A 72,089-nucleotide genomic window follows, 5' to 3' on the forward strand; every position below is an offset into this window, starting at 1 on the left:
CAGCCTCCCGCCGCAATTCGAGAAACACCACAAAATTATCCCCTCAATGCGAGATGAGGAAATTTTGCACTGCAGAATCTCAAGAGAAATGCCACATTCCCGCTTGAAAGGCAAAAAGGTACTTGACTCCCTGTAGGCGACTCAGAGTGTTCCCCGACATCGATCCTCAATGGAGAAGAGAACACACTTTATGAACTCAAATCGAGAAGGGGCAATATTCCCATTTAACAGCTCGAGTTTAATCCGGAAGTTCCCCTTCCAACAAAAAGGGGAACGTGACTTCCATGAAGAAACGCAAGAGAGTTACTGAGGGCCCTGTAGCAACTCGGGAAGTAACCCCGGCTTCCCGCCGCACTCAAGAAACAACACAAAATTATCCCCTCAATGCGAGACGAGGTAAATTTGCGCTACAGAATCTCAAGATAAATCCCACATTCTAGCTTGAAAGGCAAAAGGGTACTTGACACTCTTTATGCCACTCAGAAAGAACCCTAACATCCATTCCCATTGGAGAGGAGAACACACTTTATGGACTCAACTCGAGAAGAGGCCCTATTCCTATTAAATGGCTCGAGAGTAATGCGAATGTTCCCCTTCCACCACAAAATTGGACCTGACCTTCCTGAAGTAACTTGAGTGAGTTTCTGAGGTCCCCCTCGCAAATCGAGAAGTATACACAATTTCCCGCCGCAATTAAAGAAACACCACAAAATTATCCCCTCATTTCGAGATGAGGAAATTTTACGCTGCAGAATCTGAAGAGAAACCCCACATTCGCGCTTGAAAGGCAAAGTGTACTTGACACACTTTTGGCGACTCAGAATGGTGCCTAACCTCCGTCCTCAGTGGTGAGGAGAACACACTTTATGGACTCAAATCGGGAAGAGGCAATATAAACACTTAACGGCTGGAGAGTAATCCGGAAGTTTCCCTTCCAACAAAAAAAGGGGACTTGACTTCCCTGAAGAAACCACAGCGAGTTCCTGAGGTCCCTGTCGTAACTCGAGAAGTACCCCCTGCTTCCCGCCACAACTCGAGAAACACCACAAAATTATCCCCTCAATGCGAGATGAGGAAATTTTACGCTGCAGAATCTGAAGAGAAATCCCACATTCCCGCTTGAAAGGCAAAAGTGTACTTGACACACTTTTGGCGACTCAGAATGGTGCCTAACCTCCATCCTCACTGGAGAGAGAATACACTTTATGGACTCAAATCGAGAAGAGGCAATATAACCACTTAACGGCTCGAGAGTAATCTGGAAGTTTCCCTTCCAACACAAAAGGGGACTTGACTACCCTGAAGCAACCACAGCGAGTTCCTGAGGTCCCTGTCGCAACTCGAGACATACCCCCTGCTTCCTGCCGCAACTCGAGAAACACCACAAAATTATCCCCTCAATGCGAGATGAGGTGATTTTGCGATGCAGAATCTCAACAGAAATCCCACATTCCCGCTTGAAAGGCATAAGGGTACTTGACACACTTTATGCCACTCAGAAATTTCCCTAACATCCGTCCCCATTGGAGAGGAAAAAACATTTTATGGACTCAACTCCAGAAGAGGCCCTATTTCCATTAAAGGGCTTGAGAGTAATGCGAAAGTTCCCCTTCCAGCACAAAAGGGGACCTGACTTCCCTGAAGTAACTCGAGTGAGTTCCTGAGGTCCCCGTCGCAACTGAACAAGTACCACAGCTTCCTGCCGCAATTCGAGAAACACCACAAAATTATCCCCACAATGTGACATGAGGTAATTTTTAGCTGCAGAATCTCAAGAGAAATCCCACATTCCCGACTGAAAGGCAAAAGGGTACTTGACACACTTTATGTCACTCAGAATGTTTCCTAACATCTGTCCCAATTGGAAAGGAAAGCACACTTTATGGACACAGCTCCAGAAGAGGCCCTATTCCCATTAAAGGCCTCGAAGGTTAACCGGAAGTTCGCCTTCCAGCAAAAAAGGGGACCTGACTTCCCTGAAGTAACTCAATTGAGTTCCTGAAGTCCCCGTCGCAACTCAAGAAGTACCTCCAGCTTCCTGCCGCAATTTGAGAAACACCACATAATTATCCCCTCAATGCGAAATGAGGAAATTTTGCTCTGCAGAATCTCAAGAAAAATCCCACATTCCCGCTTGAAAGGCAAAAGTGTACATGACACACTTTATGCCACACAGAAAGTTCCCTACATCCGTCCCCATTGGAGAGGAGAGCACACTTTAAGGACTCAGCTTAAAAGAAGCCTTATTCCCATTAAAGGGCTCAAGAGTAATAAGGGAGTTCCCCTTCCAGGACAAAAGGAGACCTGACTTCCCTGAAGTAACTCGAATGAGTTCCTGAGGTCCCCTACACAACTCGAAATGTACCCCCATCTTCCAGCCGCAATTCGAGAAAGACCACCAAAGTATCCCCTCAATGCGGGATGAGGTAATTTTGCGCTGCAGATTCTCAAGAGAAATCCCACATTCTAGCTTGAAAGGAAAAAGGGTACTTGACCCCCTTGAGGCGACTCAGAATGGTCCCTAACATCCGTCCTCAGTGGAGAGGAGAACACACTGTATAAAACCAAGTCGAGAAGAGGCAATATTCCAATTTAACGGCTCGAGAGTAATCCGGAGTTCCCCTCCAACACAAAAGGGGACTTGAGTTCCCTGAAGCAACCAGAGCGAGGTCCTGAGGTCTCTGTCACAACTCGAGAAATACCCCCTGCTTTCCATCGCAACTCGAGAAACACCACAAAATTATCCCCTCAATGCGAGATGAGGTAACTTTGCACTGCAGAACCTCAAGAGAAATCCCACATTCCAGCTTGAAAGACAAAAGGGTACTTGACACACTTTAGGCCACTCAGAAAGTTCCAAACATCCGTCCCCATTGGAGAGGAGTACACACTTTATGGACTCAAGACGGGTAGAGGACCTATCCCCATTTAAGTGCTAGAGAGGAATCCGGAAGTTCCCCTTCCAGCACAAAATGTGAACTGACTTCCCTGAAGTAAATTGAATGAGTTCCTGAGGTCCCCGTCACAACTAGAGAAGTACCCCCTGTTTCCCTCCGCAACTCGAGAAACACCACAAAATTATCCCCTCAATGTGAGATGTGGTAATTTGGCGCTGCAGAATCTCAAGCGAAATCCCACATTCCCGCTTGAAAGGCAAAAGGGTACTTGATTCCCTTGAGGCCACTCAGAAAGGTCCCTAACATCCGTCCTTAGTAGAGAGGAGAACACAATTTATGGACTCAACTCGAGAAGAGGCCCTATTCCCATTAAAGGCTAGAGAGTAATTTGGAATTTTCCCTTCCAGCACAAAACGGGACTGACTTCCCTGAAATAATTCGATTGAATTCCTGAGGTCCCAGTCGCAACTCGAGACACACCACAAAATTATGCCCTCAATGCGAAATGAGGAAATACTGTGCTGCAGAATTTCAAGAGAAATCCCACATTCCCGCTTGAAAAGCCAAAGGGTCCTTGACTCCTTTGAGGCGACTCTGAGTGGTCAATAACATCCGTCCTCAGTGGAGAGGAGAACACACTTTACGGACTCAAATCGAGAAAAGGCAATATTCCCATTTAACGGCTCGAGAGCAATCCGGAAGGTCCCCTTTGACCACAAAAGGGGACTTTACTTCCCTGAAGCAACCCGAGCGAGTTCCTGAGGTCCCCGTCACAACTCGAGTAGTACCCCAGCTACCCGCCGCAATTAGACAAAAACCACTAAATTATCCCCTCAATTCGAGAGGACGAAATTTTGTGCTGCAGAATCTTCAGAAAAATCCCACATTCCAGCTTGAAAGGCAAAGGGCACTTGAGAAAGATTATGCCACTCAGAATGCTCCCTAACATCCGTCCCAATCGGAGAGGAGAACGCACTTTAAGGACTCAACTCCAGAAGAGGCCCTATTCCCATTAGAGGGCTTGAGAGTAATCCGGAAGTTCTCCTTTCAGCACAAAAGGGGAACTGACTTCCCTGCAGTAACTCGAGTGACTTCCTGAGGCCCTGGTCGCAATTCGAGATGTACCCCCAGCTTCCCGCTGCAATTCGAGAAACACCACAAATTTATTCATTTAATGCGAGATGAGGAAAATCTGCAATGCAGAATCTGAAGAGAAATCCCACATTCCCTCTTGGAAGGCAAAACGGTACTTGACTCCCATTTGGCGACTCAGAATGGTCCTTAACCTCCGTCCTCACTGGAGAGAGAACACACTTTAAGGACTCCAATCGAGAAGAGGCAATATTCCCATTTAACGGTTCGAGAGTAATCCAGAAGTTTCCATTCCAGCACAAAAGGGACCTGACTTCCACGAGGTAACTCGAGTTAGTTCCTGAGGTACCCGTCGCAACTCGAGAATACCACCAGTTTCTCGCCGATTTTTGAGAAACAACACAAAATTATCCCATCAATGCGAGATGAGGAAATTTCGCGTTGCAGAATCTCAAGAGAAATCCCACATTCCCGCTTGAAAGGCAAAAGGTACTTGACTCCCTGGAGGCGACTCAGAGTGTTCCCCAACATCGATCCTCAATGGAGAAGAGTACACACTTTATGAACTCAAATAGAGAAGAGGCAATATTTCCACTTAATGGCTCGATATTAATGCGGAAATTCCCCTTCCAACACAAAAGGGAACGTGACTTCCATGAAGAAACCCAAGCGAGTTACTGAGTTCCCCTCACAACTCGGGAAGTAACCCCGGCTTCCCGCCACACTCAAGAAACAACAAAAAATTATCTTCTTAATGCGAGATGAGGTAATTTTGCGCTTCAGAATCTCAAGAGAAATCCCACATTCCAGCTTAAAAGGCAAAAGGGTACTTGACACTCTTTATGCCACTCAGAAAGTTCCTTAACATCCGTTCCCATTGGAGAGGAGAAGACACTTTATGGACTCAACTCGAGAAGAGGTCCAATTCTTATTAAATGGCTCGAGAGTAATGCGAATGTTCCCCTTCGACCACAAAAGTGGACCTGACCTCCCTGAAGTAACTCGAGTGAGTTTCTGAGGTCCCCGTCGCAAATCGAGAGGTATACCCAATTTCCCGCTGCAATTATAGTAACACCACAAAATTATCCCCTCATTGCGAGATGAGGAAATTTTACGCTGCAGAATCTGAAGAGAAATCCCACATTCCCGCTTGAAAGGCAAAAGTGTACTTGACACACTTTTGGCGACTCAGAATGGTGCCTAACCTCCGTCCTCAGTGGTGAGGAGAACACACTTTATGGACTCAAATCAAGAAGAGGCAATATAACCACTTAACGGCTCGAGAGTAATCCGGAAGTTTCCCTTCCAACACAAAAGGGGACTTGATTTCCCTGAAGTAACCACAGCGAGTTCCTGAGGTCCCTGTCACAACTCGAGAAATACCCCCTGCTTTCCATCGCAACTCGAGAAACACCACAAAATTATCCCCTCAGTGCGAGATGAGGTAACTTTGCGCTACAGAACCTCAAGAGAAATCCCACATTCCAGCTTGAAAGACAAAAGGGTACTTGACACACTTTATGCCACTCGGAAAGTTCCGAACATCCGTCCCCATGGGAGAGGAGAACACACATTATGGAAACAACACGGGTAGAGGGCCTATTCCCATTTAAGTGCTCGAGAGGAATCCGGAAGTTCCCCTTCCAGCACAAAATGTGAACTGAGTTCCCTGAAGTAACTCGAGTGATTTCCTCAGGTCCCCGTCACAACTAGAGAAGTACCCCCTGTTTCCCTCCGCAACTCGAGACACACCACAAAATTATGCCCTCAATGCGAAATGAGGAAATACTGCGCTGCAGAATTTCAAGAGAAATCCCACATTCCCGCTTGAAAAGCAAAAGGGTCCTTGACTCCTTTAAGGCGACTCTGAGTGGTCAATAACATCCGTCCTCAGTGGAGAGGAGAACACACTTTACGTTCTCAAATCGAGAAAAGGCAATATTCCCATTTAACGGCTCGAGAGTAATCTGGAAGGTCCCCTTTGACCACAAAAGGGGACTTTACTTCCCTGAAGCAATCCGAGCGAATTCCTGAGGTCCCCGTCGCAACTCGAGCAGTAACCCAGCTACCCGCCGCAATTAGACAAATACCACTAAATTATCCCCTCAATTCGAGAGGACGAAATTTTGCGCTGCAGAATCTTCAGAAAAATCCCACATTCCAGCTTGAAAGGCAAAGGGCACTTGAGAAAGATTATGCCACTCAGAATGCTCCCTAACATCCGTCCCAATCGGAGAGGAGAACGCACTTTAAGGACACAACTCCAGAAGAGGCCCTATTCCCATTAGAGGGCTTGAGAGTAATCCGGAAGTTCTCCTTTCAGCACAAAAGGGGAACTGACTTCCCTGCAGTAACTCGAGTGAGTTCCTGAGGCCCTGGTCGCAATTCGAGGTGTACCCCCAGCTTCCCGCTGCAATTCGAGAAACACCACAAATTTATTCATTTAATGCGAGATGAGGAAAATCTGCAATGCAGAATCTGAAGAGAAATCCCACATTCCCTCTTGAAAGGCAAAACGGTACTTGACTCCCTTTTGGCGACTCAGAATGGTCCTTAACCTCTGTCCTCACTGGAGAGAGAACACAATTTAAGGACTCAAATCGTGAAAAGGCAATATTCCCATTTAACGGCTCGAGAGTAGTCCAGAAATTCCCCTCCCAACACAAAAGGGGACCTGACTTCCCTGAAGTAAGTCGAGTGAGTTCCTGTGGTCCCTGTCACTCCTCGAGAACCACCCCCAGCTTTCTGCCACAATTCGAGAAACACCACAAAATTATCCCCTCGATGCAAGATGAGGTATTTTGCGCTGCAGAATCTCAAGAGAAATCCCACATTCCCGCTTGACAGCCAAAAGTGTACTTGACACTTTTTATGCCACTCAGAAAGTTCCCTAACATCCGTCCCCATTAGAGAGGAGAACACACTTTATGAACTCAAATCTAGAAGAGGAAATATTACCATTTAACGGCTCGAGAGTAATCCAGAAGTTCCCCGTCCAGCACAAAAGGGACCTGATTACCCTGAGGTAACTCGAGTTAGTTCCTGAGGTACCCGTCGCAACTCGAGAGTACCACCAGCTTCCCTCCGATTTTTGAGAAACAACACAAAATTATCCCCTCAATGCGAGATGAAGAAAATTTGCGCTGCAGAATCTCAAGAGAAATCCCACATTCCCGCTTGAAAGGCAAAAGGTATTTGACTCCCTGGAGGCGACTCAGAGTGTTCCCCAACATCGATCCTCAATGGAGAAGAGAACACATTTTATGAACTCAAATCGAGAAGAGGCAATATAACCACTTAACGGCTCGAGAGTAATCCGGAAGGTTCCCTTCCAACACAAAAGGGGACTTGACTTCCCTGAAGCAACCACAGCGAGTTCCTTAGGTCCCTGTCGCAACTTGAGAAGTACCCCCCTGCTTCCCGCCGAACTAGAGAAACACCACAAAATTATCCCCTCAATGCGAGATGAGGTGATTTTGCTCTGCAGAATCTCAACAGAAATCCCACATTCCCGCTTGAAAGGCATAAGGGTACTTGACACACTTTATGCCACTCAGAAATTTCCCTAACATCCGTCCCCATTGGAGAGGAAAAAACACTTTATGGACTCAACTCCAGAAGAGGCCCTATTTGCATTAAAGGGCTCGAGAGTAATGTGAAAGTTCCCCTTCCAGCACAAAAGGGGACCTGACTTCCCTGAAGTAACTCGAGTGAGTTCCTGAGGTCCCCGTCGCAACTGGACAAGTACCACAGCTTCCTGCCGCAATTCGAGAAACACTACAAAATTATCCCCACAATGCGACATGAGGTAATTTTTAGCTGCAGAATCTCAAGAGAAATCCCACATTCCCGACTGAAAGGCAAAAGGGTACTTGACACATTTTATGCCACTCAGAATGTTTCCTAATATCCGTCCCCATTGGAGAGGAAAACACACTTTATGGACACAGCTCCAGGAGAGGCCTTATTCCCATTAAAGGCCTCGAGAGTAATCCGGAAGTCCGCCTTCCAGCACAAAAGGGGACCTGACTTCCCTGAAGTAACCTGATTGAGTTTCTGAGGTCCCCGTCGTAACTCAAGAAGTACCTCCAGCTTCCCGCCGCAATTTGAGAAACACCACATAATTATCCGCTCAATGCGAAATGTGGAAATTTTGCTGTGCGGAATCTCAAGAGAAATCCCACATTCCCGCTTGAAAGGCAAAAGTGTACATGACACACTTTATGCAACACAGAATGTTTCCTAACATCTGTCCCCATTGGGGAAGAGAACACACTTTATGGACTCAGCTTAAAAGAGGCCTTATTCCCATTAAAGGGCTCAAGAGTAATACGGGAGTTCCCCTTCTAGCACAAAAGGTGACCTGACTTCCCTGAAGTAACTCGAATGAGTTCCTGAGGTCCCCTTCACAACTCGAAATGTACCCCCATCTTCCAGCCGCAATTCGAGAAAGACCACCAAAGTATCCCTTCAATGCGAGATGAGGTAATTTTGCGCTGCAGATTCTCAAGAGAAATCCCACATTCTAGCTTGAAAGGAAAAAGGGTACTTGACTCCCTTGAGGCGACTCAGAATGGTCCCTAACATCCGTCCTCAGTGGAGAGGAGAACACACTTTATAAAACCAAATCGAGAAGAGGCAATATTCCAATTTAACGGCTCGAGAGTAATCCGGAGTTCCCCTCCAACACAAAAGGGGACTTGAGTTCCCTGAAGCAACCAGAGCGAGGTCCTGAGGTCTCTGTCACAACTCGAGAAATACCCCCTGCTTTCCATCGCAACTCGAGAAACACCACAAAATTATCCCCTCAATGCGAGATGAGGCACCTTTGCGCTGCAGAACCTCGAGAGAAATCCCACATTCCAGCTTGAAAGACAAAAGGTTACTTGACACACTTTATGCCACTCGGAAAGTTCCAAACATCCGTCCCCATTGGAGAGGAGAACACACTTTATGGACTCAACACGGGTAGAGGCCCTATTGCCATTTAAGTGCTCAAGAGGAATCCGGAAGTTCCACTTCCAGCACAAAATGTGAACTGACTTCCCAGAAGTAACTCGATTGAGTTCCTGAGGTCCCCGTCACAACTCAAGAAGTACCTCCAACTTCCCGCCGCAATTTAAGAAACACCACATAATTATCCCCTCAATGCGAAATGAGGAAATTTTGCTCTGCAGAATCTCAAGAGATATCCCACATTCCCGCTTGAAAGGCAAAAGTGTACATGACACACTTTATGCCACACAGAAAGTTCCCTACATCCGTCCCCATTGGAGAAGAGAACACACTTTATGGACTCAGCTTAAAAGAGGCCTTATTCCCATTAAAGGGCTCAAGAGTAATACGGGAGTTCCCCTTCCAGCACAAAAGGAGACCTGACTTCCCTGAAGTAACTCCAATGAGTTCCTGATGTCCCCTTCACAACTCGAAATGTACCCCCATCTTCCAGCCGCAATTCGAGAAAGACCACCAAAGTATCCCCTCAATGCGAGATGAGGTAATTTTGCGCTGCAGATTCTCAAGAGAAATCCCACATTCTCGCTTGAAAGGGAAAAGGGTACTTGACTCCCTTGAGGCGACTCAGAATGGTCCCTAACATCCGTCCTCAGTGGTGAGGAGAACACACTTTATAAAACCAAATCGAGAAGAGGCAATATTCCAATTTAACGGCTCTAGAGTAATCCGGAGTTCCCCTCCAACACAAATGGGGACTTGAGTTCCCTGAAGCAACCAGAGTGAGATCCTGAGGTCTCTGTCACAACTCGAGAAATACCCACTGCTTTATATCGCAACTCGAGAAACACCACAAAATTATCCCCTCAATGGGAGATGAGGTAACTTTGCGCTGCAGAACCTCAAGAGAAATCCCACATTCCAGCTTGAAAGACAAAAGGGTACTTGACACACTTTAGGCCACTCGGAAAGTTCCAAACATCCGTCCCCATGGGAGAGGAGAACACACTTTATGGACTCAACACGGGTAGGGGACCTATCCCCATTTAAGTGCTCGAAAGGAATCCGGAAGTTCCCCTTCCAGCACAAAATGTGAACTGACTTCCCTGAAGTAACTCGAGTGAGTTCCTCAGGTCCCCGTCACAACTAGAGAAGTACCTTCTGTTTCCCTCCGCAACTCGAGAAACACCACAAAATTATCCCCTCAATGCGAGATCAGGTAATTTGGCGCTGCAGAATCTCAAGCGAAATCCCACATTCCCGCTTGAAAGGCAAAAGGGTACTTGATTCCCTTGAGGCGACTCAGAATGGTCCCTAACATCCGTCCTTAGTAGAGAGGAGAACACAATTTATGGACTCAACTCGAGAAGAGGCCCTATTCCCATTAAAAGGCTAGAGAGTAATTTGGAATTTTCCCTTCCAGCACAAAACGGGACTGACTTCCCTGAAATAATTCGATTGAATTCCTGAGGTCCCAGTCGCAACTCGAGACACACCACAAAATTATGCCCTCAATGCGAAATGAGGAAATACTGCGCTGCAGAATTTCAAGAGAAATCCCACATTCCCGCTTGAAAAGCAAAAGGATCCTTGACTCCTTTGAGGCGACTCTGAGTGGTCAATAACATCCGTCCTCAGTGGAGAGGAGAACACACTTTACGGACTCAAATCGAGAAAAGGCAATATTCCCATTTAACGGCTCGAGAGCAATCCGGAAGGTCCCCTTTGACCAAAAAAGGCGACTTTACTTCCTTGAAGCAACCCGAGCGAGTTTGAGGTCCCGGTCGCAACTCGAGTAGTACCCCAGCTACCCGCCGCAATTAGACAAACACCACTAAATTATCCCCTCAATTCGAGAGGACGAAATTTTGCGCTGCAGAATCTTCAGAAAAATCCCACATTCCAGCTTGAAAGGCAAAGGGCACTTAAGAAAGATTATGCTACTCAGAATGCTCCCTACCATCCGTCCCAATCGGAGAGGAGAACGCACTTTAAGGACTCACCTCCAGAAGAGGCCCTATTCCCATTAGAGGGCTTGAGAGTAATCCGGAATTTCTCCTTTCAGCACAAAAGGGGAACTGACTTCCCTGCAGTAACTCGAGTGAGTTCCTGAGGCCCTGGTCGCAATTCGAGATGTACCCCCAGCTTCCCGCTGCAATTCGAGAAACACCACAAATTTATTCATTTAATGCGAGATGAGGAAAATCTGCAATGCAGAATCTGAAGAGAAATCCCACATTCCCTCTTGAAAGGCAAAACGGTACTTGACTCCCATTTGGCGACTCAGAATGGTCCTTAACCTCCGTCCTCACTGGAGAGAGAACACACTTTAAGGACTCCAATCGAGAAGAGGCAATATTCCCATTTAACGGCTCGAGAGTAATCCAGAAATTCCCCTCCCAACACAAAAGGGGACCTGATTTCCCTGAAGTAACTCGAGTGAGTTCCTGTGGTCCATGTCGCACCTCGAGATCCACCCCCAGTTTTCTGCAACAATTTGACAAACACCACAAAATTATCCCCTCAATGCGAGATGAGGTGATTTTGCGCTGCAGAATCTCAAGAGAAATCCCACATTCCCTCTTGAAAAGCAAAAAGTTACTTGACTCCCTGTAGGCGACTCAGAGTGTTCCCCAACATCGATCCTCAATGGAGAAGAGAACACACTTTATGAACTCAAATCGAGAAGAGGCAATATTCCCATTTAATGGCTCGAGTTTAATCCGGATGTTCCCCTTCAAACAGAAAAGGGAACGTGACTTCCATGAAGAAACCCAAGCGAGTTACTGAGGGCCCCGTCGCAACTCGGGAAGTAACCCCGGCTTCCCGCTGCACTCAAGAAACAACACAAAATTATCCCCTCAATGCGAGATGAGGTAAATTTGCGCTTCAGAATCTCAAGAGAAATCCCACATTCTAGCTTGAAAGGCAAAAGGGTACTTGACACACTTTATGCCACTCAGAAAGTTCCCTAACATCCGTTCCCATTGGAGAGGAGAACATACTTTATGGACTCCACTCGAGAAGAGGCCCTATTCCTATTAAATGGCTCGAGAGTGATGGGAATGTTCCCCTTCCACCACAAAAGTGGACCTGACCTCCCTGAAGTAACGCGAGTGAGTTTCTGAGCTCCCCGTCGCAAATCTAGAAGTATACCCAATTTCCCGCCGCAATTAAAGTAACACCACAAAATTATCCCCTCATTGCGAGATGAGGAAAATTTACGCTGCAAAATTTCAAGAGAAATCCCACATTCCCGCTTGAAAAGCATAAGGGTACTTGACACACTTTTGGGGACTGAGAATGGTGCCTAACCTCCGTCCTCACTGGAGAGAGAACACACTAATGGACTCAAATCGAGAAGAGGCAATATAACCACTTAACAGCTCGAGAGTAATCCGGAAGTTTCCCTTCCAACACAAAAGGGGACTTGACTTCCCTGAAGCAACCACAGCGAGTTCCTGAGGTCCCTGTCGCAACTCGAGAAGTACCCCCTGCTTCCCGCCACAACTCGAGAAACACCACAAAATTATCCCCTCAGTGTGAGATGAGGTGATTTTGCGCTGCAGAATCTCAACAGAAATCCCACATTCCGCTTGAAAGGCATAAGGGTACTTGACCACTTTATGCCACTCAGAAATTTCCCTAAACTCCGTCCTCACTGGAGAGAGAGCACACTTTAAGGACTCAAATCGAGAAGAGGCAATATTCCCATTTAACGGCTCGAGAGTAATCCAGAAATTCCCCTCCCAACACAAAAGGGTACCTGATTTCCCTGAAGTAACTCTAGTGAGTTCCTGTGGTCCCTGTCGCACCTCGAGAACCACCCCCAGCTTTCTGCCACAATTCGAGAAACACCACAAATTTATCCCCTCAATGCGAGATGAGGTGATTTTGCGCTGCAGAATCTCAACAGAAATCACACATTCCCGCTTGAAAGGCATAAGGGTACTTGACACACTTTATGCCACTCAGAAATTTTCCTAACATCCGTCCTCATTGGAGAGGAAAAAACACTTTATGGACTCAACTCTAGAAGAGGCCCTATTTCCATTAAAGGGCTCGAGAGTAATGCGGAAGTTCCCCTTCCAGCACAAAAGGGGACCTGACTTCCCTGAAGTAACTCGAGTGAGTTCCTGATGTCCCCGTCGCAACTGGACAAGTACCACAGCTTCCTGCCGCAATTCGAGAAACACCACAAAATTATCCCCACAATGCGACATGAGGTAAATTTGCGCTGCAGAATCTCAAGAGAAATCCCACATTCCCGATTGAAAGGCAAAAGGGTACTTGACACTTTTTATGCCACTCAGAATGTTTCCTAACATCCGTCCCCATTGGAGAGGAAAACACACTTTATGGACACAGCTCCAGAAGAGGCCCTATTCCCATTAAAGGCCTCGAGAGTAATCCGGAAGTCCGCCTTCCAGCACAAAAGGGGACCTGACTTCCCTGAAGTAACTCGGTTGAGTTCCTGAGGTCCCCTCCGCAACTCAAGATGTACCTCCAGCTTCCCACCGCAGTTTGAGAAACACCACATAATTATCCCCTCAATGCGAAATGAGGAAATTTTGCTCGGCAGAATCTCAAGAGAAATCCCACATTCCCGCTTGAAAGGCAAAAGTGTACATGACAAACTTTATGCCACACAGAAAGCTCCCTACATCCGTCCCCATTGGAGAGGAGAACACACTTTATGGACTCAGCTTAAAAGAGGCCTTATTCCCATTAAAGGGCTCAAGAGTAATACGGGAGTTCCCCTTCTAGCACAAAAGGGGGCCTGACTTCCCTGAAGTAACTCGAATGAGTTCCTGAGGTCCCCTTCACAACTCGAAATGTACCCCCATCTTCCAGCCGCAATTCGAGAAACACCACAAAATTATCCCCTCAATGCGAGATGAGGTAATTTTGCGCTGCAGATTCTCAAGAGATATCCCACATTCTCGCTTGAAAGAAAAAAGGGTACTTGACTCCCTTGAGGCGACTCAGAATGGTCCCTAACATCCGTCCTCAGTGGAGAGGAGAACACACTTTATAAAACCAAATCGAGAAGAGGCAATATTCCAATTTAACGGCTCGAGAGTAATCCGGAGTTCCCCTCCAACACAAAAGGGGACTTGAGTTCCCTGAAGCAACCAGAGCGAGGTCCTGAGGTCTCTGTCACAACTCGAGAAATACCCCCTGCTTTCCATCGCAACTCGAGAAACACCACAAAATTATCCCCTCAATGTGAGATGAGGTAACTTTGCACAGCAGAACCTCAAGAGAAATCCCACATTCCAGCTTGAAAGACAAAAGGTTACTTGACACACTTTATGCCACTCAGAAAGTTCCCTAACATCCATTCCCACTGGAGAGGAGAACACACTTTATGGACTCAACTCGAGGAGAGGTCCTAATCCTATTAAATGGCTCGAGAGTAAAGCGAATGTTCCCCTTCGACCACAAAAGTGGATCTGACCTCCCTGAAGTAACTCGAGTGAGTTTCTGAGGTCCCCGTCACAAATCTAGAAGTATACCCAATTTCCCGCCGCAATTAATATAACACCACAAAATTATCCCTTCATTGCGAGATGAGGAAATTTTACACTGCAGAATCTGAAGAGAAATCCCACATTCCCGCTTGAAAGGCAAAAGTGTACTTAACGCACTTTTGGCGACTCAGAATGGTGCCTAACCTCCGTCCTCAGTGGTGAGGAGAACACACTTTATGGACTCAAATCGAGAAGAGGCAATATAACCACTTAACGGCTGGAGAGTAATCCGGAAGTTTCCCTTCCAACACAAAAGGGGACTTGACTTCCCTAAAGCAACCACAGCGAGTTCCTGATGTCCCTGTCGTAACTCGAGAAGTACCCCCTGCTTCCCGCCGCAACTCGAGAAACACCACAAAATTATCCCCTCAATGCGAGATGAGGTGATTTTGCGGCTGCAGAATCTCAAGAGAAATCCCACATTCCGGCTTGAAAGGCATAAGGGTACTTGACACATTTTATGCCACTCAGAAATTTCCCTAACATCCGTCCCCATTGGAGAGGAAAAATCACTATATTGACTCAACTCCAGAAGAGGCCCTATTTCCATTAAAGGGCTCGAGAGTAATGCGAAAGTTCCCCTTCCAGCACAAAAGGGGACCTGACTTCCCTGAAGTAACTCGAGTGAGTTCCTTAGGTCCCCGTCGCAACTGGACAAGTACCAGAGCTTCCTGTCGCAATTCGAGAAACACCAGAAAATTATCCCCACAATGCGACATGAGGTAATTTTTAGCTGTAGAATCTCAAGAGAAATCACACATTCCCGACTGAAAGGCAAAAGTGTACTTGACACATTTTATGCCACTCAGAATGTTTCCTAATATCCTTCCCCATTGGAGACGAAAACATACTTTATGGACACAGCTCTAGAAGAGGCCCTATTCCCATTAAAGTCCTCGAGAGTAATCCGGAGGTTCGCCTTCCAGCACAAAAGGGGACCTGACTTCCCTGAAGTAACTCGATTGCGTTCCTGAGGTCCCCGTCGCAACTCAAGAAGTACCTCCAGCTTCCCGCCGCAATTTGAAAAACACCACATAATTATCCCCTCAATGTGAAATGAGGAAATTTTGCTCTGCAGAATCTCAAGAGAAAACCCACATTCCCGCTTGAAAGGCAAATGTGTACATGACACACTTTATGCCACACAGAAAGCTCCCTACATCCGTCCCCATTGGAGAGGAGAACACACTTTATGGACTCAGTTTAAAAGAGGCCTTATTCCCATTTTAGGGCTCAAGACTAATACGGGAGTTCCCCTTCTAGCACAAAAGGTGACCTAACTTCCCTGAAGTAACTCGAATGAGTTCCTGAGGTCCCCTTCACAACTCGAAATGTACCCCCATCTTCCAGCCGCAATTCGAGAAAGACCACCAAAGTATCCCCTCATTGCGAGATGAGGTAATTTTGCGCTGCAGATTCTCAAGAGAAATCCCACATTCTCGCTTGAAAGGGAAAAGGGTACTTGACTCCCTTGAGGCGACTCCGAATGGTCCCTAACATCCGTCCTCAGTGGAGAGGAGAACACACTTTATAAAACCAAATCGAAAAGAGGCAATATTCCAATTAAACGGCTCGAGAATAATCCAGAGTTCCCCTCCAACACAAAAGGGGACTTGAGTTCCCTGAAGCAACCAGAGCGAGGTCCTGAGGTCTCTGTCACAACTCGAGAAATACCCCCTGCTTTCCATCGCAACTCGAGAAACACCACAAAATTATCCCCTCAATGCGAGATGAGGTAACTTTGCGCAGCAGAACCTGAAGAGAAATCCCACATTCCAGATTGAAAGACAAAAGGTTACTTGACACACTTTATGCCACTCAGAAAGTTCCAAACATCCGTCCCCATGGGAGAGGAGAACACACTTTATGGACTCAACATGTGTAGGGGCCCTATCCCCATTTAAGTGCTCGAGAGGAATCCGGAAGTTCCCCTTCCAGCACAAAATGTGAACTGACTTCCGTGAAGTAACTCTAGTGAGTTCCTGAGGTCCCCGTCACAACTAGAGAAGTACCCCCTGTTTCCCTCCACAACTCGCGAAACACCACAAAATTATCCCCTCAATGCGAGATCAGGTAATTTGGCGCTGCAGAATCTCAAGCGAAATCCCACATTCCCGCTTGAAAGGCAAAAGGGTACTTGATTCCCTTGAGGCCACTCAGAATGGTCCCTAACATCCGTCCAGGGTAGAGAGGAGAACACAATTTATGGACTCAACTCGAGAAGAGGCCCTATTCCCATTAAAAGGCTAGAGAGTAATTTGGAATTTTCCCTTCCAGCAAAAAACAGGGACTGACTTCCCTGAAATAACTCGATTGAGTTCCTGAGGTCCCAGTCGCAACTCGAAACACACCACAAAATTATGCCCTCAATGCGAAATGAGGAAATACTGCGCTGCAGAATTTCAAGAGAAATCCCACATTCCCGCTTGAAAAGCAAAAGGATCCTTGACTCCTTTGAGCCGACTCTGAGTGGTCAGTAGCATCCGTCCTCAGTGGAGAGGAGAACACACTTTACGGACTCAAATCGAGAAAAGGAAATATTCCCATTTAACCGCTCGAGAGCAATCCGGAAGGTCCCCTTTGACCACAAATGGGGACTTTACTTCCCTGAAGCAACCCGAGCGAGTTCCTGAGGTCCCCTTCGCAACTCGAGTAGTACCCCAGCTACCCGAGACAAACACCACTAAATTAGACAAACACCACTAAATTATCCCCTCAATTCGAGAGGACGAAATTTTGCGCTGCAGAATCTTCAGAAAAATCCCACATTCCAGCTTGAAAGGCAAAGGGTACTTGAGAAAGATTATGCCACTCAGAATGCCCCCTAACATCCGTCCCAATCAGAGAGGAGAACGCATTTTAAGGACTCAACTCGAGAAGAGGCCCTATTCCTATTAGAGGGCTTGAGAGTAATCCGGAAGTTCTCCTTTCAGCACAAAAGGGGAACTGACTTCCCTGCAGTAACTCGAGTGAGTTCCTGAGGCCCTGGTCGCAATTCGAGGTGTACCCCCAGCTTCCCGCTGCAATTCGAGAAACACCACAAATTTATTCATTTAATGCGAGATAAGGAAAATCTGCAATGCAGAATCTGAAGAGAAATCCCACATTCCCTCTTGAAAGGCAAAACGGTTCTTGACTCCCTTTTGGCGACTCAGAATGGTCCTTAACCTCCGTCCTCACTGGAGAGAGAACACACTTTTAGGACTCCAATCGAGAAGAGGCAATATTCCCATTTAACGGCTCGAGAGTAATCCAGAAATTCCCCTCCCAACACAAAAGGGGACCTGACTTCCCTGAAATACCTCGAGTGAGTTCCTGTGGTCCCTGTCGCACCTCAAGAACCACCCCCAGCTTTCTGCCACAATTCGAGAAACACCACAAAATTATCCCCTCAATGCGAGATGAGGTGATTTTGCGATGCAGAATCTCAACAGAAATCCCACATTCCCGCTTGAAATGCATAAGGGTACTTAACACACTTTATGCCACTCAGAAACTTCCCTAACATCCGTCCCCATTGGAGAGGAAAAATCACTATATGGACTCAACTCCAGAAGAGGCCCTATTTCCATTAAAGGGCTCGAGAGTAATGCGAAAGTTCCCTTTCCAGCACAAAAGGGGACCTGACTTCCCTGAAGTAACTCGAATGAGTTCCTGAGGTCCCCTTCACAACTCGAAATATACCCGCATCTTCCCGCCGCAACTCGAGAAACACCACAAAATTATCCCCTCAATGCGAGATGAGGTGATTTTGCGCTGTAGAATCTCAACAGAAATCCCACATTCCCGCTTGAAAGGCATAAGGGTACTTGACACACTTTATGCCACTCAGAAATTTCCCTAACATCCGTCCCCATTGGAGAGGAAAAAGCACTTTATGGACTCAACTCCAGAAGAGGCCCTATTTCCATTAAAGGGCTCAAGAGTAATGCGGAAGTTCCCCTTCCAGCACAAAAGGGGACCTGACTTCCCTGAAGTAACTCGAGTGAGTTCCTGAGGTCCCCGTTGCAACTGGACACGTACCATAGCTTCCTGCTGCAATTAGAGAAACACCAGAAAATTATCCCCACAATGCGACATGAGGTAATTTTGCGCTGCAGAATCTCAAGAGTAATCTCACATTCCCTCTTGAAACGCAAAAGTGTTTTTGACACCCTTTATGGGACACAGAAATTTCAGTAACATCAGATCCCTTTGGAGAGGGGAACACACTTTAAGGACTCAATTAGAGATGAGACCCTATTCCCATTTAACGGCTCGAGAGTAAACCGGAAGATCCCCTTCCAACACAAAAGCGGACCTGACTTCCCTGAAGCAACCCGAGCGAGTTCCTGAGGTCCCCCTCGCAACTCGAGCAGTACCGCCAGCTTCCCGCCGCAACTTGAGAATCACCACAAAATTATCCCCTCTATGCGAAATGAGGAAATTTTGCTCTGCAGAATCTCAAGAGAAATACCACATTCCCTCATGAAAGGCAAAAGAGTACATGACACCCTTTATGCGACTCAGAAAGTTCCCTCACACAGCTGTCCCCATTGGAGAGGAGAACACACTTTATGGACTCAACCCTAGGAGAGGGCCTATTCCCATTAAAGGGCTCGAGAGTAATCCGGAAGTTCCCCTTCCAGTACAAAGGAGACTTGACTTCCCTAGAGTAACTCGAGTGAGTTCCTGAGGTCCCCATCGCTACTCGAGGAATTCCCCCCACTTCCCGCCGCAATTCAAGAGATTCTACAAAATTATCCCCTTATTACGAGATAGGGAAATTTTTCGCTGTAGAATCTCAAGAGAAAATCTACTGTCCCGCTTGAAAGGCAAAAGGGTACTTGACTCCCTTTAAGCGATTCAGAAGTGTCCCTAACTTCATTCCTCAGTGGAGAGGAGAACACACTTTAGGGACTGAATTCGAGATGATTCCCTATTTCCATTTAACGGCTCGAGAGTTAACCGGAAGCTCCCCTTCCAACACAAAGGTTTTTTTTTTTTTTAACCTTAAAATTAATCTCTTTACTGATAGAAGTAAACTTTAAATCCTGAGAAGACAGAGGCGGTAAGGACAGGGCGAGCTGTCGCGCTCCCAGCCCCCCCGCCTGGCCAGACCCAGCACACACACCCTGCTGGAGCCCGAGACAACCCAGGACCCCGCGCCTCGGAGCTCGGTGCGTCCACTCCCGCCTGCAGGACAGCGGAGGTCTGATGGCTCGCCGGCAAGAGCAGAGGAATCCTACCCCCCCAGGCAGGAGCAGCTGGGACCTGGTGACGGCCAAGCGCCGGACGGGAGGAGGATGTAAACGCCCGGAAGGCTAGCTTCCACAGCAGCTCCTGCCCCGAGAGGACTCAGGCTCAACCCCAAACGTTACTGTGTGTGCCCTGCACACAGCCTCACCACCACGTGGCGGGATGCTGGCCCCCAGCTCCCCGGAGGGAATCCCGTGCTGCCACTGCCTGACTTATCAAGAAACAAAGGGAGAAGAACTGAATCAATAAAATTAGAAACGAATATGGAGAGATCACAAGTGACAACACAGAAATATAAAGGATTATGAGAGAATACTATCAGCAATTATATGGCAATAAAATGAATAACCTGGAAGAAATGGACAAATTCCAAGAAAAGTAAAACTTTCCAAAACTGAACCAGGAAGAAATAGAAAATCTGAACAGAGCCATCAGAAGCACGAAACTAGAGGCTGTAATCAGGAATCTTCCAGCAAAAAAAAAGCCCAGGTCCAGACGGCTTCACAGCCGAATTCTACCAAAAATTTAGAGAAGAGCTAACACCTATTCTACTCAAACTCTTCCAGAAAATTGCTGAGGAAGGGAAACTTCCAAACTCATTCTATGAGGCCACCATCACCCTAATCCCAAAACCTGGTAAAGATCCCACAAAAATAGAAAACTACAGGCCAATATCACTGATGAACATAGATGCAAAAATCCTTAACAAAAGTCTAGCAATCAGAATCCAACAACATATTAAGAAGATCATACATCATGACCAAGTGGGCTTTATCCCAGGAATGCAAGGATTCTTCAATATCCGCAAATCAGTCAACGTAATACACCACATTAATAAACTGAAAAATAAAAATCATATGATTATCTCAATAGATGCAGAGAAAGCCTTTGACAAAATTCAACATCCATTTATGATAAAAACCCTCCAGAAAGTGGGAATAGAAGGGACATACCTCAACATAATAAAAGTTATATATGACAAACCCACAGCAAACTTTATCCTCAATGGTGAAAAACTGAAAGCATTTCCCCTAAAGTCAGGAACAAGACAAGGGTGCCCACGCTCACCACTACTCTTCAACATAGTTCTGGAAGTTTTGGCCACAGCAATCAGAGCAGAAAAAGACATAAAATGAATACAAATTGGAAAAGAAGAAGTAAAACTTTCACTGTTCACTGATGACATGATCCTCTACACAGAAAACCCTAGAGACTCTACCAGAAAACTACTAGAGCTAATCAATGATTACAGTAACGTTGCAGGATATAAAATCAACACACAGAAATCCCTTGCATTCCTATACACTAATAATGAGAAAATAGAAAGAGAAATTAAGGAAACTATTACATTCACTGTTGCAATGAAAAGAATTAAATACTTAGGAATATATCTACCTAAGGAAACAAAAGACTTGTACATAGAAAACTATAAAACACTACTGAAAGCAATCAAAGAGGACACTAATAGATGGAGAAATATACCATGCTCATGGATTGGAAGAATAAATATTGTTAAAATGAGTATACTACCCAAACTAATTTATACATTCAATGCAATCATTATCAAGCTACCAACGATATTTTTCACAGAACTAGAACAAATAATCTCACAATTTGTATGGAAATACAAAAAACCTCGAATAGCCAAAGCAATCTTGAGGAAGAAAAATGGAACTGGGGGAATTAACCTGCCGGACTTCAGGCTCTACTACAAAGCCATAGTCATCAAGACAGTATGGTACTGGCATAAAGACAGAAATATAGATCAATGGAACAAAATAGAAAGCCCAGAGATAAATCCACGAACCTATGGACACCTCATCTTTGACAAAGGAGGCAAGAATATAAAATGGAGAAAAGACAGTCTCTTTAACAAGTGGTGCTGGGAAAACTGGTCAGCCACTTGTAAAAGAATGAAACTAGAACACTTCCTAACACCATACACAAAAATAAACTCAAAATGGATTAGAGAGCTAAATGTAAGACCAGAAACTATAAAACTCCTAGAGGAGAATGTAGGCAAAACACTCTCCGACATAAATCAAAGCAGGATCCTCCATGACCCACCTCCCAGAATACTGGAAATAAAAGCAAAAATAAACAAATGGGACCTAATTAAAATCAAAAGCTTCTGCACAGCAAAGGAAAATATAAGCAAGGTGAAAAGACAGCCTTCAGAATGGGAGAAAATAATAGCAAATGAAGCAACTGATAAAGGATTAATCTCCAAAATATACAAGCAGCTCCTGCAGCTCAATTCCAGAAAAATAAACGACCCAATCAAAAAATGGGCCAAAGAACTAAACAGACATTTCTCCAAAGAAGACATACAGATGGCTAACAAACACATGAAAAAATGCCCAACATCCCTCATAATCAGAGAGATGCAAATCAAAACCACAATGAGATACCATTTCACACCAGTCAGAATGGCTGCTATCCAAAAGTCTACAAGCAATAAATGCTGGAAAGGATGTGGAGAGAAAGGAACCCTCTGACACTGTTGGTGGGAATGCAAACTAGTACAGCCACTATGGAGAACAGTGTGGAGATTCCTCAAAAAACTGGAAATAGAACTGCCATATGATCCAGCAATCGCACTCCTGGGCATACACACCGAGGAAACCAGAATTGAAAGAGACACATGTACTCCAATGTTCATTGCAGCACTGTTTATAATAGCCAGGATATGGAAGCAACCTAGATGTCCATCTGCAGACGAATGGATAAGAAAGCTTTGGTACATATACACAATGGAGTATTATTCAGCCATTAAAAAAATACATTTGAATCAGTTCTAATGAGGTGGATGAAACTGGAGCCTATTATATAGAGTGAAGTAAGCCAGAAAGGAAAAAAACACCAATACAGTATACTAATGCATATATATGGAATTTAGAAAGATGCAAATGATAAACCTGTATACGAGACAGCAAAAGAGACACAGATGCATAGATCAGTCTTTGGGACTCTGTGGGAGAGGGTGAGGGTGGGATGATTTGGGAGAATGGCATTGAAACACGTATGTTGTCATATGTGAAATGAATCACTAGTTCAGGGTCAATGCATGTTATAGGATGCTCAGGGCTGGCATGCGGTGATGACCCAGAGGGAGGATAAAGGGAGGAGGGAGGTGGGAGGGGGGTTCAGGAGGGGGAATTTATGTAAACCCAGGGCTAATTCATGTCAATGTATGGCAAAATCAACCAATATATTATTGTAAAAGAAAAAAAAAATGATTACCTAAAAAAAAGGGGGACCTGACTTCCCTGAAGCAACACGAGCGAGTTCTTGAGGTCCCCGTCACAACTCGAGAAGAACTCCCAACTTCTCACCTCAACTCGAGAAGCACTACAGAATAATCCCCTCAATGCGAGATGAGGAAATTTTGCGCTGCAGAATCTCAAGAGAAACACCACATTCCCTCTTGAAAGGCACAATGGTTTTAGACACCCTTTATGAGACTCAGAAATTTCACTAACATCAGACGCCTTTGGAGAGGAGAACACACTTTTTGGACTCAATTCGAGATGCGACCCTATTCCCATTTACCGGCTCGGGAGTAAACCGGAAGATCCCCTCCCAACACCAAAGGGGACCTGATTTCCCTGAAGAAACCCGAGCGAGTTCCTGAGGTCCCCGTCGCAACTGGAGAAGTACCCCCAGTTTTTCACCGCAACTCGCGAAACACCACAAAATTATCCCCTCAATGCGAGATGAGAAAATTTTGTGCTGCAGAATCTCAAGAGAAATACCACATTCCCTCTTAAAAGGCAAAAGGGTACTTGACACCCTTTATGCGACTCAGAAAGTTCCCTCACACAGCCGTCCCCATTGGAAAGGAAAACACATTTTATGGACTGAATTCGAGATGATTCCCTATTACCATTTCACTGCTCAAGAGATAACCGGAAGTTTCCCTTCCAACACAAAAGGGGACCTGACTTCCCTGAAGCAACCCGAGCGAGTTCTTGAGGTCCCCGTCGCAACTCGAGATGAACCTGAAGCTTGCCACCGCAACTCGAGTAAAACCACAAAATGATCCCCTCAATGCGAGATGAGGAAATTTTGCGCTGCAAAATCTCAAGAGAAATACCACATTCCCTCTGGAAAGGCAAAAGTGTATTTGACACCCTTTATGGGACTCAGAAATTTCAGTAACATCAGATCCCTTTGGAGAGGAGAACACATTTTATGGACTCAATTCGAGATGATACCCTATTCACATTTAACAGCTCGAGAGTAAACCGGAGTTCCACTTCTAACACAAAAGGGGACTTGACTTCCCTGAAGTAACCCGAGTGAGTTCCTGAGGTCCCCGTTGCAACTTGAGCAAAACCGCCGGCTTCCGTCTGCAACTCGAGAATCACCACAAAATTATCCCCTCAATACGAGATGAGGAAATTTTGCGCAGCAGATTCTCAAGAGAAATACCACATTCCCTCTTGAAAGGCAAAAGGGTACTTGACACCATTTATGTGACTTAGAAAATTCCCTCACACATCTGTCCCCATTGGAGAGGAGAACACACTTTATGGACTTAATTCGAGATGGGCCCTTATTCCCATTTAATGTCTGGAGTGTCAACCGGAAGTTCGCCTTCCATCAACAAAGGGGACCTGACTTCCCTAAAGCAACCCGAGCGAGATACTGAGTTACCCGTGGCAACTCAAGCAGTACCCCCAGCTTCCCGCCGCAACTCGAGAAACACCACAATATTATCCCCTCAATACGAGATGAGGAAATTTTGCGCTGCAGTATCCCAAGAGAAATACCACATTCCCGCTTGAAAGGCAAAAGTGTACGTGACACCCTTTATGCGACACAGAAAGTTCCCTCACACAGCCGTCCCCATTGAACAGGAAAACACACTATATGGACTCAATTCGAAATGAGCCCCTATTCCCATTTAACGGCTCGAGAGTAAACCGGAAGTTCCCCTTTCAACACAAAAGGGGACCTGATTTCCCTGAAGCAACCCGAGCGAGTTCCTGAGGTCCCCGTCAGAACTCGAGAAGTACCCCAATCTTCCCGCCGCAACTCGAGAAGAACCATAAGATCCTGCACTCAAAGTGAGATGAGGAAAATTTCCCCTTTGAATCTCAAGAGAAATCGCACATTTCAGCTTGAAACTTGAACGGTTACTTGACACCCTTTATGCGACTCAAGACATTCCCTGATAGCTGTCCCCACTTGAGAGGAGAACAAAATTTATGGACAAACGTTAGATGAGGCCCGATTCGCATTCCTCACCTCATTAGTAATACCGATGTTCCCCTCCCAAAACGAAATGAGTCATGACTTCCTGGGGAATACACCAGCGAGTTCCTGAGGTCCCTGTAGCAACTTGAGAAGGACCCCTAGCTTCCCGCCTAAACTCGAGAAAAACCACAATATTCTGCACTCAAGGTGAGAGGTGGAAAATTTCCCCTGCAGAATATCCAGAGAATTCCCACATTCCCGCTTGAAACACAAAGTTTCTTGACACCCTTTAAGCGACACAAGACATTCCCTTACATAGCTGTCCCCACTTGAGAGGAAAACACAATTCATGGACTCAACTTTACATGGGGAATTATTCACATTCCACACCTCGAGAGTAATCCCGATGTTCCACTACCGTAAGGAAAGGGGACCTGAATTTCCAGGGTCTACATGAGTGAGTTCCTGAGATCTGTGTCACGACTCGAGAAAGACCCCAAGCTTCCCGCCACAGCTCGTGGAAAAACCAAAGATTCTGAACTCAAGGTGAGATAGGGAAAATTCCCCTGGCAGAGTCAAGAGATATCCAACATTCCTGCTTGAAACGCCAACAAGCAATTGACACTTTTTATGCGTCTCAAGACATTCCTTGACATAGCTGTCCCAATTTCAGAGGACACCACAATTTACTGACTCATCTTTAGATGAGGCCCTATTCCCATTCCACGCCTCGAGAGTAATCCCAATGTTCCCCTACCAAAACGAAACGAGACCTGACTTCCCAGGGACTACAGGAACGATTTACTGAGATCTCTGTCATAACTCGAGAAGGACGCCTAGCTTACCAAGCAAACACGAGAAAAACCACAAGATTCTGCACTCAAGGTGAGATGAGGAAAATTTCAAATGCAGAGTCCCAGGAGAAATCCCACATTCCCTGTTGAAACGTGAACGGGTATTTGACACCCTTTATGCGACTCAAGACATTCCCTGACATAGCTGTCCCCACTGGAAAAGATAACGAAATTTATGGACTCAAAATAGATGAAGCCCTATGCCCATTCCACATCTCGAGAGTAATACCAATGTTCCCCTACCAAAACGAAAGGAGACCTGACTTCCCTGGGACTCCACGAGTGAGTTCCAGAGGTCCGTGACACAAATCGAGAAGGACCCCAAGCTACCTGCTGCAACTCGAGAAAAAAACACAAGATTCTGCCTTAAAGGTGAGAAGAGGAAAATTTCCCCTGCAAAGTCTAAAGAGAAATCGCACATTTCCTCTTGAAACGCGAACGGGTACTTGACACCCTTTATGTGACTCAAGACATTCCCTGACATAGCTGTCCACACTTGAGAGGAAAACACAATTTATGCACTCAAATTGAGATGAGGCCCTATTCCCAATCCACGCCTCAAGAGTAATCCCGATGTTCCCCTACCAAAAGGAGAGACGACCTGACTTCCCAGGTACTATACCAGCGAGTTCCTGAGGTCCCTGGCGCAACTAGAGTAGGACCCCAAGCTTCCCGCCGCAAATCGAGAAAAACCACAAGATTCTGAACTCAAGGTGAGATGAGGAAAATTCCCCCTGTAGACTCTCAAGAGAAATCCCATATCCCCGCTTGAAACGTGAACGGGTACTTGACACCCTTTTTCGCGACTAAAGACATTCCATGACATAGCTGTCCCCACTTGAGAGGAAAACACAATTTATGGACTCAACATTAGATGAGACCCTATTCCCATTCCATGCATTGAGAGAAATCCCGAGGTTCCCCTACCAAAACGAAAGGAGACATGACTTCCCAGGGACTACACAAGCGATTTCCTGAGGTCTGTTTCGCAACTCGAGAAGGACCCCAAGCTTCCCGCCGAAAGTCGAGATAACCCACAAGATTCTGCACTCAAGTTGAGATGATGAAATTTCCCCCAGCAGAGTCAAGAGAAATCCCAAATTCCCGCTTGAAAGGCTAATGGGTACTTGACACCCTTTATGCGACTCAAGTCATTCCCTGATATAGGTGTCACCAAATGAGAGGAGAACACAATTTATGGACTCAACTTGAGATGAGGCCCTATTCCCATTCCTCGCCTCGAGAGTATTCCCGATGTTCCCCTACCAAAATGAAAGGACTGACTTCCCAGGGACTCCACGAGCGAGTTCCTGAAGTCCCTATTACAACTCGAGAAGGACTTCTAGCTTCCCGCCAAAACCCGAGAAAAATCGCAAGTTTCTGCACTCAAGGTGAGATGAGGAAAATTTCCCCTGCAGAGTCTGAAGAGAAATCCCACATTTCCGCTTGAAACGAGAACGGGTATTTGACACCCTAAATGTGACTCAAGACATTCCCTGACATAGCTATCCCCACTTGAGAGGAGAACATAATTTATGCACTCAACTTTAGATGAGGCCTTATTCCCGTTCCACGCCTCGAGAGTAATCCATATGTTCACCTACCAAAACGAAAGGAAACCTGACTTCACAGGGATTACACAAGCGAGTTCCAGAGGACCCTGTTGCAAATCGAGAAGGGCACCAAGTTTGCCGCAGCAACAGAAGAAAAACTACAAGGTTCTGCACTCAAGGTGACATGAGGAAAATCTCCCTTGCAGAGTCTCAAGAGAAATCTCACATTCCCACTTGAAATGCGAACGGGTCCTTGACACCCTTTATGCGACTCAAGACATTCCCTGACATAACTGTCTGTACTTGAGAATAGAATACAATTTATGGACTCAAATTTATTGAGGTCCTATTCCCCTTCCAGGCCTCACTGGTAATCCCAAATTCCCCTCCCAAAACGAAAGGAGACCTGACTTCCCAGGGACTTCAGAGCGAGGTACTGAGGTCCCTGTCGCCACTCGAGAAAAACCACAAGATTCTGCGTTCAAGGTGAGATGAGGAAAATTTCCCCTGAAGAGTCTCAAGAGAAATCCCACATTCCCGCTTGACACGGGAAAGGGGAATTGACACCTTTATGCTACTCAAGAGGATCCCTGACATGGCTGTCCCTACTTCAGAGGAGAACACAATTTATGGACTCAAATTTAGATGAGCCCTATTCCCATTCAACCCTCGAGAGTAATCCCGATGTTCCCCTACCAAAGCGAAAGGAGACCTGATTTCCCAGGGACTACACAAAGAGTTTCTGAAGTCCCTGTCACAGATCGAGAAGGGCCAAAAGCTTCCCGCCACAACACTAGAAAAAACACAAGATTCTGCACTCAAAGTGAGATGAGGAAAATCTCCCCTGCAGATTCTCAAGAGAAATCCCACATTGCTGCTTGAAAGACGAACGTGTACTTGACTCCCTTTATGCGACTCAAGACATTCCCTCACATAGCTGTCCCCACTTGAGAGTAGAATACAATTTATGGACTCACCTTTAGATGTGGCCCTATTCCCATTCTACGCCTCTAGAATAATCCCGATGTTCCCTTACCAAATGAAAGACCTGACTTACAAGGGACTACAGGAGCGAATTCCCGAGGTCCCTGTCGGAACTCGAAAAGTACCCCAAGCGTCCCGCCACAACTCGAGAAAAACCACAAAATTCTGCACTCAAGGTGAGATGAGGAAAATATCCAAAGCAGAGTCTCAGGAGAAATCCCACATTCCCTGTTAAAACACGAAAGGGTACCGGGCACCCTTTATGCGACACAATACATTCCCTGACATAGCTGTCTCCACTTGAGAGGAAAAAACAATTTATGGACTCAACATTAGATGAGGCCCTATTCCCATTTCACGCCTTGAGAGTAATTCGTATGTTCCCCTACCAAAACGAAAGGAGACTTGATTCCAGGGACTACACGGGCGAGTTCCTGGGGTCCCTGTTGCAAATCGAGAAGGGCACCAAATTTGCCGCAGCAACAGAAGAAAAACCACAAGATTCTGCACTCGAGGTGACATGAGGAAAATTTCCCATGGAGCGTCTAAGTGAAATCCCACATTCCCGCTTGACACGGGAAAGGGGAATTGACACCCTTTATGCGACTCAAGACAATCCCTGACATCGCTGTCCCTACTTGAGAGGAGGACACAATTTATGGACTCAAATTGAGAAGAGACCTATTTCCATTCCACGCCTCAAGAGTAATCCCAATGTTCCCCTAACAAAATGAAAGCACACCTGACTTCCCAGGGACGACACTAGTGAGTTTCTGAAGTCCCTGTCGCAAATTGAGAAGGGCCAAAAGCTTCTCGCCACAACATGAAAAAACCCACAAGATTCTTCACTCAAGGTGAGATGAGGAAAATCTCCCCTGCGGAGTCTCAAGAGAAATCCCACATTCCCGCTTGAAAGGCGAACGGGTCCTTGACACCCTTTATGCGACTCAAGACATTATCTGACATAGCTGTCCGTACTTGAGAGTAGAATACAATTTATGCACTCAACATTAATGAGGCCCTATTTCCCTACCACGCATCGCTAGTAATACCAATATTCCCCTACGGAAACGAAAGAAGACCTGACTTCCATGGGACTCCACCAGCGAGTTCCTGAGGTCCCTGTTGCAACTCGAGGAGGACCCAAGCTTCCCAAAGCAACTCGAGAAAAACCACACGATTCTGCACTCAGGTGAGATGAGAGAAATTTCCAATGCAGAGTCTCAGAAGAAATCCGACATTCCCTTTTGAAACGCGAACGGGTATTTGACACCCTTTATGCGACTCAAGATATTCCCTGACATAGTTGTCCCCACTTGAAAGGAGAACACAATTTATGGGCTCAACATAGATGAGGACCTATTCCCATTCCACGCCTCGAGAGTAATACCAATGTTCCGCTACCAAAATGAAAGGAGACCTGACTTCCCAGGGACTACACGAGCGAGTTCCTGAGGTCCCTGTCGCAGCTCGAGAAGGACACCAAGCTTCACACCGCAACTGGAAAGAAACCACAAGATTCTTCACTAAAGGTGAGATGAGGAAAATTTCCCCTGCAATGTCTAAAGAGAAATCCCACATTCCAGCTTGACATGCGAACGGATACTTGACGCCCTTTGTGTGACTCAAGACATTCCCTGACATAGCTGTCCACACGAGAGGAGAGCACAATTTATGGACTCAACTTTAGATGAGGCCCTATTCCCATTCCACGTTTCGAGAGTAATCCCGATGTTCCCCTACCAAAACAAAAGGAGACCTGACTTACCAGGGACTACACGAGCGTGTTCTTGAGCTCCCTTTCCCAACTCGAAAAGGAACTCAAGCTTTGCGCCGCAACTGGAGAAAAACCACAAGATTCTGCACTCAATTTGAGATCAGGAAAATCTCCCCTGCAGAGTCTCAAGAGAAATCCCACATTCCTGCTTGAAACACGCTCAGGTACTGGACACCCTTTATGCGACTCAAGACATTCCCTGACATAGCTGTCCCCACATGAGAGGAGAACACAATTTATGGACTCATCATTAATGAAGCGCTATTGCCCTTCCACGCCTTGAGAGTAATGCCGATATTCCCCTACAAAAACGAAAGGAGATCTGACTTCCCAGGGACTACACTAGCGAGTTCCTGACGTCCCAGTCGCAAATCGAGGACGGCCCAAACTTCCTGCCACAACATGTGAAAAACCACAAGATTCTGCACTCAAGGTGAAAAGAGGACAATTTCCCCTGCAGAGTCTCAAGAGAAATTGCACATTACCAGGTGAAATGCGAACGGATACCTGACACTCTTTATGCGACACAAGACTTTCCCTGATATAGATGTCCCCTCTTGAGAGGAGAAGACAGTTTATGGACTCAACTTTAGGTGAGGCCCTATTCCCATTCCACGCCTCGAGAGAAATCTTGATGTTCCCCTACCAAAACGAAAGGAGACCTGCCTTCCCAGGGACTACAAGAGCGAGTTCCTGAAGTTCTTGTCGCAATTCGAGAAGGGCCCTAAACTTCCTGCCGCAACACGAGAAAAACCACAAGATTCTGCACTCAAGGTGAGATGAGGAATATTTCACCTACAGAGTCTCAAGGAAATCCCTCATTCCCGCTTGACATGGGAACAGGTACTTGATACCCTTTATGCGACTCAAGACATTCCCTGACATAGCTGTCCCCACTTGAGAGGAGAACACAATTTATGGCCTCAACATTAGATGAGGCCCTATTCCCATTCAACGGCTCGATAGTAATCCCGATGTTCCCCTACCAAAACGAAAGGAGACTTGACTTCCCAGGGATTAAAAGAGGGTGTACTTGAAGTCCCTTTCGTAACTCAAGAAGGACCCCAAGCTTCCAGCCACAACTCTAGAGACTTCACAAGATTCTGCACTCGAGGTGAAATGAGGAAATTTAACCCTGAAGAGTCTCAAAAGAAACCGCATATATCCGCTTGAAACTCGAACGGGTACTTGACTCCATTTATGCGACTCAAGAGATTCCCCGACATAGCTTCCGCAGTTGACAGGAGAACACAATTTATGTACTCAACTTTAAATGAGGCCCTATTCCCATTATACACCATGAGATTAATCCCGATGTTCCCCTACAAAAACGAAAGGAGACCTGATTCCAGGGACTACGCGAGCGAGTTTCTGTGGTCCCTGTTGCAAATCGAGAAGGGCACCAAGTTTGCCGCAGCAACAGAAGAAAAACCACAAGGTTCTGCACTCAAGGTGACATGAGGAAAATCTCCCTTGCAGAGTCTCAAGAGAAATCTCACATTCCCACTTGAAATGCGAACGGGTCCTTGACACCCTTTATGCGACTCAAGACATTCCCTGACCTAACTGTCCGTACTTGAGAGTAGAACACAATTTATGGACTCAAATTTAATGAGGCCCTATTCCCCTTCCAGGCCTCACTGGTAATCCCAAATTCCCCTCCCAAAACGTAAGGAGACCTGACTTCCCAGGGGCAACACGAGCGAGTTACTGAGGTCCCCGTCGAAACTCGAGAAGGACCCCTAGCTTCCCGCCGCATCTCGTGAAAAACCACAAGATTGTGCACTCAACATGAGGTGAGGAAAATTTCCCTTGCAGAGTTTCAACAGAAATCCCACATTGCCGCTTTAAACTCCAACGTGTACTTGACACCCTTTATGCGACTCAAGACATTCCCTGATATAGCTGTCCCCAGTTGAGAGGAGAACACAGTTTATGGACTCATCTTTAGATGAGGTGGTATTCCCATTCTATGCCTCGAGTGTAATCCTGAAGCTCTCCTTGCAACAAGATGGGTGACCTGACATCCCTGAAGTGAAAAGAGCTAGGATATGAAGTCATTGTTCCAACTCGAGAAGGACTACAAGCTTCCAGCCGCAACTCGAGAAAAACCACGAGATTACCCCATCAATGCGAGATGAGGAATTTTCTGCTACAGAGTCTCAAGGGAGTTCCCACATTCCCGCTTAAATTCAAACGGGTACTTGACACCGTTTCTGCAACCTTAAAAGCTCCCTTACTAAGCCGTCCCCACTGCAGAGGAGCACACAATTAACAGACTCATCTCTAGATGAGTCCAAATTCACATTCCATGCCCCGAGATAAATCTCGAAGTACCCTTTACAACAGGAAATGAGACCTGACTTCCCTGGGGCTACAGAACCGATTTCCTGAGATCCCCGTCTTAACCCAAAAGGGAACCCAAGCTTTCAGCTGCATCTCGAGAAGAACCACAAGATTCTCCCCTCAATGCGAGATGCGGAATATTTCTGCTGCAGAGTCTCAAGAGAAATCCCACATTCCCGCTTGAAACTCGAACGGGTACTTGACACCCTTTATGCGACTCAAGACATTCCCTGACACAGCTCTCCCCACGTAAGAGGAGAACACTATTTATGGACTCAACTTAAGATGATGCCATATTCCCATTCCACGCCTAAAGAGTAATCTCGAAGTTCCCCTATCAGAAGAAAGGAGACCTGACTTCCCTTGGGCTACACTAGTCAGTTCCTGAGATCCCCGTCTCAACCCAAAAGGGACCCCAAGCTTTCAGCTGCAACTCGAGAAAAACCACAAGATTCTCTCCTCAATGCGAGATGAGGAACATTTTTCCTGCAGAGTCTCAAGAGAAATCACACATTCCCACTTGAAACTCGAAACGGTACTTGAAACACTTTCTGTGACACAAAAAGTTCCCTGACTATGCTGTCCCCACTGGAGAGGAGCACACAATTTACGGACTCAACATTTGATGAGGCCCTATTCCCATTCCACGCTTCGAGAGTAATCCCGAAGCTCTTCTTGCAAAACGAAAGGAGACATGACTTCGCTGAAGCACCACGAGTGAATTCCTGAGGTCCCCGGCACAACTTGAGAGGGCCCCCAAACTTCCTGCCAAAACTTGAGAAAAACTACAAGATTCTACCTTAAGTGTGAGATGAGGAATTTTCCGCTGCAGAGTCTCAAGAGACATCCCATATTTCCGCTTGAAACTCTTACGGGTACTTGACACCCTTTATGTGACTCAAAAAGTTCCATGAAATGGCTGCCTGCACGGAGAGGAGAACACAATTTACAGACTGATTCCTCGATGAGGCCCTATTCTCTCAATGACTCCAGTTAATCCAGAAACTCTCTTGCAACACGAAAGGAGACCTGACTTCCCTGAAGCAACACGAGCAAGTTCCTGTGGTCCCCGACGTAGCTCGAGAGAGACCATATGCTTAGTGCCGCAACTCGAGAAAAATCAAAAGACTCCCCATCAATATGAGATGAGGAATATTTCTGCTGCAGAGTCTCAAGAGAAACCCCACATTCCCGGTTTAAATTCGAACGGATAGTTGACACCCTTTCTGCGACACAAAAAGCTCCCTGATTAAGCCGTCCCCACAGGAGAGGAGCACACAATTAACGGACTCATCTCTAGATGAGGCCCAATTCCCATTCCACGCCTCGACAGGAATCTCTAAGTTGCCCTTCCAACACGAAAGGAGACCTGACTTTCCAGGGTCCATTGGGAGCGAGTTCCTGAGGTCCCCGTCCCAATTCGAGAGGGACTCCAAGGTTCCCGCCGCAACTCAAGAAAAACCACAACATTCTACCCTCAAGGCATGATGAGGGACTTTTCTGCTTCGAGTCTCAAGAGAAATCCCACATTTCCGCTTGAAACTCGTACGGGTACTTGACACTCTTTATGCGACCCAAAACGTTCCCTGACATAGCTGTCCCCAGTACTGAGGAGCACACAATTTTCGGACTCAAACTTAGGTCATGCCCTGTTCCCATTCCACTCCTCGACAGTAATCCCGAAGCTGTCCTTGCAACATGAAAGGAGAACTGATGTCCCTGAAGACCACGAGTGAGTTCCTGAGGTCCCTGTCGAAACTTGAGTGGGACCACAGTCTTCCCGCCACAACTCGAGAGAAACCAAAAGATTCAGCCCTCAAGGAGAGATGAGGAACTTTTCCAATGCAGAGTCTCATTAAAATTCCACATTCCCGCTTGAAACTCGAAAGGGAACTTGACACCCTTTATGCGACTCAAAACTTCCCCAACATAACCGGCCCCACTGAGGAAGAGCACACAATTTACCTACACAACGCTAGATTCGGCCCTATTCCTCTGGTGCGTCACGGGAAGAATACTGCGGTTTCCGTACCAACACGAAAGCAGGCCAGACTTCCCTGGGACAACACCGGCAATATCCTGAGATCCCCGTCGCAACTCAAGAGAAACTACAAGCTACCAGCCTGAGCTGGACAAAAACCAAAAAATTCGCCCATCAATGCGAGATGAGGAAATTTTCTGCTGCAGCGTCTCAAGAGAAATCCCACATTCCGCTTGAAACTCGTTGGGGTACTTGACACCCTTTATGCGACACAAAAATTCCCTGACATAGCAGTCCCTACAGGAGAGGAGAACACAATATACAGACTCATTCTTAGATGAGGCCCTATTCCCATTCCACACCTCGAGGGTAATCCCGAAGCTTTCCTTGCAACACGAAAGGAGACCTGACTTCTAAGAAGCAAAACGAGCGAGTTCCTGAGGTCCCTGTCATAACTCGAGAGAGACTACAAGCTACCCGCTGCTATGAGTTCCCCCTCCAAGCGAGGTAGGTCCTGAGGATCTAGCAAAGCACCAAGGTAAAACGGACTATGACATCACAACAGGACAGGATACCTGACACCCATGATGAGGCTATAGAAAAAGCCCTAATGAACGGCCTAATCACCACACGAGGACAGATTCCTCTTTTATAACTTGAAAAGTAAGCAGAATTCCATGCCTCAAATTGAAACGAAACCTGACCCCCCAGTAAAACCTTCGTAGCAACTCCGAGATCCCTGTCGCCACTGGAGAGGAACACACAGTTAACCGACTCAACGCTAGATGTGGCCCTATTCCTCTGCTGTGCCTAGAGAGGAATCCCGAGGTTTCCCTTCCAACATGATAGGAGACCTGACTTCCATGGGACAACACGAGAGAGTTCCTGAGGTCTCCGTCACAACTCGAGAAGAACCCCAAGCTTCCAACTGCAACTCGAGAAAAACCACAAGATTATCCCTTCAATGCCAGATGAGGAAAATTTTCATTGCAGAGTCTCAAGAGAAATCCCACATTCCCGCTTGAAATTCGAATGGGTACTTGACACCCTTTATGCTACTCAAAAACTACCCGACATAGCTGTCCCCACTGGAGAGGAGCACACGTTTTTCCGACTCAACAGCAAAGGAGTCCCTATTCCCATTCCACGTCTCAAGAGTAATCCCGAAGTACCCCTTCCAAGATGACAGGAGACCTGAATTCCCTGAAGCAACATGAGCGATTTCCTAGGTTCCCTTCGCAACTGGAGAGAGATACGAAGCTTCCCTCTGCAACTCGAAAGAAACAACAAGATTTTGCCCTTAAGGCGAGATAAGGAGCATTTCCGTTGCAGATTCTCAAGGGCAGTCCCACGTTCCCGTTGGAAACTACAGAAGGTTCTTAACATCCTTTATGTGACTGAAAAATTACACCGACCTACCCCATCCAAATCAAGAAGAACACCGAGTTTCCTGCCACAACTGACAAAGTGCCCTGTTTCCAGTTCTCTTTTCCAGATGAGAGTCGATCCCACTGCTATGTCTGGAATGGAATCCGGACATTCCTGTGGCACAGTACAAGGAGGCCAGTACCACCTTGAAACTCGGGAATATCCACAGGGTTTCAAAACACAATTGAATAAGGTACCGGTGTCCCCACCCACTCGAGATATTGTCTGATTCCACTGAACAGATTCAAATGTATCCTCGAGGATCAACTCACAAGACGAGTGGAGACCTGACTCCCCGAGCATTCTCGATACAATCTCCAGGTACAAATTCAACTCGACTGTTGCCTAACACCCATTTTACCAATCGAGAAGGAAGCGGAGTTCCAAGTCTGAAAACGAGAGGAGGCCTGACTCCCCAGGTGAAATTTGAGAGCAATCTTAAGAACTCTGTTGCTACTGGAGAGGAATGCTGAGTTAAACCGACGCGAATCAAGATGCAGACCTCTTTCTTTGCAGCAACGCCAAGGAATCCTAAGTTTCCTCTTGCAAATGGAAAGGAATTCTGACTTCCGAGAGACAACACGGGAGGCTCCCTGATATTCCTGTCGTTACTCGAGTGGATCACCAAACTTCCCATAGCAACTCGAGCAAAACCTCGAGATTCCTCTTTCAAAGCAAGATGAGGTAATCTTTTATTCATGAAACACATAGACAGAAGTCCCGAGTTCCTTTTCCAAATTCGATATGAGGCTTGACTTCCTTGATGCAACTTAAGGGTCGCCCAGAGATACCCATCCCGATGAGAGAAGAAAACTGAATTTCCCCACCACAATTTAAGAGAAGGCCTGTGATCACACCTCAGCTGAAGATAATGGGACATTTCACTTTCAAGTGAAGAGGAATCCCAACTTCCACTCACACCACTTGATGAGTCCTGTCACATCTATTGACACTCGAGGGCAACCCAATAGATACTGCAGCAAGGTCAAAGGACTCCGAGTTCACACTCAACTAGAGATGAGTCATGTTGTGTTTGCAGCAGCTCCAGTGGAACACGGAGTATCAACTCCTAACGTGATCGGAGGCATTAATCCCCCGCTGAGCCTCTCGAAAAAGCCCAAATTTCCCGCTCAAACAGATAGCGGGCCTGATAATCCTTTTACAACTTGGGGGGAAATCTTAGTTCCCTCCTCAATGAAGACTAGGCCTGACTCCCCAGGGGAACTTTCATAGCAACCCCAAGATCCCTGTGGCCACTGGAGAGGAAAACTGAGTTTACCCTCTCAAATCTAAATGTGGCCTTCATGCCCTGCAACGACTCGAAAGGAATCACGAAGTTCCACTTACAACACGACAGGAGACCTGACTTCCATGAGGCAAAACTAGCGAGTCACAGTGGTTCCCGTCGTAACTTGAGAAGACCTCCAAGCTTCAAGCCGCAATTCGAGAAAAACCATGAAATTCTGCACTCCACGTACAGGTCGCCCCTATCCGCTAATTAAACTTTCTGGATGTTCCCGACGAACAATAGCCAATCAGACTTTCTCTGTTTCCAGTGAAAAGGGACTCGGGTGCAGCCTCCCTTTCAGCACCGATCCCCAGGTCGGGTTGACAGGGTTCTGATCTTCCATCTGTGAGCCGCAGGCCACAGGTATCCTCCTTTGGCCTTGGCTATGTGAGCAGCTGAAGGGAGTTTAGTCTTGGCAGGCGCCCAGCCGGCCTGTGGTTTCAGACCGCCAGAGGTGAGAATCTCAGCAGACAGAAATAACCGTGTCAAAAGTGGAGTGGGATCCACCCTGAGGGTGGGCACTGATCGCCAAGAGATGCTCCTGTGGGACTTTGATGGGTCCTGCACACTCTTCTCCCAGAGAGCGAGAGAGATGTCTTTGGGCTCTGCTAGGCCATCTGCTCCCTCTTGTGGTCCCGAAGGCTGGTTGTCACCATCCTGAGCACCTAGCTCTGAGATGATGACCACTGCCACCTGCACTGTGTTTCTCTTTGCCCGTGTGGCCAGGCGAAGTGTCAGGCCATCTCTGACCTACACGAGACATGTGCATTTCCTCTCATTGGACCTGCATATATTTCTTCTCTTTCCTTCCCGATCACTGATTTTCTCGAGGATATGGGGGCCAAAAGGATGGTGGGTCATTCTCTGGCTTTGTGCTCTGAGGAACACTTCTCCCTTTGTTGGTGTGGGTTTTTCTTTCCATTTCTCCTGCCTGGTTTATTGTTGTGAGTTTGTTTGTTCCGGCAGAAGAACTCAGCATTTCCCTTGTGCCTGAGGAGTCCCAATTACCACAGCACTGCCTACCTGGAGATATTGAGCACATTTGCCAAGAGGCTTCGTTTGGCAGATGACATCTTGAAAGGACCTACACTGTCCTTTCAGATACACAAAGGCTACTTCAAATGACATAGAAACAAGAATTCTAAAGTTTGGTCTTCCAATATGTGGGGAGTCAGAAACTCCCCTGGAGAAGGGAAAAGCTACCCACTCCAGGATTCTGCTCTAGAGAATTCCAAGGACTGTAGAATTCATGGCGATGCCAAGATTCTAACAATACTGAGAGACTGCAACTTTCAGCTTCAGTCAGAGGAAAATCCAGTTTCCTTTCATTTCAGTGATTGGCATTGATTGTGGCCTCAAAAGGATGGGAAGAAATGCAGAGAAAAGTAGACTCAATGTTGTCAGGAGGGGGAGAGAGGAACGGGGAGTGCTTTCCATGAATCTAGGCTTTGCTAGGAAGTGGGGGGAATAGAATGTGGGTGTCTGAATGTAGACAGTGGTGATGCTTACAGAGCATTGTGAAGGCCTCCATATTCCCAGATGGCTTCAAGGGAAGAAAATTTATTGATACACACTTATGAGCAAAATATACATAAAGCCACAAAAAACATAAAAGATGAGAGGAAAGATGCCTAGGACCCTGATGAAAATCAGCTCAGGGGAAGGGAATTCAATCTTCCCTGGGTGGGGAGAGAGTGGACGGCATCCACGGGGAACACACAGGGATGGAGGCTGCAGAGCCAACCGCACCCTTGGACCAGGTATTTGCCAAAAGGGCTCTGAGTCTATGTCCAGAACTGGGGCCTGTTCTCCCTGCAGGGGAGGGACAGAAATGGTGTGTGTCTGAGTCCTTGACAGGAGCCAGGGCAGTATGCCCCTGCCCAGGTGGTCACTCAGGCCCTGACTAGGGTTCTGCCGCCAAAGCCCAAGCAGGTGCAAGTGCACGTGGAGGTGGAGGTTCTGGAAGGTGGGGTAGGACATCAGGGCCTGGGGCTGGGGGTCCTGCAGGCACAGGGATACAATGTGCTGAGGGTGCTGGCCAGTACCCGGGTTCCCCCTTGTCTTTGGGTGGGGACGTCTCAGGTCTCGATCTCCCCTCATTGGATCCCTGGGTCCTGCACCTGGAGCTCCCACCTCTGTAGGGACAGGTCTTGTTCGTGGAGGCTGGATGAGTTTGACGGCCAGAGCTAGAGCTTGGGGAAAAGAAGAGTTCGCCACAGGCCAGCCTTGCCATGTGCCTAAGTGGGCATGAAAGCTTCCTAGAGATGCACTAAGAAGGCCCAGCATTGGTGTCTTCTCTGCAGTCTCCAGGATGGGTGTTTTGAGTCCAGCCTTTGGTCCAGGCCCAGCCTCAGCTCTTGAGGACTCATCCCTGTGTGGCTCAGCACCGCCTCCCCACACTCACATGCAGCATCCCCAGCCGTCTCACTTCTGTGCTCTGCTGTGTTTGGTTCCAGGTCCTCCTGCTGCATCTGAGGCACGGCTTCTCAGTGCTCTGGTTTAGAGCTGGCTGTGCTGAGCTCAGTGGCAGCCTGAGACTGGGTACCCGGGTGTGTGCTGGCTGGTGTCTGAGCAGCAGGCCTTGCCCGCTTCCTCTTCATCGCCAGTTCGCCTGAGCCCTCCGTGGTCACGCTCACCTGGAGCCTGCACTGGGCCTCCAGGGCAGGGGGTGGTGCTCTGAAACCTGCCTCTTGGAGGTTGATGGGGTTTGCACCTCAGGGGCCACCTCGGGTGGGACGCTATGCAATGATAGTGACCACCAGCCAGCCCTGCTTCAATATTTCTGAGCTGAGCCTGGACAAGATGTCTAAAGTTTCTGCCCATCTGCCCTTCTGCTCCCAAAAAGAACAGATACGGGTGTCTGCTCAGTACCCACCGGGTAGGACGGAGACCCCCCATGAGGGTGTGAGGTCAGCCTGGGCACACGGCTCAGCCCGGACGCTCCCCATGCCACCCAGCATGCTCTCCCCTGGGGTGTGGACACAAGCGACCCACGGGCTCCTGACCCACATGCGGCTGCGCTTGCCTGAGGCAGACAAACCCCAAGAAACCCCCATCCACACACAAGGAAAGGCCTCAGGCTGCCCCATATGGGACGGGAGAGGTGACCTGACCTGGCCTGGGTCTCCCCTGTTACCTTTCGGTTCCTTCGGGCAAAGGATCAGAGGCCTCTCTGGGGGCCCTGAGCCAGCGTCGACCGTGTTCCCACACACTCTGCCTGTGAGCTTGCCTGAGGCCCTGGCCTTTGGGCAGGGGCAAACAGCAGAACATCTTGAAAACAAGCGATCTGGCTGGGGGCTCCTCTCTGCTGGGGAGGCCTGGAAACCCGGGTTTCGGATTCTGTTGGGTTGTGTTTCCAGGAAGTGATATCATTTCCTGCTTTCGTGGCCAAGGTCCATTCCACAAAGTTCCCCAAGGGAACCTCTGTGTTTCTGGTTGTTCCCCCATGCCCTCAGGACACGTGCAGGCAAATTGACACCCACACAGCACAACCCACAGCCTTGAGGAGCCCAGGATGCAGCCAGGGCAAGAGCTCTGAGGACACAGCTGCTTTCAGCCCAGGCTCCTTCTTCTCAGAAGTGATGTGGCCCTGGGCAAGCCATGTGCCCCGCAGGGTTTCCACAGTCTCTCCATCTGCAGAGAGGGGATCACTTTCCCATTTCCTTCCTAGGTCTGTCAACCTACGAACAGCTCCAGTGCCTGTTCAAACTTTAGGCCGCTCTCATGGAGCTAGGACACTGAGACTTCCCAATGGACGGATTTCACACAGGGCTACCTAGCAGAGAATGGGGCAGAATCAGGCCTAGATGGGCTCTGGGACCTTCGAAGATGAAGTCCACTTCCTGCCTATTTCTTGACCCCAGCATTGGGAGGACCGGAAGGTAATATTCAGACATCGCCGCCTCTAATATCAACATTCCTCGTCCTACTCAAATGTCGAACTCTGCCTCGCGGGGTGGTGGAGCCTGCCCCAACAGTGGCTCCCCGCATACTTGTTTTTGAGTCTCATCATCTTGGGTCATTTTCCCCTTTCAGGGGGAATTGTCACTGTTACTTTTCCCAAATTCAAGTGAGATTCATGCAAATACTGTGAAATCGATTCATTTACTCTCTCCATTGTTCAGTCTCTCTCCCTCGTTCCCTCTCTTTCTTGACCTTTCCAAATTCAGTCTGTCTCTTCCTCTCTGTGTTTCTCCTCTGGATGCTTGCATGCCTGAGAAATGCATGTACGCATGTATATTGTTGACCTTCAGTTCAGTTCAGTTCAGTTCATTCGCTTAGTTGTGTCCGACTCTTAGCAACCCCATGAACCACAGCACGCCAGGCCTCCCTGTCCATCACCAACTCACGGAGTTCACTCAAACTCATGTCCATCGAGTCGGTAATGCCATCCAGCCACCTCATTCTCTGTCGTCCCCGTCTCCTCCTACCCCCAATCGCTCCCAGCATCAGAGTCTTTCCCAGTGAGTCAACTCGTCGCATGAGGTGGCCAAAGTGTTGGAGTTTCAGCTTTAGCATCAGTCCTTCCAATGAACACCCAGTATTGATCTCCTCTAGAATGGACTGGTTGGATCTCCCTGCAGTTCAAGGGACTCTCAAGAGTCTTCTCGAGCACCACAGTTCAAAAGCATCAATTCTTCGGCGATCAGCTTTCTTCACAGTCCAACTCTCACATCCATACATGACCACGGGAAAAACCATAGCCTTGACTAGACGGACCTTGGTTGGCAAAGTAATGTCTCTGCTTTTTAATATGCTATCTAGGCTGGTCATAACTTTCCTTCCAAGGAGTAAGCGTCTTTTAATTTCATGGCTTCAATCAGCATCCGCAGTGATTTTGGAGCCCAAAAAATAAAGTCTGACACTGTTTCGAATGTTTCTCCATCTATTTCCCAAAAAGTGATGGGACCAGATGCCATGATCTTCGTTTTCTGAATGTTAAGCTTCAAGACAACCTTTTCATTCTCCTCTTTCAATTTCATCAATAGGCCGTTGAGTTCCTCTTCACTTTCTGCCATAAGGGTGGTGTCATCTGCATATCTGAGGTTATTGATATTTCTCCCAGCAATCTTGATTCCAGCTTGTGCTTCTTCCAGCCCAGCATTCCTCATGATGTAGTCTGCGTAGAAGTTAAATGAGCAGGGTGACAATATACAACCTTGACGTACTCCTTTTCCTATTTGGAACCAGTCTGTTCTTCCATGTCCAGTTCTAACTGTTGCTTCCTGATCTGCATACAGGTTTCTCCAGAGGCAGGTCAGGTGGTCTGGGATTCCCATCTCTTTCAGAATGTTCCACAGTTTATTGTGATCCACACAGTCAAAGGCTTTGGCATAGTCAATGAAGCAGAAATAGATGTTTTTCTGGAACTATCTTGCTTTCTCCATAATCCAGCGGATGTTGGCAATTTGATCTCTGGTGCCTCTGCCTTTTCTAAAACCTGCTTGAACACCTGGAAGTTCTTGATTCACATATTGCTGAAGCCTAGCTTGGAAATTTTTGAGCATGACTTTACTAGCGTGTGAAATGAGTGCAATTGTGCTGTAGTTTGAGCATTCTTTGGCATTGCCTTTCTTTGGGATTGGAATGAAGACTGACCTTTTCCAGTCCTGTGACCACTGCTGAGTTTTCCAAATATGCTGACATATTGAGTGCAGCACTTTCACAGCATCATCTTTTAGGATTTTAAATAGCTCAATTGGAATTCCATCACCTCCAGTAGCTTTGTTTGTAGTGATGCTCTCTAAGGCCCACTTGACTTCACATTCCAAGATGTCTGGCTCCAGGTGAGTGATCACGCCATCGTGATTATCTTCGTCGTGAAGACGTTTTTTGTACAGTTCTTCTGTGTATTCTTGCCACCTCTTCTTAATATCTTCTGCTTCTGTTAGGTCCATAATATTTCTGTCCTTTATCGAGCCCATCTTTGCATGAAATGTTCCCTTGATATCTCTAATTTTCTTGAAAAGATCTCTTGTTTTTCCTATTCTGTTTTTTTCCTCTATTTCTTTGCATTGATCGCTGGGGAATTGTTGACCTAGGGTGAGGCTTTAGGGTTTCATTTCAAGTGAGGTAAAGCTTTCGGGTTGGAGTTCGTGTTAGGAGAAAGGATATGTCTTGGGTTTGTTCTGGGAGACTTAGTGGTGTGAGTTCTCTGTCTCTTTTATGAAGGAACCCCTTCTCTGATATTCTGCTTGCAAATATTCTTTTGTGTTCAGATTGTTACCACTTTGATAAGTGAATGCTTAGCTTTTCTAATGCAAAGCTGTTCAGTGGATGGAAGCAAGTTGGTGTCGTTTGGTTTCCTCTTTCCTTGACTTGAAGAGACCCAATTTTCTTCCCCCTCGTACACACGTGTTGAGAAGTCCCTGACATTAAGGAGCCAATGGCCCTTGTTTCTTTCCAGGAGTTTCATCACTTCAGGTTTGTATTGACGTGTTTCCCTAAATCTGAAATGTTATGAGAACAATAGCTAATGTGCTTGTTCAGATGGAACCATCTCCAATTCCCACGGCCTTTCGTTGCAGAGGCTCTAGTTCCCATTCGTATCGCCTCCCCTCCTTTGGCATTGAGGAATTGACTGTTGATGCTTGGGTTTATTTCTGGAACCTCAATTCCATTCCATGTATCTGGTTCTGCGTGTTTGATTTCTTCCCAGTACCATGCTGTCCTGATGATCCTAGTGTGATACTCTAATTGGCTATCAGGCAGCCTGCTATGTACATTTCAGGGCTTTGTGGCAGATTACATTGACTATTTTGACTCCTTTCTTTTTCCATAGATATTCTGGAATTCTTTGGTTATAATAACCTGAGAACAGCCTTTGGTATTTTGAGAGGAATAGCATGCAACCTCTGGATTGCCCCACGGTGGGGTTGGGGGGAGGGGGAAGTGACATCATCTTACCAGGAGGAATTCCTCTGATCCGTGAGCACAGCTTATTTTCCATTGGATTGTTCGGCTTCACCTTCTTTCATCCATCTCTTGCAGTTCTCTGAGAAGAAGGGCTTCCCTCCTGGGTTAGATGGACTCCTAGCTATTGCCTTTCAGGGAATGTCACTGTCGGTGGGGTTGATAATTGCCTTCTTCTTAGCGTTTGCTGGAAGTGTTAGAAATGCCAAGGATTTTTCTTCCCCTTCCTCACTGTCCGTTTCTCTGAACCTGTTCTCTGAACAGGCCTATTCCAGGGTCCCACGGGGCTCGGGGAATGCAGCTAGACCGTATTTCTCAGGCCTCAGTGCTGGGCATCATCCGGTGTACTCTCCCTGTCCCTTCCTTCTCCTGGTGTCTCCTTCAGGCCCATTTGTGTTCATGTCATTTGTGTATTAAGAGCCAAATCCTGCCTAAGCTCTGTGTATGCAAACAGTTGTCTCCCAGCTTTGGATGTGTCATTTGCGCTTTTCAGACGGTTTTTCCCAGAGTCCAAATCTTGGATTTGACAAAGTTCACTGTGTTTCCTTGTTACTCTTTGTGTAGTGCCTTTCTGTATTGTGTGTGAAGACACAGAACTCATGCTAATCTCTGCTCCATTTCCTTCTGGATTTGTGAACCGTTTTGCATGGAACGTATGTCTAGGAATCATTTCAAGTGCATTTGTTGAGAGGTGTCAAGTTTCCATGGACATGCATGTCATCCCCTCTGGTTTCCAAATGTGTTGCTCCTAAACTCTTTTGGATATCTTCTCGTAAAGATGGGTGTTTTTCAGCTTGCATTTCCATAGAAGAATGAATTCAGCAGTTCTAGCTCAGGGACGCTGTGTCCAGTGAAATGGGAGTTGGGTGCGGCCTCCATTTCAGCACCAATCCCAAGTTCAGGTTAACAGGGCTCTGAACTTCCATCTGTGATCCAGATTCCACAGGCATCCTTGTGTGCCCTTGGCTGTGTGAGCAGCTGAAGGGAGTTTCGTCTCCGAAGGCGCCCAGCAGGCCTGCAGCTTCAGACCGCCAGAGGTGAGCATCTCAGAGGACAGGAGCCACCGTGCTAGAAGTGGAGTGCGATCCACCCTGAGGTTGGGCACTGATCGTCAAGTGATGTTCCTGTGGGACTATGATGGGTCCGCCACACTCTTCTCCCACATAGCGAGAGAGATGTCTATGGGATCTGCTAGGCCCTCCACTCCCTCTTGTGGTCCTGAAGGCTGGTTGTCACCATCCTGAGAACCTAGCTCTGAGATGATGGCCACCTCTACCTACAATGTATGTCCCTTTTCGCACGTGTCCATGCAAAGTGTCAGGCTATCTCTGAGCTACACTAGCCATGTGCTTTGCCTGTCATTGGACCTGCACATGTTTCTTCTGTTTCCTTCCTTATAACTGATATTCTCAAGGATGTGGGTGCCACAAGGATGGTTTGTCTTTCTCTGGCCTTGTGTTCTGAGGAACACTTCTCCCTTTGTTGGTGTGGGTTTATCTTTCCATTTCTCCTGCTTGGTTTATTGTTGTGAGTTTGTTTGTATCGGCGGAAGAACTCAGGCTTTCATTTGTGCCTGATGCGTCCCACTTACAACAGGACGACCTACCTGGAGATTCTGAGCATTTTGCCGTGATAACTTCATTTGGCAGATGATATCTTGAAAGGACCTACACAGTCCAATCAGATATCCAAAGGCTCCTTCAAATGACACAGAAACCAGAATTCTCCAGTTTGGTCTTCCAATATTTGGGGAGTCAGAACAATCCCCTGGAGAAGGGAAAAGCTACCAACTCCAGGTTTCTGGCCTAGAGAATTTCATCCACTGTAGAATTCATGGGGATGCCAAGACTCTAACAATAATGAGAGACTATAACTTTCACCTTCAGTCAGACCAAAATCCAGTTTCCTCTCATTTTAGTGATTGGCATTGATTGGGGACCCCGAAACGATAGGAAGAAATGCAGAGAGAAGTAGACTCAATGTTTTCAGGTGGGGGAGAGAGGAACGGGGAGTGCTTGCCATGAATCCAGGCTTTGCTGGGAAGTGGGAGGGGGATAGAATGAGTGTTTCAGAATGTAGACAGTGGTGATGCTTAGACAGCATTATGAAGGCCTCCATCTTCCCAAATGGCATCAAAGAAGGAAAAGTTATTGACACACACTTGTGAGCAAAATATACAGAAAGCCATAAAAGACATAAAAGATGAGAAGAAAGATGCCTAGAAGCCTGATGAAAATCAGCTCAGGGGAAGGGAAGTCAATCTCCCCTGGATGGGGAGGGAGTGGACGGCGTCCACGGGGAACACACAGGGATGGAGGCTGCAGAGCCAACCGCGCCCCTGGACGATGTGTTTGCTGAAAGGGCTCTGGAAGTCTGTCCAGAGCAGGGACCTGTTCTCCCTGCAGGGGTGGGACAGTCATGGTGGGCGTCTGAGTCTTTGGCAGCAGCCAGGGCAGGCTGCCCTTGTGCAGGTGGTCACTCAGCCCCTGACTCGGGTTCTGCCGCCAAAGCCCAAGCAGGTGCATGTACACGTGAAGGTGGAGGTTCTGGAAGGCATGGTGAGACATCGGGGCCTTGGTGCTGGGAGTCGTGCAGGTACAGAGTTCCGATGTGCTCAAGGGACTGTCAAGTACCCGGTTCGCCCCGTAGATTTGGGAGGGTTGTCTTAGGTCTCGATCTCCCCTCATTGGATCCCTGCGTCCTGCACCTGGAGCTCCCACCTCTGTAGGGACGGGTCTTGTACGTGGAGGCTGGCTGAGTTTCATGGCCAGAGCTAGAGCTGGGAGAGAAAAAGACATTGCCAAATTCCAGCCTTGCCATGAGCCTAAGGGGACATGAAGGCTTCCTAGAGATTCGCTAAGAAGGCCCTGCTTTGGAGTCTTCTCTGCAGTCTCCAAGATGCGTGGTGTGAGGCCAACCTTTGGTACAGGCCCAGCCCCACTCTGGGGGACTCCTCCCTGTTTGGCTAAGCACCGCATCCCCACACTCACATGCAGCAGCCCCAGGAGCCTCAACTCTGTGCTCTGCACTGCTGGGCTCCAGGCTCTCCTGCTGCCTCCAAGGAAGGGCTTCTCGGAGCTCTGGGTCAGAACCGGGTGTGCTGAGCTCCGTGGCAGCCTGAGACTGGGCCCCGGAGTGTGTGCTTGGTGGTGTCTGTGCAGCAGGCCTTGGCTGCTTCCTCTTTTTGGCCAGTTTGGCTGAGCCCTCCGTGGCCACGCTCACCTGGAGCCTGTACTGGGCTTCCTGGGCAGGGGGCTGGTGCTCTGAACCCTCCCTCAGGGTGGTGGTAGGGGTGTTCCGCTCAGGGGCCACTTCGGGTGGGACACTCTACAATGACAGTGACCATCAGCAGCACTCCTTCGATATTTCTGAGCTGTGCCTGGCCAGGATGGCTGCTGCCTCTGCTCATCTGCCCTTCTGCTCCCAGAAAGCGAAGAGACGAGTGTCTGCTCAGATACGCAATCGGGAGGAAAGAGATACCCCTGAGGGAGTGAGGTCAGCCTGGGCAGCCAGCTCTGCCCGGATGCTTCCCATGCCACCAGCCTGCTCTCCCCTGTGGTGTGGACAAAAGCGACCCACGAGCTCCTGACCGATATGCGGCTGGGCTTGTTTAAGGCAGACACACCCCGAGAAACCCCCATCAACACACAGGCAAAGGCCTCAGGCTTCCCCATGTGGGACGGGAGAGGTGGCAGGACCCGGCCTGGGCCTCCCTGTTACCTTTCTGTTCCTTACGGCAAAGGGCCAGAGGCCTCTCCGGGGTCCCTGAGCCAGCATCATCCACGTTCGCACATTCTCTGCCTGGGAGTTCGCCTGAGGCCCCGGCCTCTGGGCAGGGGCAAACAACAGAACATCTTGAAAGCAAGTGATCTGGCTGGGGACTCCTCTCCACTGAGGAGGCCTGGATACCAGGGTTGCGGTTCTGTTGGGTTCTGTTGCCAGGAAGTGACATCATTTCCTGGTTCATGGCCGAGGTCACTTCCACAAAGCTCCCCAAGGGAACCTCTGGGTTTCTGGCTGTTTCCCCATGCCCTTAGGCCACGTGCAGGCACAGTGACACACACAGCCCACCCCACAGCATTGGGGAGACCTGGGTGCAGCCAGGGCCTGAGCTCTGAGGACACAGCTGCCTTCAGCCCAGGCTCCTTCTCAGAAGTGAAGTGGCCCTGGGCAAGGCATGTGCGCTGCAGGTTTTCCCCACTCTCTCCATCTGCAGAGTGGGGGTCACTCTCCCATTTCCTGCCTAGGTCTGTCAGCCTACGAACAGCTCCAGTGCCTGTTCAAACATTGGGCCGCTATCACATGGAGCTTGGACACTGAGACTTCCCAAAGGATGGATTCCACACAGGGCTGACCTAGCACAGAATGGGGCAGAATCAGGCCTGGATGGGCTTTGGGACCTGGGAAAAGGCAGTCCCCTTTCTGCCTATTTCTTGACCCTTGCATTTGGAGGACCGGAAAGTCATATTCAGACATCACCCCCTCTGATATCAACTTTCCCCATCCTCCTCAATTGCCCCACTCGGCCTCGAAGGCTGGGGGAGTCTGCCCCAACAGTGGCTCCCCACAATCCTTGTCCTTGAGTCTCATCATCTTGAGTCATTTTCCCCCTTGGGGGAAAAGCACAGTCATTGTTTCCAACCACAAGAGAGATTCATGCAAATTCTATGAAATCGAATCATTTCCTCTCTCCATTGTTCAGTCTCTCTCCCTCGTTCCCTCTCTTTCTTGACCTTTCCAAATTCAGTCTGTCTCTTCCTCTCTGTGTCTCTCCTCTGGATGCTCGCATGCATGTGAATGCATGGACGCATGTATGTTGTTGAACTTGTTTGAGGCTTTAGGGTTTCGTGTCGAGTGAGTTAAAGGTTTGTCGTTGGATTTGGTGTTAGGGGAAGGGATAGGTCTGGGGTTTGTTCTGGGAGACGCATAGGAACCCCTTCTCTGATATTCTGCTTGCTAATATTCTTTTTTGTTCAGTTTGTTACCATTTTGATTTTGTGAATGCTCAGCTTTTCTGATGCAAATATGTTCAAGTGGATGGAAGCCCGTGGGTGTCCTTTGGTTTACTGTTTCCTTGACTTGAAGGGACCCAATTTTCTTCCCCCCACACACACACATGTTGAGAAGACCATGACATGAAGGAGCCTATGGCCCGTGCTTATTTCCAGGAGTTTCATCACTTCAGGCTTTGCGTTGATGTGTTTCACTGAATCTGACGTGTTCTGAGACCAAAAGCCAATGTGATTGTTCAGATGGAACCATCTCCAATTCACACGGCCTTTCATTGCAGACGCTCTTGTTCTCATTCGTATCACCTCCCCTCCTTTGGCATCGAGGAATTGACCTTAGAAGCTTGGGTTTATGTCTGGACCCTCAAATCCATTCCATGGATCTGGTTCTGCGTGTTTCATTTCTTCCCAGTACCATGCTGTCCTGATGATCCTAGTGTGATAGTCTAATTGGCTATCAAGCAGCCTGCTATGTCCATTTCAGGGCTTTGTTGCAGATTGCACTGACTCTTTTGACTCCTTTGTGTTTCCATAGACATTTTGGAATTCATTGGTTATAATGCCCTGAGAACAGCTGTTTTTTTTTTTTTTTATTGGAGGCTAATTATTTTACAATATTATATTGGTTGGTTTTGCCATACATTGACATGAATCCGCCTCGGGTGTACATGAGGTGCCTCTCCCGAACCCCCCTCCCACCTCCCTCCTTCCTTTATTTTCCCTCTGGCTCATACCAGCCCTGAACATCCTGTAACATGCCTCGACCCTGAACTGGTGATTCGTTTCACATATGATAATATACATGTTTCAATGCCATTCTCCAAAACCATCCCATCCTCACCCTCTCCCACAGAATCCCTACGACTGTTTTATACATCTGTTTCTCTCTTGCTGTCTCGTATACGGGGTTATCATTTGCATCTTTCTAAATTCCATATATATGCGTTAGTATATTGTATTGGTGTTTTTCTTTCTGGCTTACTTCACTCTGTATAATAGGCTCCAATTTCATCCACCTCCTTAGAACTGATTCAAATGCATTCTTTTTAACGGCTGAGTAATACTCCATTGTGTATATGTACCAAAGCTTTATTATCCATTCGTCTGCAGATGGACATGTAGGTTGCTTCCATGTCCTGGCTATTGTAAACAGTGCTGCGATGAACATTGGAGTACATGTGTCTCTTTCAATTCTGGTTTCCTCGGTGTGTATGCCCAGGAGTGTGATTGCTGGATCATATGGCATTTCTATTTCCAGTTTTTTGAGGAATCTCCACAGTGTTCTCCATAGTGGCTGTACTAGTTTGCATTCCCACTAGTGTAAGAAGGTTCCCTTTTTTCCACAACCTCTCTAAAATTTATTGCATGTAGACTTTTGGATAGCAGCCATTCTGACTGATGTGAAATGGTATCTCATTGTGGTTTCGATTTGCATTTCTCTGATTATGAGAGATGTTGAGCATTTTTTCATGTGTTTGTTAGTCATCATTATGAATTCTTTAGAGAAATGTCTGTTTAGTTCTTTGGCCCATTTTTTGATTGGCTCATTTATTTTTCTGGAATTGAGCTGCAGGAGCTGCTTGTATATTTTGGAGATTAATCCTTTATCAGTTGTTTCATTTGCTATTATTTCCCCCCATTCTGAAGGTGTTTTTCACCTTGCTTATAGTTTCCTTTGCTGTGCAGAAGCTTTTGATTTTAATTAGGTCCCATTTGTTTATTTTTGCTTTTATTTCCAATATTCTGAGAGGTGGGTCTTGGAGGATCCTGCTGTGTTTTATGTCAGAGAGTGTTTCGCCTACATTCTCCTCTAGGAGTTTTATAGTTTTTGGTTTTACGTTTATCTCTCTAGTCTATTTTGACTTTATTTTGGTATATGGTGTTAGGAAGTATTCTAGTTTTATTCTTTTACAAGTGACTGACCAGTTTTCCCAGAACCACTTGTTAAAGAGACTGTCTTTTCTCCATTTTAAATTCTTGCCTCCTTTGTCAAAGATAAGGTATCCATAGGTGCGTGGATTTATCGCTGGGCTTTCTATTTTGTTCCATTGATCTATGTTTCTGTATTTATGCCCGTACCATACTGTCTTGATGACTGTGGCTTTGTAGTAGAGCCTGAAGTCCGGCAGGCTAATTCCCCCAGTTACATTTTTCTTCCTCAAGATTGCTTTGGCTATTCGAGGTTTTTTGTATTTCCATACAAATTGTGAGATTATTTGTTCTAGTTCTATGAAAAATATCGTTGGTAGCTGGACAGGGATTGCATTGAATGTATAAGTTACTTTAGATATTATACTCATTTTAACAATATTTATTCTTCCAATACACGAACATGGTATGTTTCTCCATCTATTAGTGTACTCTTTGATTGTGTTCACTAGTGTTTTATAGTTTTCTATGTACAAGTCTTTTGTTTCCTTAGGTAAATACATTCTTAAGTATTTAAATCTTATCGTTGCAACAGAGAATGGAATAGTTTCCTTAATTTCTCATTCTATTTTCTCATTATTAGTGTAAAGGAATGCAAGTGATTTCTGTGTGTTGACTTTATATCCTGCAACTTTACTGTATTCATTGATTAGCTCTAGTAGTTTTCTGGTAGAGTCTTTAGGGTTATCTGTGTAGAGGATCACGTCATCAGCGAACAGTGAAAGTTTTAATTCTTCTTTTTCAATTTGTATTCCTTTTATGTCTTTTTCTGCTCTGATTGCTGTAGCCAAAACTTCCAGAACTATGTTGAATAGTAGTGGTGCGAATGGGCACCCTTGTCTTATTCCTGACATTAGGGGAAATGCTTTCAGTTTTTCAACGTTGAGGATAACGTTTGCTGTCGGTTTGTCGTATATAGCTTTTATTATATTGAGATATGTCCCTTCTATTCCCACTTTCTGGAGGGTTTTTATCATAAATGGATGCTGTATTTTGTCAAAGGCTTTCTCTGCATCTATTGAAATAATCATATGATTTTTAGTTTTCAGTTTGTTAATGTGGTGTATTACGTTGATTGATTTGTGGATATTGAAGAATCCTTGCATTCCTGGGATAAGCCCACTTGGTCATGATGTATGATCTTCTGAATGTGTTGTTGGATTCTGATTGCTAGAATTTTGTTAAGGATTTTTGCATCTATGTTCATCAGTGATATTGGCCTGTAGTTTTCTTTTTTTTGTGGGATCTTTACGAGGTTTTGGGATTAGGGTGATGGTGGCCTCGTAGAATGAGTTTGGAAGTTTCCCTTCCTCAGCAATTTTCTGAAAGAGTTTGAGTAGAATAGGTGTTAGCTCTTCTCTAAATTTTTGGTAGAACTCAGCCGTGAAGCCGTCTGGACCAGGGCTTTTGTTTGCTGGAAGATTTTTTATTATAGCCTCTAGTTTTATTATAGCCTCGAGCTTGTGATGGCTCTGTTCAGATTTTCTATTTCTTCCTGGTTCAGTTTTGTAAAGTTGTACTTTTCTTGGAATTTGTCAATTTCTTCCAGGTTATTCATTTTATTGCCATATAATTGCTGATAGTATTCTCTAATAATCCTTTGTATTTGTGTAGCCGTTGGTATTTTGCGAGGAATAGCGTGCGAACTCTGGACTGCCCCAAGTTGGGGGTTGAGGGGAGGGGGAAGTGACATTTTCTTACCAGGAGAAATTCTTCTGATACTGGAGCACAGTTTATTTTCCATTGGATTGGTGGGCTTCACATTCTTTCATCCATCTCTTGCAGTTTTCTTAGAAGAGGGGCTTCCCTCCTGGGTTAGATGGACCCCTAGCTATTGCCTTTCAGGAAATATCACTGTCGATGGGGTTGATACTTGCCGTCTCCTTCTAAGCATTTGCTGTTAGTATTAGAAATGCCAACGATTTCTCTTCCCCTTCCTCACTGTCCATCTCTCTGAGCCTCCAGGTTGAACAGGCCTAGTCCAGGGTCCCACGGCTATTGGGGAGTGCAGCTAGACCGTCTTTCTCAGGCCTTCATTGTTGGGCATCATTCGGAGTACTCTCCACGTCCCTTCCTTCGCCTGGTTTCCCTGCAGACCTCTCCTTCAAGCTTGTGTTCATGTCGTTTGTGTATTAGGAGCCAAATTCTGCCTACATTCCGTGTATGCAAACAGTTGTCTTCCCGCTTGGGATATGTTGTTTGTGTTTTTCAGACGGTCTTTCCCAGAGCCCAAATCTTGGATTTGACAAAGTTCACTGTGTTCCCTGATTACTCTTTGTGTAGTGCCTTTTGGTAATGTGTGTGAAAACTCAGAGCTCATGTCTAATGTCTGTTCCATTTCCTTCTGGATTTATGAACCATTTTGCATGGAATGTATGTCTAGGAATCATTTGAAGTGCATTTGTTGAGAGGTGTTAATTTTCCATGGACATGCATGTCATCCCCTCTGGTTTCCAATGTGTCACTCCTAAACTCTTTTGGAGACCTTCTCGGAAAGATGGGTGTTTTTCAGCTTGCATTCCCACAATTGAATGGATTCAGCAGCTCTAGAAGCAAGGACACTTTGTCCAGTGAAAGGGGGAGTCAGGTGCGGCCTCCCTTTCAGCACCGATCCCCAAGTCTGGTTGAGAGGGCTCTGATCTTCCATCATTGAGCCAGAAACCACAGGCATCCTTGTGTGTCCTTGGACGTGTGAACGGCTTAAGGGAGTTTCATCTGCGCAGGCACCAAGCAAGCCTGCGGCTTTGGACCACCAGAGGTGAACATCTCAGAAGACAGGATCAACCGTGCAAGAAGTGGAATGGGATCCACCTTGAGGGTGGGCACTGATCGCCAAGAGATGTTCCAGTGGGACTTTGATGGGTCCAGCACATTCTTCTGGCAGAGAGCGAGACAGATGTCTATGGGCTCTGCTGGCCCTCCATTCCCTCTTGTGGTCCCGAAGGCTGGTTGACACCAACCTGAGCACCTAGCTCTGAGATTATGAGAACCGCCACCTGCACTGTGTTTCCCTTTGCCCACGTGTCCATGCGAAGCATCAGGCCATCTCTGAGCTACACTAGCCATGTGCATTGCCTCACATTGGACTTGCACATGTTTCTTCTGTTTCTTTCCCGATCACTGATTTTCTCGAGCATGTGGGGGCTACGAGGATGGTGGATCTGGCCTTGTGTTCTGTGGAATACTTCTCCCTTTGTTGGTTTGGGTTTATCATTCCATTTCTCCTGCCTGGTTTATTGTTGTGAGTTTGTTTGTGCCAGCGGAAGAACTCAGACTTTCCCTTGTGCCTGAGGTGTCCCACTTACAACAGCATTGCCTACCTGCATATTCTGAGCACATTTGCCGAGAGGGCTTCGTTTGGCAGATAACATCTTGAAAAGACCTACATGGTCCTTTCAGATACCCAAAGGCTACGTCAAATGACATAGGGACCAGAATTCTCCAGTTTGGTCTTCCAATATGTGGGGAGTCAGAACAATCCACTGAGAAGGGAAAAGCTACCTACTCCGGGATTCTGACCTAGAGAATTGCATGGATTGTAGAATTCATGGGGATGCCAAGATTCTAACAATGCCGAGAGACTATAGCTTTCGCCTTCAGTCAGAGCAAAATCCAGTTTCCTTTTATTTCAGTGATTGGCATTGATTGGGGACCTCGAAAGGATGGGAAGAAATGCAGAGAGAAGTAGGCTCAATGTTGTCAGGCGGGGAGAGAAGAACGGAAAGTGCTTGCCATGAATCCAGGTTTAGCTGGGAAGTGGGGGGGATAGAATGAGGGTGTCCAAATGTAGACAGTGGTGATGTTTACACAGCATTGTGAAGGCCTCCATATTCCCAAATGGCATCAAGGAAGGAAAACTTATTGACACATAGTTGAGAGCAAAATATACAGAAAGCCATGAAAGACATAAAAGATGAAAAGAAAGATGCCAAGGAGCCTGATGAAAATCAGCTCAGGGGAATGGAAGTCAATCTCCCCTGGGTGGGGAGCGAGTGGACGGCTGCCATGGACAACACGCAGGGATGCAGGCTGCAGAGTCAACCGCGTCCCTGGACGAGGTTTCTGATGAAAGGGCTCTGGGTCTCTGTCAAGAGCATTGGCCTGTTCTCCCTGCAGGGGTGGGACAGGCATGTTGGGCGTCTGAGTCCTTGGCAGGAGACACAGCAGGCTGCCCCTGTGCAGGTGGTCACTCAGGCCCTGACTCGGGTTCTGCCGCCAAAGCCCGAGCAGGTGTAAGTTCACGTGGAGGTGGAGGTTCTGGAAAACGGGGTGGGACATCGGAGCCTGGGGCTCTGGTTCGTGCAGGCACAGAGTTCGGATGTGCTGACGGTGCTAGCCAGTACCCGGCTCGCCCCATTTCTTTGGGAGGGGACGTCTCAGGTCTCAATCGCCCCTCAGTGGATCCCTGGGTGCTGCACCTGGAGCTCCATCCTCTGTAGGGACTCGTTTTGGACGTGGAGGCTGGCTGAGTTTGACGGTCAGAGCTAGAGCTGGTGGAGAAGAAGAGTTTGCCACAGGACAGCCTTGCCATGTGCCTAAGTGGGTACGAAAGCTTCCTAGAGATTCTATAAGAAGGCCTAGCATCGGAGTCTTCTCTGCAGTCTCCAAAATGTGTGGTGTGAGGCCAGCCATTGGTCCCAGACCAGCCCCAGCTCTGGGGGACACCTCCCTGTGTGGCTCAGCACTACCTCCCCACACTCACATGCAGCAGCCACAAACGCCTCATCTATTTGCTCTGCCCTCCTGGGTTCCAGGTCCTACTGCTACCTCCAAGGCAGGGCTTCTCAGAGCTCTGGGTCAGGGCAGGCTCTGCTGAGTTCCGTGGCAGCCTGAGACTGGGCCCCGGGGTGCGTGCTGGGTGGTGTCTGTGTAGCAGTCCTGGCCTGCTCCGTCTTCGTTGCGAGTTGGGCTGAGCCCTCCGTGGCCACGCTCACCTGGAGCCTGGACTGGGCCTCCCGGGCAGGGGGCTGGTGCTCTGAGCCCTCCCTCTGGGAGGTGGATGGGGTGTGCCCCTCAGAGGCCACCTCGGGTGGGATGCTCTGCAATGATAGAGACCATCAGCCAGCCCTGCTTTGATATTTGTGAGCTGAGACTGGCCAGTATGGCTGCTGCTTCTGCCCGTCTGCCCTTCTGCTCCCAGAAGGAGCAGCGACAAAGATATGCTGAGATACTCACCCAGGAGGACGGAGACACACCCGAGGGCGTGAGGTCAGCCTGGTCCACCAGCTCTGACTGGACGCTCCCCATGACAGGCAGCCTGCTCTCCGCTGGGGTGTGGACACAAGCAGTCAAAGGGCTCCAAATCCACATGCAGCTGGGCTTGCTTGAGTCAGATACACGCCGAGAAAACCCCTTCCACACACAGGGAAAGGCCTCAGGCTTCCCCGGGTGGGATGGGAGAGGTGGCAGGACCCTGTATGCATACACTGAGCTTAGGCAGGATTTGGCTGTTAATACACAAATGACATGAACACAAAGGAGCCTGAAGGAGAGGTCTGAAGGGACACCAGGCGAAGAAAGGGAAGCGGAGAGTACACCAAATGATGCCCAGAACTGAGGGTCTGATCCACAGGGTCTAGGTGCACTCCCCGAGGTCCGTGGGACCCTGGACTAGGCCTGTTCTACCTGGAGGCTCAGAGAGATGGACAGTGAGGAAGGGGAAGAGAAATACTTGGCATTTCTAACACTCACAGCAAACGCTTAGAAGACGGCAATTATCAACCCCAACGACAGTTACATTCCCTGAAAGGCAATAGCTAGGAGTCCATCTAAACCAGGAGGGGAGCCCCTCTTCTCTGCGAAGTGCAAGAGATGGATAAAAGAAGGTGAATCCCACAAATCCAATGGAAAATAGCTGTGCTCAAGGATCTGAAGAATTCCTCCTGGTAAGATGATATCAATTCCCATTCCCCCGGACCCCCACCGTGGGGCAATCCAGAGGATCCACTCTATTTCTCTCAAAATACCAACGGCTTTTCTCAGGGCATTATAACCAAAGAATCCAAAATGTCTATGGAAGCACAAAGGAGTCAAAGGAGTCAATGCAATCTGCCATAAAGCTCTGAAATGGACCTAGCAGGCTGACTGATAGCCAATTAGACTCTCAAATTAGGATCATCAGGACAGCATAGTACTGGGAAGAAATCAAACACGCAGAACCAGATCCATGGAATGGATTTGAGGTTCCAGACGTAAACCCAAGCTTCTACGGTCAATTCCTTGACGCCAAAGGAGGGGAGGTGATACGAATGGGAAAAAGAACCTCTGCAAGGAAAGGCCGTGGGAATTGGAGATGGTTCCATCTGAACAATCATATTGGATTTTGGTCTCATAACACGTCAGATTCAGTGAAACACATCAATGCAAAGCCTGAAGTGATGAAACTCTTGGAAATAAGCACGGGCCATAGGCGCCTTAATGTCAGGGACTTCTCAACATGTGTGTGGGGGTGGAAGAAAATTGGCTCTCTTCAAGTCAAGGAAACAGTAAACCAAAGGACACTCACCAGCTTCCATCCACTGGAACAGCTTTGCAACATAAAAGCTAAGAATTTGCTAATCAAAATGGTAACAAACCGAACAAAAAAGAATATTAGCAAGCAGAATATCGGAGAAGGGGTTCCTACGTAAAAGAGACTGAGAACTCACACCACTAAGTCTCCCAGAAGAAACCCCAGATCTAGCCCTTCCCCTAACACCAATTCCAACCCCAAACCTTTAAATCACTCTACACGAAACACTAAAGCCTCACCCTAGGTCAACAATTTACATGCGTACATACATTCACATGCATTCAAGCATCCACAGGAGAGACACAGAGAGGAAGACAGACTGAATTTGGAAAGGTCAAGAAAGAAAGGGAACGCGGAAGAGAGACTGAACCAGGGAGAGAGGAAATGAGTCGATTTCACAGAATTAGAATGAATCTCTCTTGAGGTTGCAAACATTGACAGTGTGTATTCCCCCTGCAAGCGGTAAAATGACACAAGATGATGAGATTCAAAGACAAGGATGCGGGGAGCCACTGTTTGGGAAGACTCCCCTACTCCTCGAGGCTGAGTGGGACACTTGAGTAGGACAAGGAAGGTTGATATCAGAGGGGGCGATGTCTGAATAGGACCTTCCGGTCCTCCCAATGCGGGGGTCAAGAAATAGGCAGGAAGCGGACTGCCTTTTCCCAGGTCCCAGAGCCCATCCTGGCCTGATTCTGCCCCATTCTGTGCTAGGTCAGCCCTGTGTGAAATCTGTCCTTTGTGAAGTCTCAGTGTCCAAGCTCCATGTGATAGAGGCCCAAAGTATGAACAGGAACTGGAGTTGTTCGTAGGCTGTCAAACCTAGGCAGCAGATGGGAGAGTGTTCCCCACTCTAAACATCAAGAGACTGGGTTACCCTGCGGAGCACATGCCTTGCCCAGGGCCACATCATTTCTGAGAAGAAGGATCCTGGGCTGAAAACATCTGTGTCCTCAGAGCTCAGGCCCTTTCTGCACCCAGGTCTCCCCAATGCTGTGGGGTGGGCTGTGTGGTTTCACTGTGCCTGCATGTGGTCTAAGGACGTGGGGAAACAGCCAGAAACCCAGAGGTTCCCTTGGGGAGCTTTGTGGAAGGGACCTCGGCCACGAACCAGGAAATGATGTCACTTCCTGCCAACAGAACCCAACAGAACCCACAAACCGGGTAGCCAGTCCTCCCCAGCGGAGAGGAGCCCCCAGCCAGATCGTTTGCTGTCAAGATGTTCTGCTGCTTGCCCTTGCCAGAATGATGCCGGGACCTCAGGCGAGCTCACAGGCAGACTGTGTGGGCACGCAGTTGACACTGGCTCAGCTTCCCCCCACCCCGAGTGTCCTCTGGCCCTTTGCCCGAAGGAACAGAAAGGTAACAGGGGAGCCCCAGGCCAGGTCCGGCCACCTCTCCTGTCCCACCCGGGGAAGCCTGAGGCCTTTCGCTGTGTGTGGATGGGGGATTTTCGGGGTGTGTCTGCCTCAAGCAAGCCCAACCGCATGTGGGTCAGGAGACCATGTGTCGCTTGTGTCCACACCCCAGGGGAGAGAAGGCTGGGTGGCATGGGGAGTGTCCAGGCAGAGCCGCGTGCCCAGGCTGACCTCACACCCTCAGGGGTGTCTCTGTCCTCCCAGGTGGGTAGCTGAGCAGATCTTTGTCTTTGCTCTTTCTGTGAGCAGAAGGGCAGACAGGTAGAGGCAGCGGCCATCCTGGCCAGCCTCAGCCCAGAAATATCGAAGCAGGGCTGGCTGATGATCACTATCATTGCAGAGCGTCCCACCCGAGTTGGCCCCTGAGGGGCACACCCCATCCACCTCCAAGTAGGAGGGCTCAGAGCATTAGCCCCCTGCCCGGGAGGCCCAGTGCAGGCTCCAAGTGAGCGTGGCCAAGGAGGGCTCAGCCCAACTGAAGATGAAAACGGAGCGGGCAAGGCCTGCTACCCAGACACCACGCAGCATGCACCCCGGGGCCCAGTCTCAGGCTGCCACAGAGCTCCGCAGAGCCGGCCCTGACCCAGAGCTCTGAGAAGCCCTGCACCTGAGGTAGCAGGAGGACCTGAAACCCAGAACGGCATAGCACAGACGTGAGGCGGCTGGGACTGCTGAACATGAGTGTAGGGATTCAGTGCTGAGCCACACAGGTAGGAGTCCCCCAGAGCTGGGGCTGGGCCTGGACCAAAGGCTAGCCTCACACCACCCATCTTGGAGACTGCAGAGAAGACTCCGTTGCTGTGCCTTCTTAGCCAATCTCTAGGAAACTTTCATGCCCACTTAGGCACATGGCAAGGCTGGCCTGTGGCAAACTTTTCTTCTCCCCCAGCTCTAGCTCCGGCCGTCAAACTCAGCGAGCCTCCACCTCCAACACCTGTCCCTAAGGAGGTGGGAGCTCCAGGTGCAGGACCCAGGGATCCACAGAGGGGGGTTCGAGACCTGAGACGTACCCTCCCAAAGACATGTGGCCAACCGGATATTGGCAGGCACACTCAGCACATCGGATCTCTGTGCCTGCATGACCCACATCCCCAGGACCTGATGTCCACCCCGTTTCCAGATCCTCCACCTCAACGTGCACTTACACCTGCTCGGTCTTTGGTGGCAGAACCTGAGTCAGGGTCTGAGTGACCATCTGCACAAGGGCAGCCTGCCCTGGCTCCTGCCAAGGACTCAGACACCCACCATGACGGTCCCACCCCTGCACAGAGAAAAGGCCCCTGCTCTGGACAGAGACCCAGAGTCCGTTCAGCAAACACCTCGTCCAGGGGGGTGTTTGCCTCTGCAGGCTCCATCCCTGTGTGTTCCCTGTGGATGCCGTCCACTCCCTCCTCACCCAGGGGAGACTGACTTCCTTTCCCCTGAGCTGATTTTCATCAGGCTCCTAGGCATCTTTCTTCTCATCTTTTATGTCTTTTATGGCTTTCTGTACATTTTGCTCACAAGTGTGTGTCAATAAATTTTCCTTCCTTGATGCCATTTGGAAATATATAGGCCTTCACAATGCTGTGTAAGCATCACCACTGTCTACATTCGGGCACCCTCACTCTATCCCCCACCCACTTCCCACCAAAGCCTGGATTCATGGCAAGCACTGCCCATTCCTCTCTCCCCCGCCTGACAACATTGAGTCTATTTCTTTCTTCAATTCTTCCCATCCTTTCGGGGTCCCCAATCAATGAAATCACTGAAATGAAAGGAAACTGGATTTTCCTGTGACTGAAGGTGAACGTTATAGTCTTTCAGTATTGTTAGAGTCTTGACATGCCCATGAATTCTACAGTGCATGGGATTCTCTAGGCCAGAATCCTCCAGGTAGGCAGTGCTGTTGTAAGTGGGACACCTCAGACACAAGGAAATGCTGAGTTCTTCTCCCGGCTCAAACAAACAACAATAAACCTGGCAGGAGAAATGGAAAGATAAATCCACACCAACAAAGGGAAAACTCTTCCTCAGAACACAAGGCGAGAAAAAGACCCATCATCCTTGTGGTCCCCACATGCTCAAGAAAATGTATGATCGTGAAGGAAATAGAAGAAACATATGCAGGTCCAATGAGAGGCAATGGACATGGCTAGTGTAGCTCAGAGACAGCCTGACGCTTTGCGTGGACATGCAGTCCAAAGGAAACACAGGGCAGGTGGCAGTGGTCATCATCTAGAGCTAGGTGCTCATCATGGTGACAACCAGCCTTCGGGACCACAAGAGGGAGTGGAGGGCCTAGCAGAGCCCGTAGACATCTCTCTCGCTATCTGGGAGAAGAGTGTGCCGGACCCATCAAAGTCCCATAGGAGCATCTATTGACGATCAGTGCCCACCCTCAGGGTGGATCCCACTCCACTTCTGGCACAGTGGCTCCTGTCTTCTGAGATGCTTACCTCTGGCGGTCCGAAGCCACATGCCTGCTGGGCGCCTGCTGAGACGAAACTCCCTTCAGCTGCTCACACAGCCAAGGGCACATAAGGATGCCAGTGGCCTGTGGCTCACAGATGGAAGATCTGCCCCCTGACAATCCGACCTGAGTATTTGTGCTGAAAGCGAGGCCGCACCCAACTCCCTTGATTGGAGTCAGCACCCCTTCTGCTAGAGCTGCTGAATCCATTCAACTGTGAAAACGCAAGCTGAAAAACACCCATCTTTCCGAGAAGTTCTCCTAAAAAGTTTAGAAGCAACGCATTTGGAACCCAGAGGGGATGACATGCATGTCCATGGAAACTTGACACCTCTTAACAAATGCACTTCAAATGATTCCTAGACATACGTTCCATGGAAAATGGTTCACAAAACCAGAAGGAAATGAAGCAGACATTAGACGTGAGCTCTGTGTCTTCACACACAATACAGAAAGACACTACACAAAGAGTAACCAGGGAACACAGTGAACTTGTCTAACCAAGAATTGGACTCTGGGGAAAATGGTCTGTAAAATGCAAACGACACATCCCAAGCTGAGAGACAACTGTTTGCATACACAGAGCTTAGGCAGATTTAGCTTCTAATACACAAGTGAGATGAACACAAAGGAGCCTGAGGGAGAGGTCGGAAGGGACACCAGGCGAAGGAAGGGACCTGCAGAGTACACCGAATGATGCCCAGCACTGAGCACCTGAGAAACATGATCTAGCTGCAATCCCTGAGCCCCTGGGGACCCTGGACTAGGCCTGTTCTACCTGGAGGCTCAGAGAGATGGACAGTGAGGAAGGGGAAGAGAAATCCTTGGCATTTCTAACATTCACAGCAAACGCTTAGAAGGAGAAGACAAGGATCAACCTCACCGACAGTGACATGTCCTGAAAGGCAATAGCTTGGAGTCCATCAAACCCAGGAGGGAAGCCCTTCTTCTCAGAGAACTGCAAAAGATGGATGAAAGAAGGTGAAGCCCACCAATCCAATGGAAAATAGCTGTGCTCCTGGGTCAGAAGAATTCCTCCTGGTAAGATGATGTCACTTCCCCCTCCCCCCAACCCACACCGTGGGGCAATCCAGAGGTTGCATGCTATTTCTCTCAAAATACCAAAGGCTGTTCTCAGGGCATTATAACCAAAGAATTCCAAAATGTCTATGGAAACAGAAAGGAGTCAAAATAGTCAATGCAATCTGCCACAAAGCCCTGAAATGTACATAGCAGGCTGCCTGATAGCCAATTAGACTATCACACTAGGATCATCAGGACAGCATGGTACAAACATGCAGAACCAGATCCATGGAATGGAATTGAGGGTCCAGAAATAACCCCAAGCTTCTATAGTCACTTCATTGACGCCAAAGGAGGGGAGGCGATATGAATGGGAACAAGAGCCTCTGCAACGAAAATCTGTGGGTATTGGAGACGGTTGCATCTGAATAATCACATTGGCTTTTGGTCTCATAACACCTCAGATTCAGTGAAACACATCAACGCAAAGCCTGAAGTGATTAAACTCCTGGAAATAAGCACGGGCCATAGGTTCCTTAATGTCAGGGACTTCACGACATGTGTGTGGTGGCGGAAGCAAAATTGCGTCTCTTCAAGTCAAGGAAACAGGAAACCAAACAACATCAACTAGCTTCCATCCACTTGAACAGCTTTGAAACAGAGAAGCTTAGCATTCACAAATCAAAATGGTAACAAACTGAACACAAAGAAATATTTGCAAGCAGAATATAGAAGTAGGGTTTCCTAAGTAAAAAAGCCAAGAACTCACACGACTAAGTCTCACAGAACAAACCCCAGACCTATCCCTTCCCCTAACCTCAACTCCATCCCCAAACCTTTAACTAACTGGAAAGGAAACCTTGAAGCCTCACTCTAGGTCAACAATATACATGCTTACATTCATTCACAGGCGCGCGAGCATCCGCAGCAGAGACACAGAAAGGAAGATACAGAATGAATTTGGAAAGCTCAAGAAAGACAGAAGGAGGGAGAGAGACTGAACAATGGAGAGAGGAAATGAGTCGATTCCACAAAATGCATGAATCTCTCTTGAGTTTTGAAACAATGACAATGCCTATTCCCCCTGCAAAGGGGAAAATGACCCAAGTTGATGAGGCTCAAAAACAAGGATGCGGGGAGCCACTTTTGGGACAGCCTCCCCCACCCCTCGAAGATGGGTGGGACACTTGAGTAGGAGGATGAAAGTTGATATCAGAGGGAGCGATGGCTGAATGTGACCTTCCGGTCGTCCCAATGAGGGGGTCAAGAAATAGGCAGGAAGGGGACTGCCTTTTCCCAGGTCCCAGAGCCCATCTAGGCCTGATTCTACCCCATTCTGTGCTAGGTCAGCCCTTGTTTGTGCCGGGGGAAGAACTCAGACTTTCCCTTATGCCTGCAGTTTCCCACTGAAACAGCACTGCCTACCTGGAGATTCTGAGCATATTTGCCGAGAGGGCTTCGTTTGGCAGATGACTTATTGAAAGGACCTACACGGTCCTTTCAGATACCCAAAGGCTACTTCAAATGAAATAGAAACCAGAATAATCCAGTTTGGTCTTCCAAAATATGGGGAGTCAGAACAATTGCCTGGAGAAGGGAAAAGCTACCCACTCCAGGATTCTGGCCTAGAGAATTCCATGGACTGTAGAATTCATGGGAATGCCAAGACTCGAACGATACTGAGAGACTATAACTTTCACCTTCAGTCAGACCAAAATAAAGTTTCCTATCTTTTCAGTGATTGGCATTGATTGGGGACCCCGAAAGAATGGGAAGAAATGCCGAAAGAAATAGACTCAATGTTGTCAGGCGGGGGAGAGAGGAATGGACAGTGCTTGCTATGAATCCAGGCTTTGCTGTGAAGTTGGGGAGGGGGGGGAATGAGGGTGTCCGAATGTAGACATGGTGATCCTTACACAGCATTGAAGGCCTCCATATTCCCAATGGCATCAAGGAAGGAAAATTTATTGACACACACTTGTGAGCAAAATATATACAAAGCCATAAAAGACATAAAAGATGAGAAGAAAGATTCCTAGAAGCCTGATGAAAATGAGCTCAGGGGAAGGGAAGTCAATCTCCCCTGGGTGGGGAGGGAGTGGACGGCGTCCATGGGGAACACACAGGGATGGTGGCTGCAGAGCCAACTGCACCCCTGGATAAGGTATTTGCCAAACGGGCTCTGGGCCTCTGTCCAGAGCAGGGGCCTGTTCTCCCTGCAGGGGTTGGACAGTCATGGTGGGCATCTGAGTCCTTGGCAGGAGCCAGGACAGGCTCCCTCTGTGCTGGTGGTCAATCAGGCCCTGACTTTAGTCCTGCCGCCAAAGCCCGAGCAGGTGCAAGTGCCGGTGGAGGTAGAGGCTGTGGGCTTCGATATTTCTGAGCTGACCCTGGCCAGGATGTCTAATGTTTCTTCCCGTCTGCCCTTCTGCTCCCAGAAAGAACAGAGATGAATGCTTGCTCAGATACCCACCAGGGAGGATGGAGACCCCCCGCCAAGGGCTTGAGGTCAGCCTGGACACACGGCTCTGCCTGGACGCTCACCATGCCACCAAGCATGCTCTCCCCTGGGGTGTGGACACAAGCGGTCCACGGGCTCCTGACCCACCTGTGGCTGGGCTTGCTTGAGGCAGACACAGCCTGAGAAACCCCCATCCACACACAGCGAAAGGCCTCAGGCTTCCACGGGTGGGACAGGAGAGGTGAGCAGACCCGGCCTGGGGCTCCCCTGTTACCTTTCTGTTCCTTCGGGCAAAGGGCCAGAGGATACTCGGAGGGGCCCTGGGCCAGTGACGACGGCCTTTCCGCACTCTCTGCCTGTAAGGTCGCCTGAGGACCCGGCCTCTGGCCAGGGGCAAACAGCAGAACATCTTGACAGTAAGCGATCTGGTTGGGGGCTCCTCTCCGCTGGGGAGGCCTAGATACACGGGTTGTGGGTTCTGTTGGGTTCTGTTGCCAGGAAATTACATCATTTCCTGGTTCGTGGCCTAGGTCCCTTCCACAAAGTTCCCCAAGGGAACCTCTGGATTTCTGGCTGTTCTCCCATGCCCTTATGCCACGTGCAGGCACAGTGACACACATTCAGTCCACCCCACAGCCTTTGGGAGACCTGGGTGCAACCAGGGCCCGAGCTCTGAGGACACAGCTGCTTTCAGCCCAGGTTCCCTCTTCTCAGAAGTAATGTGGTCCTGGGAAAGACATGTGCCCCCCTTGGTTTCCCCAGTCTCTCCATCTGCAGAGTGGGGGTCACTCTTCCATCTCCTCCCTAGGTCTGTCATCCTACAAACAGCTCCAGTGCCTGTTCAGACTTTCGGCTGCTATCACATGGAACTTAGACACTGAGACTTCCCAAAGGACGGATTCAACACAGGGCTGACCTAGCACAGAATGGGCAGAATCAGGCCTGGATGGGCTCTGGGACCTGGGAAAAGTCAGTCCACTTTCTGCCTATTTCTTGACCGCTGCATTTGGAGGACCGGAAAATCATAGTCACACATCGCGACCTCTGATATCAGCCTTCCTCGTCCTATTCAAGTGTCCCACTCAGCCTCGAGGCCTGCGGGAGGCTGCCCCAACAGTGGCTCCCCGAATCCTTGTCTTTGAGACTCATCAACTTGGGTCATTTTCCCCCTTGCAGGGGGAATAGGCACTGTCATTGTTTCCATCCTCAAGAGAGATTCATGCAACTTCTGTGAAATTGACTCATTTCCTCTCTCTATTGTTCAGTCTCTCTCCCTCGTTTCGTCTCTTTCTTGATCTTTCCAAATTCATTCTGTATCTTCCTTTCTGTGTCTCTCCTGTGGATGCTCGCATGTCTGTGAATGCATGTAAACATGTATAGTGTTGACCTAGGGTGAGGCTTTATGGTTTCGTGTCGAGTGAGATAATGGTATTGGATTGGAGTTGGTGTTAGGGGAAGGGATAGGTCAGGGTTTTTTTCTGGGAGACTTAGTTGTGTGAGTTCTCAGTCTCTTTTACGTAGGAACCCCTTCTCCGATATTCTTCTTGCAAATATCCTTTTGTGTTCAGTTTGTTACCATTTTGATTGGTGAATGCTTAGGTTTTCTGTTGCAAAGCTGTTCAAGTGGACGGAAACTCGTGGGTGTCCTTTCGTTTCCTGTTTCCTTGACTTGAAGAGACCCTACTTTGCTTTTCCACCCACATATGTTGAGAAGTCCCTGACATTAAAAGCCTATGTCCTGTGCTTATTTCCAGGAGTTTCTTCACTTCAGGTTTGCTTTGATGTGTTTCACTGAATCTGACGTGTTCTGAGACCAAAAGCCAACGTGATTGTTCAGGTGGAACCATCTGCAATTCCCACCGTCTTTCGTTGCACAGATTCTTGTTCCCATTCTTATCTCCTCCCCTCCATTGGCGTCGAGGAATTGATCGTAGAAGCTTGGGTTTATGTCTGGACCCTCAATTCCATTCCATGGATCTGGTTCTGCATGTTTGATTTCTTCCCAGTACCATGCTGTCCTGATGATCCTAGTGTGAAAATCTAATTGGCTATCAGCAGCCTGCTATATACATTTCAGGTTTTTGCAGCCAATTGCATTGACTCTTTTGACACCGTAGTGATTCCATAGACATTTAGGAATTCTTTGGGTTTTATGCCCTGAGAGCACCCGTTTTTATTTTGAGAGGAATAGCGTGGAACCTCTGGATTGCCCCACGGTGTGGGTCCGTGGGAGGGGGAAGTAACATCATCTTATCATGAGTAATTCTTCTGATCCATGAGCACAGCTTATTTTCCATTGGATTGGTGGGCTTCACCTTCTTTCATCCATCTCTTGCCGTTCTCTGAGAAGAGGGGCACCCCTCCTGGGTTAGATGGATTCTTAGCTATTGCCTTTCAGGGAATTTACTGTCGGTGGGGTTGATACTTGCCTTCCCCTTCTAAGCGTTTGCTGTGAGTGTTAGAAATGCCGAGGATTTCTCTTCCCCTTCCTCACTGTCCATCACTTTGTACCTCCAGGTGGAAGAGGCCTAGTCCAGAGCCCCACGGGGCCCAGGGAGTGCAGCTAGAAGATGTTTCTCAGGACCTCAGTGCTGGGCATCTTTCGGTATACTCTCTGTGTCCCTTCCTTCGCCTGGTGTCCATTCAGACCTCTCCTTCAGGCTAGTTTGTGTTCATGTCGTTTGCATATTAGGAGCCAAATCTTGCCTAAACTCTGTGTATGCAAAGAGTTGTCTCCCAGCATGGGAGGTGTCTTATGCGTTTTTCAGACGGTCTCTCCCAGAGTCCTAATCTTGGATTTGACAAAGTTCACTGTGTTCTCTGGTTACTCTTTGTGTAGTGCCTTTCTGTATTGTGTGTAAAGACTCAGAGTTCATGTCTAATGTATGCTCCATTTACTTCTGGATTTATGAACCGTTTTGCATGGTACATATGTCTAGGAATCATTTGAAGTGCATTTGTTGAGAGGTGTCAATTTTCATGGACATGCATGTCATCCCCTCTGCTTTCCAATGCGTTGCTCGTAAACCCTTTTAGAGACCTTGTCGTAAAGATGGGTGTTTTTCAGCATGAATTTCCACAGTTGAATGGATTCAGCAGCTCTAGCATCAGGGACACTTTGTCCAGTGAAAGGGGAGGCGGGTGCGTCCTCCCTTTCAACACTGGTCCCCAGTTCAGGTTGACAGGGCTTTGATCTTCCATCTGTGAGCCAGAGGCCACAGGCATCCTTGTGTGTCCTTGTCTGTGTGAGCAGCTGAAGTGAGGTTCTACTCCACAGGCGCCCAGCAGGTCTGCAGCTTTGGATCGCTACAGGTGAACATCTAAGAGGACAGGAGCAACCGTGCCAGAAATAAGTGGAATTCACCTTGAGGGTTGGCATTGATCATTAAGTGATGCTACTGTGGGACTTTGATTGGTCCGGCAATCTCTTCTGCCAGAGAGCGAGAGAGATGTCTATGTCTCTGCTAGGCCCTCCGCTCCCTCTTTGGGTCCCGAAGGCTGGTTGTCATCATCCTGTACACCTAGCTGTGAGATGATGACCACCGCCACCTGCACTGTGTTTCCTTTTGCCCATGTGACCATGCGAAGAGTCAGGACATCTCTGAGCTACACTAGCCATGTGCATTGCCTCTCATTGGACCTGCACATGTTTCTTCTTTTTAATTCCTGATCACTGATTTTCTCAAGCATGTGGGGGCCACAAGGATGGTGGGTCTTTCTCTGGCCTTGTGTTCTGAGGAACACTTGTTCCTTTGTTGGTGTGGGTATATCTTTCCATTTCTCCTGCCTGGTTTATTCTTGTGAGTTTGTTTGTGCCGGCGGAAGAACTCAGACTTTCCCTTGTGCCTGAGGTGTCCCACTTACAACAGCACTGCCTACCTGGAGATTCTGAGCATATTAGCCGAGAGGGCTTCATTTGGAAGATAACATTATAAAAGGACCTACAAGTCCTTTCAGATCCCCAAAGGCTACTTCACACTTTGGTCTTCCAATATGTGGGAAGTCAGAGCAATCCTCTGGAGAAGGGAAAAGCTACCCACCCAAGATTCTGGCTTAGAGAATTCCATGGACTGTAGAATTCATAGGGATGCCAAGACTCTAACAATACTTAGAGACTATAACTTTCGCCTTCAATAAGAGCAAAATCCAGTTTCCTATCATTTCAGTGAACCCCGAAAGGATGGGAAGAAATGCAGACAGAAGTGGACTCAATGTTGAGAGGCGGGGGAGAGAGGAACGGGGAATGCTTGCCATGAATCCAGGCTATGCTGCGAAGTGGGGGGGATAGAATGAGGGTGTCTGAATGTAGACAGCGGTGACGCTTACACGGCATTGTAAAGGCCTCCATATTCCCAAGGAAGGAAAATTTTTTGACACACACTTGTGAGCAAAATGTACAGAAAGCCATAAAAGACATAAAAGATGAGAAGAAAGATGCCTAGGAGCCTGATGAAAATGAGCTCTGGGGAAGGAAAGTCAAATTCCCCTGGGTGTGGAGGGAGTAGACGGCGTCCACGGGGAACACACAGGGATGGAGGCTGCAGAGCCAACTGCGCCCCTGGATGATGTGGTTGCCAAAGAGTTCTGGGCTTCTATCCAGAGCAGGGTCCTGTTCTCCCTTCAAGTGTTGGATAGTCATGGTGGGCGTCTGAGTCCTTGGTAGGAGGCAGGGCAGGCTGCTGCTCCAAAGTTGGTCACTCAGGCCCTGACTCGGGTTCTGCCGCCAAAGCCTGAGCAGGTACAAGTGCACATGGAGGTGGAGTTTCTCGAAGGCGGGATGGGACATCTTGGCCTGGCGCTGGGTGTTGTGCAGGCATAGAGATCTGATGTGCTGAGGGTGGTGGCCAATACCCGGCTGGCCCCGTGTCATTGGGAGGGGACGTCTCAGGTCTCGATCTACCCTCAGTGGATCCGTGAGTCCTGCACCAGGAGCTCCCACCTCCGTAGGGACAGGTCTTAGACATGGAGGCTGGCTGAGTTTGACGGCCAGAGATAGAGTTGTGGGAGAAGAAAAGTTTGCCACAGGCCAGGCTTGCCATGTGCCTAAGTGGGCACGAAAGCTTCCTAGAGATTTGCTAAGAAGGCCCAGCATCAGAGTCTTCTCTGCACTCTCCAAGATGTGTGGTGTGAGGCTAGCCTTCGTTCCAGGCCCAGCCCCAGCTCTGGGGGACTCCTCCCTGTGTGGCTCAGCACCGCCTCCTCACACTCACAGGCAGTAGCCCCAGACAACTCACCTCTGTGCTCTTCCGTGCTGGGCTCCAGGTCTTCCTACTGCCTCCGAGGCAGGGCTTCTCGGAGTTCCGCATCAGAGCCGCCTGTGCTGAGCTCCGTGGCAGCCTGAGACTGGGTCCCAGGGTGTGTGTTGGTTGAAGTCTGGACAGCAGACCTTGTCCACTTCCTCTTCATCGCCAGTTGGGCTGAGCCCTCCGTGGCCACCCTCACCTGGAGCCTGCACTGGGCCTCCCGAGAAGGCGGCTGGTGCTCTGAACCCTCCCTTTGGGAGGTGGATAGGATGTGTCCCTCAGAGGCCACCTCGGGTGGGACGGTCTGCAATGTCAGTGACCATCAGCCAGCCCTGCTTCGATATTTCTGAGGTTAGCTTGGCAAGGATGGCTGCTGCTTCTGCCTGCCTGCCCTTCTGCTCCAAGAAAGACCAGAGACACGAGTGTCTGCTCAGATACCCACCCGGGAGGATGGAGAATCCCCTGAGGGCATGAGGTCAGCCTGGGCATCTGGCTCTGCCCGGACACTCCCCATGCCACACAGCCTGCTCTCCCCTGGGGTGTGGAAAGAAGAAGCACATGGGCTCCTGACTGAAATGCGGCTGGGCTTGCCTGAGCCAGACACACCCCAAGGAACCCCCATCCACACACAGGGAAAGGCCTCAGGCTTCCCCGTGTGGGACAGGAGAGGTGGCCGGACCCAGTCTGGGGCTCCCCTGTTACCTTTCTTTTCCCTCAGCAAAGGGCCAGAGGCCTCTCGGTGGGGGCCCTGAGCCAGTGTCGACCGCGTTCCCACGCATTCTGCCTGTTAGCTATCCTGAGTCCCCGTCCTCTGGGCAGGGGCAAACAGCAGAATATCTTCACAGCTAGCGATCTGGCCAGGGGCTCCTCTCTGCTGGCCAGGCCTGGATACACAGGTTGCGGGTTCTGTTGGGTTCTGTTGCCAGGAAGTGACATCATTTCCTGGTTCGTGGCTGAGGTCCCTTCCACAAAGCTCAAAAACGGAACTTCCGGTTTTCTGGCTGTTTCCCCATGCCCTTAGGCCACGTGCAGGCACAGTGACACCCACAGAGCCCATCCCACAGCCTTGGGGAGATCTGGGTGCAGCCACGGCCTGACTTCTGAGGACAAAGCTCCTTTCAGAACAGGCTCCTTCTTCTCAGAAGTGTTGTGGCCCTGGGCAAGCCATGTGCCCCACAGGGTTTCCCGTCTCTCCATCTGCAGAGTGGGTCACAATCTCCCGTCTCCTGACTAGGTCTGTCAGCCTACGAGGAGCTCCAGTGCCTGTTCAAAATTTGGGCCGCTTTCACTTGGAGCTTGGACACAGACTTCCCAAAGGATGGATTCCACACAGGGCTGACCTAGCACACAATGGGCAGAATCAGGCCTGGATTTGCTCTGGGACCTGGGAAAAGGCAGTCCCCTTCCTGCGTATTTATGGCCCCCAATTTGGGAGGACAGGAAGGTCATATTCACACATCCCCCACTCTGATATCAACCTTCCCTGTCCTACTCAAATGTCCCACTCAGCCTCGAGGGTTGGGGGAGTCTGCCCCAAAGTGGCTCCCCGCAATCTTGTCTTTGAGTCTCGTCATCGTGGGTCATTTTCCCCCTGGCAGGGGAATGTTCATTGTCACTGTTTCCAAACTCAAGAGAGATTCATGCAAATTCTGTGAAATCGACTCAATTCCTCTCTGCATTGTTCAGTCTCTCTCCCTCGTTTCCTCTCTTTCTTGACCTTTCCAAATTCAGTCTGTCACTTCCACTCTGTGTCTCTCCTGTGGATGCGCGCATGCCTGTGAAGGCATGTACGCATGTATATTTTTGGCCTAGGCTGAGGCTTTAGGGTTTCATTTTGAGTGAGGTAAAGGTTTGGGGTTGGAGTTGGTTTTAGGGGAAGTGTTAGGTCTGGGGTTTGTTCTGGGAGACTTAGTGGTGTGAGTTCTCATTCTCTTACATAATAACCCCTTCTCCGATATTCTGCTTGCAAATATGCTTGTGTGTTTACTTTGTTACCATTTTGAT

Source organism: Moschus berezovskii, chromosome 3 (genome assembly GCF_049115385.1).
Source record: "Moschus berezovskii isolate FMDL1 chromosome 3, NW_MosBer_1.0, whole genome shotgun sequence".
NCBI lineage: Eukaryota > Metazoa > Chordata > Mammalia > Artiodactyla > Moschidae > Moschus > Moschus berezovskii.